The sequence below is a fragment of the Hippoglossus stenolepis genome, chromosome 1, assembly GCF_022539355.2.
Source record: "Hippoglossus stenolepis isolate QCI-W04-F060 chromosome 1, HSTE1.2, whole genome shotgun sequence".
Taxonomy (NCBI): Eukaryota; Metazoa; Chordata; class Actinopteri; order Pleuronectiformes; family Pleuronectidae; genus Hippoglossus; species Hippoglossus stenolepis.
Window position 1 is genome coordinate 32,015,314 of NC_061483.1, and position 72,089 is coordinate 32,087,402.

Sequence of the window (72,089 nt, forward strand, 5' to 3'; positions counted from 1 at the left end):
TGGACAGATTCATTATTGCATCCTTCTGCAGAAGGCTTAAAATGTCCTCAGTCAAGATTAGAGCCTGGACTGGATCCCTGGCCATGGTCATGCGGACCCCAGAGAAAGGAGGGGGCCGCCACCGAAACTGAATTCTGTATCCCTTCGATACTGTAGCCAGGACCCATGGGTCTGACACGGTTTCTGCCCAGCTGTCCAGGTATAGCTGGGAATGAATTTCGGCAGACGTCCCCCCGCCCCTCGGCAACACCACCCAGAGGTTATGGACCTCAGGGGGGGCGCTTCCTCTGGAGTGCATTTCTAGTCGAAGGACAGGGATGAAACCCTTGCCGACGTTGTGATGGCTGTTTGGAGTCACCGGAGGTTGTGAATCCTATACCCTGTCGCCTGCCATATACCCAAGATGATTGGTGGGGATGCTAGCAGCCTGGCAGTCACAGTCCTGCTGAATGTGCGCCGAACACACTCTCTCCTATGCAGAGACTGTACAGCCTTATCTAACACACCCTGGGAGTCAGGATGAAACATGTGTGCTGGCACAATCTGCATATTGGTCAGTTCTTTTCTGATATTTTAGGGTTGTCTGCATTGCCTACAAATGCTCCTTTTACTCATATAGTAAAAATATGTATCATCTTGATTGGGCATACATAAATGGTTGTCCTGGATTTCAGCCTAATTTCAGCAGATAAATAAGTAATTTTGGTTATACTATAGGTATATTTTAAGCCAGTCTTTTAGACTTAAGGTAACCATTATGTCTTAATGTGTTTTGTTTTTTTTCATTACAGATTGACAGCTCAGTAGTTGAAGAAATAGACAATGCCACTATGGCTGCTTACATTCCCGCATATGGTGATAGGATTGCTACACAGCGTTTCTGTTTGGAAAAACAAAGAGGTGGAGTTGTTCCAAAAAGACTGTCCTTGTTTGAAAAACTAAAAAGAAAAATGGACACAAAAGCAACAAGGACAGTCTTCAAGATTTTTAAGGAAGAGCATTCCATGCAACCGACAAAGATGCATCTAAGAAATTATAAAAGGGCCTCGAAGGTTACAAGAAAAATAGAGTGAGGGAGGATACATGATAAGAGATAGGTGAGAAAACGCAATGGTGGAGGAACCAGACTACTTGATATTTCCAAGAAAGCCACAAAAAAAGACATTCTGTCACATGCTAATAGGCTATTTTCACCCAATGAGAAATCGAAAAAGGGAAAGTGGAAGGAGTTTAGTCACAATATTGTTGACTTTAAGGAGGCATACCTTGATGACTGTATTAGTGTGAGTGAACTCTATGAGACACATAAATTGGGGGTGTTAAGATTTTACCTGTTCACAGAGCATCTGACCAATGGAAATGACATGTTCACAGAAATGGCAGAGGGAGCTAATAAACAGCCTGGACACAGAAAAACACAACAGAAAATGTTGAGCAGCTGACACAGAAAACACTAGACAGAGAACAGCAGACACACACTGTGGAAGTTGATGGGCAAAATACCCCCAATATGTCAGTGTTTCTCTCTACTACTGTTGAGATTATTGATCTTACATCTTTGTGCAATACATCAGAAGTTTTAGGTGTTTTTGATGATAATCCAATTTGAGCCTATCCACACAATAGAAGAGGCACAAATAAACACTTACACCTACACCTCAACTCCTATTCATACCTGCTGCCCCACCAAGACCTTCATATGAACTTTTGCATGTGACTGTGAAACTTCACATAGTGAATCTCTTAGATGAGCTGATTACTCAATTCAAGGATGAAGCCATGATTAGCTAGTCTGTGAAATACAGCTTCATTGATGAAATTGTTGCAGATGTGGATGGGGTGTCCAGGGACATATGTTGCCTTCTGGACAGAATTTATAGACTGTGCAGTAGAGACTGCAGCATCTGTGCTATCACTATCCCCAAAATGGCAAGAAGAAGAATGGAGATCATTTGGTAGAATATTGGTCAAGGGATTGAAGGACCATTGATTGATTGAGGACTTCCCGGCTTGCTCAAGCCTTTACAGCAGCAGTCACATTTGGTGAACATTCTGTCTCACCTGATTTACTGTTTGATGTTGTATCTTAGTCAGTCTGAGTGTGATCTCTTGTCCACTGCTTTGCAAGATGCTCTAGTTGGTGATGATGAAGATGAGGTCCTTGATCTTGTGGATCGCATGGGAGTTAGAACATTACCAACACAAGAAAACTTTAAAGATCTTAAAATTGTTTACTGCTTTTGTGTATTTTTTTCATCTAAATATACCTGCTCAGTGCAGTTTTGTAGACCATGTGAAATTCTTTAACTGGGTCAAAAGAAATCATCCTCTAAACATGTTTATATAATGTTGTTGGCAGGAAGTCTTCTGTGCATTTTCTTCTGTTAAAATGTTCAAGGTTTTACACTGAAGTAGAGTCAAATTGTTTTGGAAGTGTTGTTAATGCAAATGTTGATGTTTGAAATGCCTGAAAAGCCTGGGCTTTTCCATTCAAGTACTTTAAAATGTCTTGCATTAATTAAAAAAGCTTTTCATTTATTTTACAGTGGTATTGCTGAAACAAAAGTCATAATACAAAAAAATACAAAATAAGATGTATGTAAATACATTTGCATACATCTTATTTTGTAAATGATTCAGAAACATCACTTCAAACTTCAAATTTACTTTTATTTACGTTGCCTTTTATCAGTTTGAGTAGAATCTTTTTACCAAGAAATTATAATTGAATTGGAGCCAGGACCTCTTGTCAGCTGTTAATACTGGCAGTGAATCTGTTCAAATAAACATTAGAGGGTACCTCAAAATTTTCCTGCTTTCTACCAATAAAAAGCACTGATTGCACTCTTGTTTTGTGCATTTGTGTTCAAACTAATTGTGTCTTTACTGTAGATTAACGACACATTGCTACAAATGGTATTTTACTATTTTCTGTAATCATTTATATGTTCTAAAACTGGTGATCTAAAAACATGGATCCAGCCTCAGCAAAGTTGCTGACTTATGATAACTGCAACTGCACTGGATAAAAACTTATATTATCCATCTAAGTCACTTCCGAGTATCTTTTAAGTAGACATTTCCCTGTTAGTTATGGGTTAATTCAAAAAGGAAAAAAACTATTGCACTTCTCTGTATTAGCACTTTTGTCTGATTCCAAACACCACTGGACTGTGGCCAGAAGTTCAATTCAATTCAATTTTACTTGTTTAGCGCCAAATCATAATATACATTATCTCAAGGCACTTTACATTGAAGGTCAAGACCTTAAAATGTTTTGTCAAGAAACCCAACAATTCCCACAATGAGCAGCACTTTGGCGACTGTGGAGAGAAAAAACTCCCTCATTAACTGGAAGAAACCTCTAGAAGCAGACTCAATGGGCCTCATTTACTAACATGTGCGCAGAAATGTTCTTAGTCTGCGCAGAAAATAAGTGCGTGCGCAAAAAATCGCCGCTGGATTCATGACACGTGCGCACCAGCCGATGTTGTTCGCACCACCGTGCATATGTTTGTGAATCAGAATCATTCTAAATCGACAGGCGTGTCAGCTCTCTGTGATTAGCATACTGCCATGCCTGTATTTCTCCATATAAGGACATGCGTTTGGCACGAAGAGAGCGGTGTGCTGAACAGAGAAGTTATAAGAGACGGCCCCCAAAAGTTAAAAAACACAAGAATTTCACAACAGCAGAAATTGAACCGACATCATCGATTAATAACTAAATATGTGTGATTATCCGTTGGTCTGAAGAGGGACAGAGACGAACACACACGCACACACACACACACACACACACACACACACACACACTCCTGCAGATTATGACACAACATAGAAGACGCAACATTGTTGCAGAAGAAGCGACGCCCCATTTATCCAGAAACATAAATATGAATTCAGCAGGTTTGGAGATGATGAGGATGAAAAGGCGTAATTTTCATAGTTTTTTAATACATTTGGTCAATGCATTAGTAAATTAAATTATTGCGGTCTATCTAATATTTTTTTTAATTATTAGCTCAACAGAGGGTTACACAGCCAGCAACATGGCTGAGAGTGCAACCACAAGTAGTAAAAAAGGAAGGTTTTTATACAATGTGATAAACAGGAAACAAGACAGAAAGCACACAGGAAATGTCTGCTGTCTGGCATCACTGCTACAGAAAGAGAAATCAAACCCAGCACACAGTTGCACAAATAAAGGTCAACAGGAGGTGGAATTACCAAGTAAGGGCATGAACTTTGAGGTTGTATCAGCTAAGTGCACAGAAAACAGTCAAAACAGTAGTAAGACATTACATTGATCAGTGTAATTTTCCATTACAAACGTTTTAAGTTTAACCTTAAATGTAGAGATGGTGTCTGCCTCCTGATACCAGAGTGGGAGCTGGTTCCACAGGAGAGGAGCCTGGTAGCTGAAGGCTCTACCTCCCATTCTACTCTTACAGATTCTTGAAACCACAAGAGAGCCTGTGTTTTGGGAGCGAAGTGATGTATTTGGACAATACGGTGTCATGAGCTCTTTGATATATGAAGGGCCTTGATTGTTAAGGGCTTTGTATGTGAGGAGCAGGATCTTGAATTATATTCTGAATTTCACAGGGAGCCAATGCATAGAAGCTAAGACAGGAGTAATATGATCTCTCCTTCTAGTTCCTGTCAGCACTTGTGCTGCAGCATGTTGGACCAGCTGGAGGCTTTTAACAGACTTACTGGGACATCCTGATAATAAAGAATTACAGTAATCCAGTCTAGAGGTAACAAATGCATGGACTAGTTTCTCAGCATCCTTCTGAGACAGGATGTTCCTAATTTTCACAATATTGCGCAGGTGGAAGAAAGCTGTCTATAGAGACTTGTTTTAAATGTGGGTCAAATGACATGTCCTGGTCAAACATAACTCCAAGGTTCCTCACAGTGGAGCTAGGGGCCAAACTAACACCATCCAAGGAGACTATCTGGTCAGACAGTGTTTCTCTGAGATGTTGAGCTCCAATTACAATGACCTCAGTTTAGTCTGAATTTAGAAGTAAGAAGTTCTTGGTCATCCAGGCCTTGATGTTCTTGAGACAATCCTGAAGTTGAACTAAGTGATTAGACGGGGAAGTGAACACAACCACTCAACTTCAAACAAATCACATACATCAGTCCCTACATAGTCCCGAATCCCCAAAAACGTCCCAAAGCAAAGTTTAAGCAGGTGTGGCGTGGTGAGATTGCCGCAAACAATAATATACAAAATAGTCCACGCTATTCTCCCCACCTCTGACCGCCCAGAAAAAGAGTCCGGTCCTGACGGCAATCCCTGAATTTTTTCATTTATTTTATTGGTTTATTGGAAAAAATCCTTTGTAGGTCCTTAGGTCCGCCGTTTCACCGAACTTCGCTGGTCGCTCACCGGCCCGCACAAACAAACAACCCCCCCCTTGAGACGTCACTTCCCCCCATTTATAACATTCAGATATAAAGAAAAAATATATATACAAATACAGATGGGGATCCAATCCCTTATCATTATAATTTAAGGCTTCTGACAGATAAATATGCACAGACTATAATATATCTAGGTAACAAGAACAGATTACCTGTCCTCCCTAACACATTTACTGTACATATAAAGTGCACTTAGGTGACCTTTACAAATTTAGGAAGATCAATTGAAGAAAAGTGATCCAAATATAAATCTGGTGCTACAGGTGGTTCTATGGTTTCTGTACTAGACAATGTATCTGTGCTTTAATAGGAGGTTCTGGCATTTTTAAGTGCTTTCTTGTAATTTATCAGGCTATCTTTCCAGGCAAGGTGTTTGAGAAACAAATCATGGAGCTAATCTCCTCTGGTTTACTTTCTTATTTTTCAGCAGGGCGACAGCGTCAAGGGTGGTTTTTAATGAGGCTGCTGTACTAATAACAAAGTTATCAACTAGTGTGGGAGTGAAGTTTTGATAACGTTCTTGTATTGTATTGACACATGGCTGTGAAGTAAGTGTAGAAGGAAGCAGTTCTCTAAATTTGTTCACAGTTTTATCAAATAAACACAGCCTATGATAGAATATCTGTCCAGAGTCAGTGTAGTCAATAATTGTAAATTCAAATGTCATTAAAAAATGGTCGGACAGAATAGGGTTTTGGGGAAATATTATTACGTTTTCAATGTCTATGCCATATGTCAGAACAAGATCAAGAGTGTGATTTAAACAGTGAGTGTGTTTATTCACATGTTGAGTAAAACCAATCAAGTCTATTAATGAGTTAAATGCTGAACTAAGGCTGTCGTTGGCAACATCTACATGAATGTTGAAACCACCTACTATAATGATTTTATCTGTCCTAAGAAGTAAGAGGCAGGCGGCCGATATATGAGAACTAGATGAACTGGTTTATGTGATTTCAGGCTTGGATGTATGAGGCTGATTGTAAGATTTTCAAACGAGTTATAACTACCTTTATGTCGAGGGTTGATAGATAAGTCAGATTCAGAGATTGCTGCAACCCCTCCACCTCTGCCTGTGCTTCGAGGAATATGAGTATTAATATGGGTCACTTCATTCCTTTATCACTTAATTTATCACTTAATTTAAACCTATATATTCACCATTTTGCAGCCAGGTTTCAGTTAGACATAGTAAATTGATTTGATGATCAGTAATCAGATCATTGATAATGATCAAAGGTGGACAGAACACTTTAGGGAGCTGCTCAACAGACAGCCACCTGCCCAAAAGGTAGAGATCCCACCAGCCACGCACACGCTTGACATCAACTGTGCCCCCCCAACAAGATCTGAGGTGAGGAAGGCCATCAAGGCATTGCGACGTGGCAAAGCAGCAGGGCCAGATGACATCCCATCAGAGGCTCTACAAGCGGATCTCGACACCTCAACCACCATGCTACACCAGCTAATAAAGACCATATGGATTGAAGAAGGAAACATACCAACAGACTGGAAGGACGGGCTCATTTCTGTCATACCAAAGAAAGGAAACCTCAGGGATTGCAACAGCTACCGAGGGATCATGTTGCTATCAACACCAGGCAAAGTGTTCAGCCGCATCATCTTGGAGAGACTGCGTAAGGGGGTTGATGATGAACTGAGAGAAAACCAAGCTGGTTTCAGGAATGAAAGATCATATTGCTAGCCTCCGGATCATTATTGAGCAGTCCATAGAATGGCAAACACCTGTTTATGTCAATTTCATAGACTTTGAAAAGGCATTTGACAGCGTAGACCATGAAATGCTATGGAAACTCATGGCACACTATGGAATCCCCCCAAAGTATATCAACATCGTTAAGAACATGTACTGGGACATGCAATGCAACGTACTCTTCCAGGGATGCGCACAAGAAAAATTTAAAGTGCTCACCGGCGTGAAACAGGGCTGCCTGCTTTCCCCTTTCCTCTTCCTTCTGTGCATTGACTGGATCATGGTACAATCAACCCACAATAAAAGGACTGGCATCCAGTGGAGTCTGACAGAACATCTGGAGGACCTCGACTTTGCGGATGACATCGCACTACTCTCCCATAGCCACCAACAGATGCAGGACAAATCCAAACTGCTAGGAAAAACTGCAGCTGGACTTGGACTCAAAATAAATGGACCAAAAACCAAAGTAATGTGGATAAACACCAAGAACATGGACCCAATAACCATCGGGGACCAGACGCTGGAAGATGTTGACAAATTCACCTACCTGGGAAGTGTGATAGCTGTTGATGGTGGGACAGAGGAGGACGTGAAGACAAGAATTGGGAAAGCAAGAACAACATTCAACATCTTAAACAAAATTTGGAAAAGTAAAAAAATCTCCCTCAAGACGAAGCTTCAAATCTTCAACTCCAACGTTAAAACCGTGCTGCTCTATGGCTCCGAAACCTGGAGAACCACCACTAACATCACGAACAAACTGCAAACCTCATAAACCACTGCCTAAGACGCATCCTTGGAGTCTTCTGGCCAAACACAATTAGCAACATCAACCTGTGGGAATGCACAAAACAAGAAACAGTAGATATACAGCTGTTAAGGAGAAAATGGAGCTGGATTGGACACACACTACGAAGAAACACAACAGCAATAACAAAACAGGCACTGACATGGAACCCACAAGGCAAACGGGGTAGAGGATGACCCAAAAACACTTGGAGAAGGACCACAGAGCAGGAATTCAAGAAGAAGGGGCTGACGTGGAAACAGCTGGAGAGGATGGCTCAAGACAGATGAGGGTGGAAACAATTCATCAATGGCCTATGTTCCGAAAGGAATATAAAGGCCAAATAGAAAAATAGAATCAGATCATTAATAAATAGGGATTTTGGATTGAGTGACCTGATATTTAATAAACCGCATTTTATACTTCTATTGTTTGGTAATGATATATTGGTTGTGCTAACTTTTATTAGGTTTGAATGTATTACTACTTTTGATTTAATTAACTTAAGTGGTCTGGGGGCAGACATAGTTCTATCTAAAGGATAGTGAGAGGTATATTGTGAGGGTGATTGCTCTATTATGGGGACCAACTGATGGTAGTTTCCAAGCAGGTGAGTGGAACAACCAGTCGCTGGTATTCTGTAGATGTTTGTAATAAGGCTGCAGGTTTATAAATTTTAAATTTTCCTATGAATTAAAGTTATTTTGTTGAAGTGTGTTATGCCCTTATGCCTCTGTTAGGGTTATCCAGTGCAGCACATTATTAATTGGTCTATACATGGGCTGCCAGCACTGTGGTCCTTTCATAGGGTTTTACCATCATGGTCCCAGGTTAGAGTTTGTTTGACAGGGAATAAAGGTGACACATCATATAAGTATATAATACATAGTTCTGACAGTAAGAGAAACAGATTTTATGATTTTGTAGGATTGAGCTGTGTCAAATAATTACAATTGTAATATCAGAGTCAATCAATCTTAAAATTGTGCTGTTTATTCTACTTTTCCTTTTAGGTGATAATTTTAATAACACAAAATTACAACATACACTTAAAAACTAAGAGAAAGAATTCAAGCTTCAAGACAAATTTCAGAGTTTCAGAGCTGTAGCCTTCGGGCCACCAGGGGGCTGCATGGCGCCTGTATTTCGCTGATGATTCAGGAAACAGACTGACTGTACCGTGTCCATGAACGGTCACACACATGTTATCAGCGACGCGTTGCGGACACATTTTCAAACCTTGAGACTGAAATTAAGAAGGTGGAGATGGCTGGCGGCCGCGGACACGAAGAGCTGTTTGACAGTATTTTCCTCGCGGATGAAAGGTAAGCTTTTCTGTATGTGAACAAGGGTCATGTTATGTTAAAGTTGAGGCTCAGCTGGATCACCGGGAGCGGTTTGGCTTCGTTTACTTTCAGACAATTATTTTTCATAGCGAAGAAACACAGCCCCGCTTTCTTGTCAGAATAAGAATTACAAATGAGAAACCCAAATTTATATATCATCGTTGAGTTAAAGGATGGCAAGAAAGACAGACGTGACACGGAAGTAAAAGTAAATATTTCAAAATAAAAGACATCAACATGGAATGATAACCGTAGGAGATACATTTAAAAACCCATGCATTGGTAACATTAAAAAATAATATTTGTTCCATTAGTTTGTTCTTTAACTACATAGTCTTTATATAGCGCATATTGAAGTGTGTTGCTGTTAGGGTACCTGTTGTAATGGCCAGGCTGGTGTTGACCTCAATAAAAAGGCACCTTATGAACATACATGAATGTTGGCTCTGCACTTAAAGGAATAGTTCACCCTAAAATGATAATTCACTCATAATCTACTCACCCCTATGCCGATGAAGGGGTGGGTGAAGTGTTTAAGTCCAGAAAACACTGCTGGAGCTTCATGGGTAAACAGCATAGCAGCCAGGTAGCAGCTAAATCCAATACAACTGAAGATATAAGGGGCTTATCTTCAGATGCAAAAAAAAAAAACATAACATGCCTCCATACTGCTCGTGTGATGTCATCCAAGCATCTGCAAAGCCCGACATTAATATTTGACTCTAAATCAGTTTCAGATTGATTTCCAGAATCAATTCTCATTAGTCACAATTCAAGTTTAAGATATCTTTACTTTGCCTCAATTCAAGATACTATAAATTAAATTTGAACCTGTCACTAGTTTAACAGACAAGTGAATTCATGTCTGTATTGACAAAAAGTATGGCATCATCCTCCAGCAAGTTGTTTTTGTGCTTTAGAGCGTAACCGCTTTGAAACAATCAGTAAATTACATTTGTGACTTTGTTTCACTGTTTTGTGTTCACTATAGGCGCTAAATCTCTCCTTTTAGCCTATGGGTCTCTCAAACGTTGAGCTGGAAAAGCAACAGTCATCATAAGTATGAACATTTTACATTTAAGCCTTTAAAAACTATGCAAAATGTGAAGCTGATATCACATGGCACATCAACGCAACATCACTGCAGTAAATGTATGGTAGATTGTACTGTACAGTACAGTTTACACCTTAAAGGTCTTTACGGTCTGCCAGAGAAGAAGAAGAAGAATGACTCCAAGTTCAACATGTTTTCTCTTTAGGTTTCAGGGCTCCAGACTAACTTTTTTTATTAGGAGCACTGTAGCCCCTTACAGAAAAGTTAAGGAGCGTAAGCAGACAATTTAGAGGCACACCTTAAATCGACCTTCAACGCAATTATTCACATTTTCCCCCATAAATAGACAACTTACAGAAATTACAACTTCAGGGCTCCAGACTAACTTTTTCCACTAGTAGCACTGGTTTTAGGGGCACCAGCACAAACTTTAGAAGTACCACTTACAACAACATGCAACGCAACACATTCATATTTCTGACTTTTGCAGCATGCAGGCTCACAAGCACAGCATTTGTTGTGTGTTATAAAAACATTGCGGAAGAAGGTTAGGTAGGGACTGTAACAGCGGGAAACTGTTAGTCATCTCTGGCAATAGCTAACAAATACTAACATCCACTGTTGCCAAATTGCGTGTGTTTAACAAACGCAGATATTTTGTGCCGACTCTGACATTTGGGGTCAACATCTGCACGTAACAAGTTGACGACCTTCCATACATAATGAAAGTACTATAATCGTTTTTATTAATAATAGATATTATGTCAATACACAACTTACTATAGTTTTTTTATCAGTATTTTTTCAACATTTATACCACGATAATACTGATAACCGTGATAATTTTGGTCACAATAATCATAAGCTTCTGGGGAATTATGTAAAAGCCACAGGTTGAGGATCAGTTGATTTCTTTAATGCAGCCTTAGGCTGAAAATCTGATTGTCGATCTGCTTCAGTATTTTCAATACTATTGAAAGTGTGATAGTGCCATTGTAACATAGTTAACCCTTAGGACACCTTGGGGACATGTTTGGCTATTTTGGTTTTTATTTTCCAATAATTTTGGTGGTGGTATTGCATATGAGATTACATTTTCCAAAGGTGTGTATTTTTTGTGGACTTTTTATATTTCATCCTCCTTTCCCATGATAGGTCTATTTTTCACTGTGTAATGAAAATACTACCTTTCGGCCCTTTGTACAGAAAATGTCCCCATTTTTTTTTTTTATCCCACTCCCATTTGCACAAAAAAATGTTTTTTCATCTAACTCTCCAGAAAGTGCCATCACACTACTAATTCCCTCCAATGTTGTTGAACAACATTTAGTTACTACTGCATGGTCAGGCACACACAAAATACAAGTTCAATTCTTTGTTTATGTGCGCCCAGCCCACTAGTTTGAAGAAATACATGTGGCATCATCATTTTGAAACTAAATATTAATACAGGTTATTTCAACTATTCACATGGTAATGAACCTCTAATAAGCAGTGGCCATTCTTAATTTCTTCTCCCGCTTTGATGCAGCAAGCATGTATGTTTGTCCACATGTAGAGAAAAAAAATCAATACACTTCATTATTTAGAGTGAAAATTCAAAAGGAAGCATTTAGAGGATTTGGAGTCTGAAGTTATTAAAATATTTACTCTAGCATATGGATCAGATTTAGGAGGGAAGTTAAAATTAAAAATTATACAGCTGATTGGAAATTTAAAAAAATGATTATACATTATATAAAGAAAAGTGGGAGAAAGAGGAAAATATTGGGCTGTCAGTGGATGAATGAGAAGAGATTAACGTGGTAATCAACTTGCTCTTTATCCTGGTGAGAATTTGGATGGAAGACCATTACAACTCCAGTGCAGAAAAAGATATATAGATACAAGTTGTTAAAAAAAGCTAAGTCTTGCATGTTTTCTAGGGTTGCTCCTCTATTAACCTGGCAAAGGTTTGAGAAATACATGGATACAAATATTTAGGCTAGAACAGAGGTAACCAAAAGTTCGATTGCGAAAGCCTTCACTGTCGATCCCCTTAACGCTCGGGACACACTGGCTGTGGTTGCTCCGCGGAACGGTTGCACCGCGGAGCTGCTGGTATATCTACTGTATTTCCTTGAATAAAAGTCGGGTTATGTACTAAACTTAATACTAGGACACTACGGTATAAAATCTATAAAAATCTTCTGGTCTTGCGATAACAACCAAAACCTTGATAAAACAAATTAATGGATTCAGTCAACAGAAATGTTGAAGTGCTGGGAAAATGGGAACGAGAAGTGATGCAAATATGTATGTTTAGGTTATATTTTCGACAGACATTGGTGGTGTTTCACAGTAGAATATACAGTGAAAATTATATTTCAACAGACTTTTATTTATTTATTTATTTTTATCAGATATGTCACAAAAATAAATATAAACTTCTGTAGCCTACCCGTTTCAAATAAATGCAGGGAGCGGAAGATGTACAGCTTTATACTGTGTAGTACTGTTGTTTATTTGAGTACATACGACTACTTTTATTCAAGGAAATACAGTAGTCACATTTATGGCCATTTTCAAGGAAAACCCTCTGCTGCAGAACTTATTGCTGAACTCCGAAGCTAAATATTGTGCACTGAACAGATGCTGTACATTTTAATAGTTAGTATTGAACAGCTATTAATGTGAGTATTATGCATTGAATAGATAAAGTTGCATAATTGTCTTTGTGTGTTTGTATATATGCTCGTACATTGATCCTGTTGTAAAAGAAATTGCAAAAATAATAAATATGATCCTCTTAAGTGGGTTTTTTGGAAACCATCGGGGTGGTAGATCTCAGCTTACATTTGGAATTAAAAAGTAATCTTGGCCTTAAAAAGGTTGGTTACCACTGGGTTAGAACAATGATATCCAAGGCAATATACTCTCCATTTTGACACAAGTAGTAGTACAAGGAGCACTGAAAACAAAGAATTTCAGCCTTATTATTCAGTCTATTTTCATACATGTAGCAAATTATGTATGTAAAGTGTATGTATTATGTATGAAAATTCTGAGGTATATACGGAGATATATTTTTAGTAAGTGGTGAAAGGGAGACAGAGAGAATGGGGGACGTCACGCAGCGACGGGCTGGAATCGAAACCTGGCCGCTGCAGAGGTTTAGAGCTTCATTAAGGGGCGGCAGCTCTACCAGATGCATGTTTTTTTGATATAGTTTACTTTATCTTTCTATTGTTCATGTATCAAAGATAATTTAAATATTTTTGACTACATTTTCTTAATAAAGAGATTTAAAAATACAACACATTATTAAAGATTAAACCTTTTTGGCTCTGATAATCTGAAGCAGAGTCTCTAAACTTAAAGCTGGGAAACTATTGTCTGTTAAGAGTGGAGGAGAAAAGAAAAGAACAGGGAAGAGAGGGGAGAAAACAAGATTTTCATGGCCTGATCGCCCTTCGCCAAAATTTGAGGTTATTTATTTTTATTTACAGTTATTATTGAAAACAAATCATTGGTTTTCACATTACTGATTATTAACATTATATTATTGGTGTATCATTTCTTAAGAAGTTAATATTTAAATTTCAGTTTTTACCTTTTATCCACAACACACAGAAAAAGGAGAAGAACAGTAAATATTGACAATAACAGGAAACACATAAATGACTATGAAATAGAGATGAAACAATTTGAAAATTTTGTATCAGGATTATAGTGACCATAATTATCACGGTTATCAGTATCGTTGCGGTATTGATCAAATGTGCTGTAAATGTTTAAATATTACTGATACACAGCTATAGTAAGTTTTATATTATTAATTAATTAATTTTTATATTGACATAATATATATTATCAACAAAAAATTATGATAGTATTTTCCCTTAATTTCACCCTCTGCTTGTCAAAATCCAGAAGGTTCTGCCAGAGTAACAATGTGGCTCACCTAAACAAAGAGAGAACACAAAAGCACACCAGAAGACAAAAACATGTGCCAGAGTGAAAATATATGACACAGCTTGCCTGAGAGTGAAAGGACAGTAAATGTTCCTGTCCTGTTGGCAGGTGAGGGCTGATAGGGCTGGTTATTCAGCTCCATTAGATACTCTATGGTATATTATTAGTTGTATTAAAAAAATTCTGAATTTCTTTTTTTTTTTACTTTTATTAGAACAAGTTCCTTGACAGTGAGTCTCACACAGCATGTCATACAATATTACAAGTGTAGACCAAATAAAAAGAAAACACAAATGGCAGAAGGGTTATCCCAATGGGTTCACATAGTTTCATATTCAATCCAGCTTGTCCAGTCAAATGTCAACAGAATGTTCATTTTAACAGATACATTATAACAGGTGTCCATTTTGCTAAGTAAATGTCCATCCAGAGTCGTAGGCTTGCAGTTAAACTTTCCATGCAATTCACAGCCTGGAGCCTCTGGGTCCACGGTAGGTGGGTGGGGCCTGAGCCAGTTTACTGTGATAATTTTGTGGGCAATTAACATCATAGCTCTGATCATATACAATTCGTTTTTCCCTAGCCCCCTTGAATGTGTAGTTCCCAAAATCAGCTGTTGTGGGTCAATCGAACTATCTAAGTTCAAGATCTCACGTATCTCCCTCTTCACCTCCTCCCAGAACTTCTGCAATTTAGGGCAATCCCAGAAAATGTGAGAAAAGTCCCCTATTAGACCACAACCTCTCCAGCAGAGAGGGGAATACTTCTTGTCATACTTAGCTATTACTATGGGTGTTTTAAAATATCTCATTCTTAGCTTCCAACTAAATTCTCTCCAGGTTGGACTACATAAACATTTGTGCCAGGACACCCAAGAGCTTTCCCATTCATCATCTGCAATAATGGTGTTAGCCTCCAATTCCCATTTACCTTTTATATCCAATGTGTCAATAGATGTATCCATATGAATTCTACTGTATAAACAGGATATTATATGTTTTGTTTGAATTCGATACTCAGCTATCTCCACCCAGTACTGTTCAAAATTGCCTGGTGTTTCCTTAATTTTGTCCCATTCCTTGTGTGTGGTCAAATAGTGCCGAAGTTGGAAATATCGGAATAGATCATTAGCTTCAATACCATACTTTGCTTGAAGTTGTGCGAAAGCCCTGAGAGTCATTCCTTCAAATAATTGACTTATTGTGGTCAAACCCTTCTCCGCCCATCTACTAAAACCACTGTCTAATTTAGCAGGCAGAAAATCACAAAGAGCAGCTATTTTTGTTGCCCTAGATACAGATAACGGTAGGTTTAATACCTGTCTTATTTTCTTCCAAACCTTTAAAGTATACTTAACCCATTCATTTTGTATCCTGAGTTTACGCCATGCAATTGTCGTCAGATAGGGGAGGGCTGAGAGTGATGAGTTTACTGAACTTTGCTCTATATGTACCCATTTTGTATCCATATCCAATCTCATCCAGGAGACCAGTACTCTAAGTTGTGCTGCCCAGTAATAACTTCTGAAATGAGGCAAAGATAAGCCGCCCTTCTCTTTATGTAAGCAAAGAACTTTGAGTCTCACAGCAATAGGAAGAGAACAAAAGAGAAATAACAGCCTTGGCAGAACATTCATCCTAATGGTTTCTACCCTCCCAACCAAAGAAAGGGGAAGCATCTCCCACCTTTCCAAGTCATTTTTGATCTGGGAAATAAGTTTGTCATAGTTTGCGCTGTATAATTTAGAAGAAATAGGAGTCAAAATCACCCCCAAGTACCTAAAGCCCCCCTTCGACCATCTAAATCTCACAAGTCTGTCCAATTGTGTAGGCCAGCTTCCTGTAATCATCATTGCTTCCGATTTCCCCTCGTTAACCTTATGTCCTGAAACATCCAGATAGTTCCTCAGACAATGCATAACCGCTGAAATAGATGACAATGGATTTCTTATAAACAAAAGAATATCATCCGCAAACAACGATATCTTATGCATCATGCCCCCCTCATCTGCTATACCTTCAATTTGATCATTACCCCTTATTAACTCGGTCAGCGGTTCGATACTCAGTGCGAACAAAATAGGAGACACTGGATTTCCTTGCCGAACCCCCTTCTTAAGTTTGAAGAATTGAGAGCAGTGCCGTTAACCCTAACTCTTGATATTGGGTCTTTATTTGTGTGTTAATCCATCTAATAAATGTCAAATTAAATCCCATTCGTTCCATAGTATAATTTAAATACGACCAGTCCACCCTATCAAACGCCTTCTCAGCGTCAAGACTGAGAAGCATTGAAGGACGGGCAGAGTCTCTTGCTACTGATTGTAAATTTAGAACTCTTCTAATATTATTTGCACCTTGACGGCCCGGTATAAACCCAGTCTGATCAGGATTGATTAAATTCCTTAGGTATTTCTGCATTCTATTCGCCAGTATAGAACTAAGAATCTTTACATCACTCCCAAGCAGACTAATTGGCCTATAGGCGCCACACTCCAGTGGATCCTTCCCCTCTTTGTGTATGACTGTTATTACGGCTTCTGACCAGCTCTTGGGTGGGTCATTTTCATGTAATGCATAGTTAAAGACCCCACAAAGCTTAGGCACAAGCTCCTTCATAAAGGTCTTGTAGAATTCACCAGGCAGACCATCTGTGCCCGGAGATTTGTTATTTTTCAGAGACCTGATGATTCCTTCTATTTCGCTTTCTAAAATTGGGGCTGTCAACTCCTCCGCCTCTGCTTCCGATAGCTTTACTAAATTAAGATCTTTAAATATTCCCTCCATTTTCACCGTGCTTGGTGCTTCCTCTGGTGTATCGTAAAGATTCTTGTAAAAAGTTTGAAACGCCTCTGCCACTTCTACTGGATGTGAAACCTCAGCTAAGGATATTGGATGCCTTATTTTAGGAACAATACGGTTTGACTGCTCTTTTCTCAACTGAAAGGCAAGTAGCCGGCTTGCTCGATTCCCCATCTCATAATATCTCTGGTTTGTATATCTGAGCGCTCCCTCAGCTTTGCGTGTAAGTAATTCATCCAGAGCAGTTCTCCACTCCTGTAGTTGTTTCAATATATTTTTGTCCCCAGTTACTCTATGCTCATGTCCTAATCTTTTTATATCACTTTCCAATTGTTTCTCCTTTTCAAGTCTCTGTTTATTTAATTTAACGGCTATTTCAATAAATTTCCCTCTCAGCACAGCCTTAGCCCCATCCCAAAGGGTGGAGGGGGATACTGCTCCATTATCATTTATTGCAAAGTATTCTTCTATAGTTTGTTTTAATTGTTCTTGGGTTATCGGGTCTGTTAGCAAAGAGATATTTAATCTCCAGTATTTAAAATGCCTTTCGAAACCCAAGTTCAATTTCAGTCTTACTGGGCCAGGATCAGATAGAGTAATAGGTTCTATAACACACTCCTTAGTTTTATGAAGGCTCTGCTTTGAAATGCAAATCAGATCAATTCTGGAGTATGACCCATGAACCGTAGACAGAAATGTAAAATCTTTTGTCGTTGGATTCTTGGCTCTCCAGCCATCTACAAGCCCCAACTCTTCCAACAAATGTTTTGCAGCTTTAGATTTCCTGCTAGGGGGTCCATGGTCTGTGGGTAATCTGTCTAATTTCGCATTTAAGACACAATTAAAGTCTCCTCCTAAAATTATGGTACCTTTAGCTTCCCTTGCCAATATGGATGCAATGTCCTTAAAAAACGAAGGATCATCTTCATTCGGAGCATAAACATTCATGATGGTCAGGTCTATTCCACCTATTTTTCTATTATTGCTATATACCTGCCCTGAATATCCTTTCTTTTTCCCTATGTACTGCAAGTCCGCTGGATCGACTAATCAAAATTGCCACTCCTCTCTTTCTGCTATTTGGACAAGATGCATAGAACACCTGCTCCACCCAATCTCTTCTCAATTTCTTGTGTTCAGCCTCATTTAGGTGAGTTTCCTGTAGTAACCCTATTGAAGAATTGAATTTTTTCAACTGAGCTACAATCTTTTTCTTCTTTATGGGATGATTGATACCTTTAACATTGTAACTGATAACCCCTAAATCAGACATAAATAATCTTCTTTCTCGTTTTTTTCCCCTTCCCCTCAAATCCCCTGTGTTTAAAATAAAAAGCTTTACTTCAAAAATTACCTCATGTACTTGTGTGGACTTAACAGACATGTCAAGGATATAAGAACTAAGAACAAACACATTTAAATGAACCAAATAAACACCTTTGACTTCCAAAAACCCAGCTGGCTGAAGAAATGTGTCCACCAGCCCCTGTTGTATTATAGGCAGAGAGTTGTGACCTCTAACTCTCTCTGGGGAATATGCACAAAGTGCCAACCAAACCACAGACCAAAGAAAATAACCAATCCCCTGGTGAGGTTTTCGTCCCATCTTGGGTATTATCATAAAAAAGAAAATGGGAGCCCTTCACTCCCTCTTACCTTTAATATCACTCACATATACTCATCACTTATATTCAGTGTGGCTAGCTGTTTCAAGTGTCATATGAGGGGATAGACATAATGTCTTATTCCGGTCGACCGTTAAACTTAGCACCGACTTTCAAAAGTCTGTTAGCGTTACCTGAGCACAAATGTCATTTTCTCAATCCTGCAGAAAAGACCATAAATCAGTGTCTCTCAGAGATGCGGCTCCTCTTCCTCTCCTCCCGTCCTCCTGCCTTTGCCATGTCACCCTCGAAAGCTCCCGTTCCATCTTCTCCCTCTCACTCACCTGCACCACGATGCCCAACTCACCAAGAGTCGGCAGAGCCTCGACCAGCGTTGGAAAAGTTTTCACTCCCGTCTCCAAGGTGACTCTCAGCTGCGCAGGGAAGCGACATCCGGCCCGAATCCCCTTCTCCTTCAGCTGCTTTATAACTCCACGTACCCGTGCTCTTTTCCTCTGTACCTCCGGAGAGTAATCTTGGTCGGAGTTTTCCCTGAAACTGGACTTGTTTCTGCGTCCAGGCTTGTCGTAGCACCGCTTCTTTCACTGTGTAGTCCAGAAATCTCACAATGATGGAGCGCGGAGGTGCGGTGTTGTCTGGTTTTAGCCCCAAAGATCTGTGCGCCCTCTCAATGTGTACGTTAATTTCAGGCGGCAGCTGCAGCGTGGCTTCAATAAGTTGTTTAACAAATCCAGCCATATCTCCTTTCTCACTTTCTTCCGGGACTTGATAGATTCTCAGATTGTTGCGGCGCATTCGGTTATGCAGGTCATCACATAGGTCCGTGAGGGCCGCCTCACGTCTCACCAGGTGCCGGAGCACCCGCTCATGTCGTTCACTAGTGTCTTCAGCTGCGCCGACTCTGGTCTCCGTCTCTTCAACCCTCTGTTCGAGTTTCTCCATCCGTTGTTTTAAGTCCATTACCGACGTTTCCACTCTAGACAGCGAGGCTTTGGTGTCGGTAAACGACTCCTGATTTTCTTTCCTTAATTCTTTCAGTTCTCGAAGTATCTCCACCATGTTCATTGCTCCTTCTTCTCCGCTAGCTTCGCCTGGGGCAACGTTAAACAGCGGCCCTTTTTTTCCTTTTGCCTCTTCTTGGGATTTTTGCTGCTTCCCTGCGTTTCTTCTATCTCTGGACGTGCTCATGTCTTCCCCTAGGACTAAACTTATCCCATTTATCGTCAGAATATTATTATAATCTCCAAGCCACACCGAATTTTGAGGGAGCTAACACTCCTTGCGACTTTCTCAAAACATGGCGTCACCGGAAGTCCTTTTCTGAATTTTTGTATATGTATGATGTTATAAGCAATTCTGTATATGGTTTTCTATGGTAATGAGCATACTAAAAATAAACCGAATAAGATTTAGTTATTGTATAATTAAAATCAGCACTGAAAATAACTTAACACAGAATCAGACCAGTGAATAGATGCTGTACTCACAGCAGCGGTTGTCAGGCCCACAGTAAAGAGTGGGACTGCAGCAGTCACACCAGGGGCTGAGTCTGAGGCCATTCAGTTGTTAAGTCATGACATGTGATATCTTTTTCCAGGTCCAAGCTCTGGTCCCTGACTGTAATTGTTGAACTCGCATGGTGAAGTAATTTAAATACGAAGCAAAACAAAGATTGTCTTTTGCCAATTTTTTGGGACTCTTGACAAAAACATAATAATGGTTCTGACTTTTTGTTTGGTTTAAAATGAAAAACAAACTGTCACATAGGCACTGTCTCACCCTGATCTTTAACACAGCAGCTGTTTCAGTGTAAACTGAGCTTAATGCTGCAGATGCAAATGCACTAATAGGTCACCTATAAAGAAACCTGTCCCGTGTCTCACGTTAACAACGGTGAAATAGTTCTGAATCTAGTACAAGTTAGACAAGCAGCATCCAAATTAAGATAAGAAATGTACAGATTGTCTTAAGCTACTGCCACCGAGTGAGTCCAGTGTGACTGTTTTTCAGGTTCCGAGGGGAGGGCTACCAGGAGGGATTTGAAAGAGGAAAATGCAGAGGATTGCAGGAGGGCCACAGACATGGGGCCTCTCATGGGGCCAAGTTGTCAACTGAGGTGAGTGATTAGCTGTGGGCCTATATCAGTTGATGTAGTTGTTATACCTTTTTTTTCCTATGATGTGAAGCTTAATGTCAGGTATTCAGAAAGCTTACTATTTTGGCACAAGCATAATTCCCACAGAATATGACAGTAATTATGTTGTCTTCATATGTCTTAACAGACAAGAACTAGTCTTTACAACCTTCCTATGTCAGAAATATTGAGAATATACATGGTCAGTCTTTCTTTTAGGATTAGGAAGAATAGTGTTACTTTCAAGCTGCTTACTGTCTCTGGCCCTCTAACCCCCTACAGATGTCCTTCTATTGTGGGTTTGCCATCACATGGAAATGCCTTCTCCAAAATAAAACAGATGTCAAATCAAGGTACAGTCTCTACAAACAAGGCAACCACCTACCATCACTTTTTACTTCAACACTCTGGAGCAGTATAATGATAGGTCTCATATCCTACATACTTAAATAAGTGAAAACAGTAGGAAGTAGTAGTGACAAGGGCGGCAACTAGGGCTGGGCGATAAAACAATATCCATAATTGTCACGATATAACTTTTCCTCCATATAGATTTAAGACGATAGTCTTAAGTCGATATACGTCGATAGAACTCATCCCGTCCATGTTTTGACAAACAACACAAACAGCCAATGAGAATAGTGCCGCGCCAAAACAATCATGTAGCTGGAATAGAGTTACACCCAAATCAAGTTAGGTTGACGCACACAGAACAGAGCGGCGGAAGAGCAGCAGCACACATATTCATTTTTGGGCTACTGCAGAGAGGAGGACAACTCTTCATCGATGCAGTGAATGAACATTATCATGTTTTCAGCTACGTTCATAGACATGACGTGACACGCACAGTCAGGACATCAGGGTTAAAGTGACTGGAACGATCCAGAGTCATGATCCGCCATCATCGATTAATAACTAAATACATGTGATTATCGGTCTGTGGGTGAAGAGGGGCAGAGACGAGCAAAGACACACACGGACTCCTGCAGACAGAAGTTCCTCCCACAGATTACGACGTAACTCAGTGTATTAATTTCATTGTTGCAGAAGAAGTGACACCCCGTTTATCCAGGAACATAAATATGAATTCAGCAGGTTTTTATAAAGATCAGTTGTACGTGTGAGTGATTAGAAAAGATCAGAGAAGCAGAGTCACTTGTTGACCAGCGGAGTAATACGCCTCACTGCAGTGGTACTGATTTAAGATAAGATAAGATACAACTTTAGTGATCCACACCACTGGGGAAATTCAGTTGTTACAGCAGCAGGCACGTCAGAAAGTGGAGCACAAGAGAATAAAGAAATATAAAAAATTATACGCAATAGAATAAAAAAATAAAACTTAAAAACATGCTGAGAATGTACACTTTTTCCCTGTAGTGGTTTGTATGAAAGGTTATAAGTAAAGTGCAGTGGCACAGGATGATTGTACGAGCAAGTAAAAATCTGTTAGTGCATAAGAAAAAACGTTTGTACATAAGAAGAACATTGTACATAAACACAAATGTGCAAAAAGGTATTTTCTGGTTATTTAAATTGTATCGCAATATATATCGATATCGACTGATATGAAAAAAATGAATGCGATAAGATTTGATCCATATCTTTAGGTTCATACCACAGGGATGTTGTGCTGCTATTCCATGTGGAGTCAGCTTTACACAGTTTGCAGCTAACGATCCTCTTGGAAGGCTTTAATGTAAAATGTTCTCACACTTTTGACGACGTGTCTCCATCATTTATCAATGTTTACAACAGAGGTCAGACTGATGTACTGCCCCCCTACATCAGGGGACGTTGCCACTGTGTGTGCCATTTATTATACAGACCGATAATCGATAACTAAATTAGTTGCCAACTATTTGATTATAATCAATTAGTTGTTGCGGCCCTAGTAGTGACCAGACCCCTCTCGCCTTTTCTACAAAGTGGCTAGTCTAATACAAGCTAACATGCTGTTAGCATGATCCTGTTATTATCATCCAGCCAAGTTATAGTAAATGAGTCAATCTTAGGTGAGTTATTTGAAATAATTGTTGGGTTTATCTGTACATTTTAAGGTCCTGACCTTCTATGTAAAGTGACTTGAGATAATGTATATTATGATTTGGCGCTATACAAATAAAATTGAATTGAATTTTCTTTTGAAGTAAAGGCAATGTTGTGCAATAATGCATTAAATGTGATACCATTAAATGGTGTGCCTTTCGGCATTCAATAAATTTGGTGATCAAAATAAAACATTGAATATTAATATTAAAAATATTAGTATCAAATAATAACTTTAATTGATTAAAGTTACCTCGGGGCACCACCCTTCAAAGGAAGGGAAAAGATAGCCAATTTATTGATTAAGTCTCATAAAAGTACGAACTACAAATTTGGAACTCTGATTAACATTTAAACTAATAACTATAACCAAAATTACCATATAGATAGTTAGCTAAGTTGAAGGATATAGAGTTCTTGACAGTGTAGAGGTTGGCAAAATTCACACTTATGCATACCCTTAGAAAAACATGTGTAAAATATTCATTTTATGTGGTATTGTTATCAAATTTGAACTTGGGCTAGGTAAGGCTTCATGCTGTGGTCCCATTGTGTTTTCCAGCTCATAGGTCCCAGCTAGAGTCATCTGCAGGCATCTGTTTACCAAAAAATATTCAGGCGGAAATAAAAACCTTCTACTTCAGTGTGTTCCAACTTCTATTACTCAATGCCAGTAGCACTTACAGTGATTCTGACTGTTGAGGGACAAAATTCAGTGTTACCTTTCAAAAGAGACCAAAACCATGCATGTACTCTAAATGGTTCAAGAACAGCTTTCAATTTACTTTGGGTATGCCTTTTAGGCGAATTTCACCAGAATGAACCGCTTCATAACTGGTTAATCAACCTAAATTCACTCACACTACTCCGCTCCTCTGCTCCCTTCATTGGTTACCAGTGGCTGCCCGCATCTGTTTCAAAACATTAGTACTTGCGTACTGTGCTGCGAACGGATCGGGTCCAGTCTACATCTAGGACATGGTCAAACCTTACACCCCAGCCCGTTCACTCCGCTCTGCATCTGCCAATCGGCTTGTTGCTCTCTCACTGCGAGCTAAACACTCAACAACATCACAACTGTGTGCATCTCTTCCGACTATACCTTGGACCAAAAAAAAGAAATATAAAAAAAAACAGTAGCGATTTACTAGAACTTATATGGCACTTACCTATATCATTTTGTAGTTTGGCTTTCTTGAAGAAAATTGTACTTTCTTGATTCTTGTTGTTCTGGGTTTGTACCCTCATGGTTGAATGCACTTATTGTAAGTCGCTTTGGATAAAAGCGTCAGCTAAATGAAATGTAATGTAATTTAATATCAATCAACACATTGAACTAAACAGAACACAGGCCTGCTTTGTCTAACCGGTTGCAATACCCCTGCCTTCTTCTGACTTTGCCCTATCGAAGAAGAGAGTAGAGACTGCTGAAGAAGAGAGAGCTGCTGAAAAGGCAGTGCTGACCAATTAGGGAAGAAAATAAAACTAAATCAGAGAATTGGATTTTCTACACATGGAAAAATCTGAGTATCAGGAGTAGTCTAAATGCCTTTTCTTGGGCATAATAATATAGCACAGCTGCACCGGGGTATGAGCACAAACTGTCTGGAGAACTTGATTCAGTCAAAAGTTGCCTTTTGTTGTTCCGAGGGAAATGTATACTCATCAGCTACAGATACAACCCTCCCAAATAAAGACTGCTAAATTGCGTGTGCATTAAAACAGATTGCACGTTTGGATTGTGGTCGTTTTGCAGGTGATCTACTAAAAATAATTGCGCAAATGATAACAGGTGCAAACATGGTATAGGCAGTGTATTTAAAAGAGTGTTTTGCATGCGTTACTGGTTTCCGCCATGGAGCATTACGGAGAGCAGAGTGACTGCAAGCACAAAGTTAAATTTAATGCCATGGAATTGGAGATGTTAGTGGAAGAGGCAAACAAACATGTTGTTGAGCTACAGCAAAGAAATATTAATATAACTCAAAGAAACGCGATATGGGAGAGTATCTGGGAGAAAGTAAATGCTGTGGGTAAAACGAAAAGAACAACCGATGAAATAAGAGAAGATGGCAGGACATAAGAAGAAGAACAAAAGAAAAAATAGCTCATAATAAAGCCTGGGCAAATAAAACAGGTGGGGGGGCCAGTGGAAGAGATGCCTCTGACCAATATTGCGCAGCTGGAACAGCTTACTTTCTGTGAGACTCGGGCCATTGTAGCGCACACGGCGCGCACACAGGCAGCTGGTCAGTGCTGTATCTGGTGTGACGATGGCCATCAGTGCCCTGGCAAAGGGATTATTTTTGCTTCTGTCAATCCAAACATGCTAACACGAGCAGAAAAAACCCGTTCTCTCCGTCTTCTTCCATGCCGTCTCCTCCTCACCACAATAACTGCAGCCATTAGTGCGTAAAGCTGTGTCGATTAGCACCTACCTTTCAAATGTACTAAAGATAGTCACAATCACTGCAATTATTTTCAGGCTTTGTAAATCACATTGCGTGTGCTAAATTTAAGTATTTGCATATACTCCTCCCAATATTGTGCGCACTCAGGTAGAAATTCCCAATAATGCATATTCATTAAGGCAAACGTACTAAATGGAAAGCGCATGTTATTCTGCACGCAATCCTCAGTGCGCACCGTTAGTAGATCAGCTTGCACGTTTCTTTGAGGGGTGAAATCAAGTTTGCACACGTTTTTACACGCGAAAACCATTAGTGGATCAGGCCCACAATGTTGACGAGTAATTTTTCATAATGTTTAAATGCAGCCTCATAAACTCTGGAGTGAATCAAACAAACACCAAGTTCTGTCAGACAACTCACGTTCAAACATTTATTGCAGCAGTAGAACAGGTTTAGTGTTTGGCGTCTAGGCTCCAACTTAATCACTCCCCCATATGATTACAAAGGAATGATGGGAATGATGAGCAAATACTTGTAACCCCCCTGTTGGAGCCTACAGGTGGAGGCTGGGGTGGTGGAGGGGCTGAAGTAACTGGTAGCAATACTGCAGCAGCAGTGAAAGCAAAGGGGATGATGGGAAATTCCCCTCTGCTTAAATAGACCTCCATTAAACTTCATTTACTGATCAGGTCCTGATAACTGATGAGTGTTTATTAGTTAAAGTGAGAGCACGTCAGAGTGGAGGAGGAAAAAGTGTGTGTGTGTGTGCTGTCTGGGAGCACGGTTCTAGTTTCTGTAATGTTAGCTGCTAACAACTGCAACAGCAGCTAATAACTGTTAACCTCTATTTTTGCTTTGCACAAATTGCACTGGACATTTTTGAAATGGAAATGATGGTGATATTTCCAGGAGTGGAGCCTGTTCCAGAGACTGCTGCTGCTTGAAGCTTCCATCTTGAAGTTACACTTTACAAACCATTAACTTTTCTTTTTTCATGCCACAAAGTGGGGCATTTGAAACCCTGAATATCAAACACAGAAATGCAATTTCATTTAATTTAATTTATTGTTGCTGCCGCTGCTTCGATGTCACGGTATACACACATTATATACCCGGTAACCCTGTACTAAGCTGTATTACCGTGCCAGCTGTGCTCACTTTAACTAACGTTTGTTTGATTCTCTCGAGAGTTTATGAGACATGTATTTAAAAACATTGAAAAAAACGTCCAACATTTTGGCCGGAACCGCCCCTTCTGCTAAAACAAATCCTAGAGGAAACACTGATTTAATGCCTGATAAAGTAATTTCAAATTTTTTCAAATGTTAATTTGGCTTATAAACTTGTTACACATGTACAGTTACAGTGGCACAGAGACTGTTCAGAGATTATTTCCTTGATGGACTGTTTCTCGAAGAATCCTAAGATTCAAATTAGAGTTTGTGTTTGTGTCTGTGTGCCTTCAGAAAGCGTATAAAAACTCTGGAGGCTCTCTTGGGTTTGATCCAAAACTCTTCTCACAATGATCCACAGTCTGCAACACTACAGGAGGAAATGGAGAAGCTTCGGGCCAAGTTCAGACAGGTACTCCACTGTTATTGATGAAAGATATCTTTGTATGGAGGTAATCATACTGGAATTAATTAGTTGCAGCAGATGTCCAATGTCACCTGTACATTAGCTGTTGTAGCCACTCCAGGGCTCCAGAATAATTTTTTCCACTAGTCACACTGGTGCTCCCTTCAGAGTATCAGTTACTGTAAATTGACATTGTTTTTCCATCTTAACTATGTTACTGATCAATGCTTTGTTAAATACATGTACATTTTAAAGTAACAATGTGCTGGTTTGTTTTAAAAGTTATAATATTAGATTCCATTAGATGTCACACTAGCACAAGCATCTCGGACCAAAACAAAAGCTTGTCAGCCACATCTCCCACCTCTCTTTAGTTTTCTCATAAAGGTGTTGCCTGTACCAGAGTCCTGCACCAGGTTGGGTAACCGCAAAAAAGTTGAATAATGGATAAAAAACATATTCATATAAATTCACAGGCACAATTAAAATAAATTAAACGTGGGAGGCAGCAGGTGAAAATTAAATAATTGTTCAATATTTTAACATCTGAATAAGTTTATATGAAGCCAGGTCAGCTGCAAGGATTTGTGACGTGCACAAAACTCCAGAACAAGCTTCTCAATTTGACTTGCTAGCCCTGATTGATGGAAAACCAGTAAATAATTACTTAATTTTGTCCTTAAACATTTTAGTTTATTTATTCTAATATTTAGAGCAATTGGAGACTAAAGTAGCCAATCAAATATGTTATTTACTTGTACATTAAGGATGTACTTTAGCTGCCACTGAGGTCAGAACTTATTAACCCCTTAACCTCCTCCATCCTTTATTATTTGCTATGTTAACTGTTTGTGAATATGTTGCAGGGGGTGGCCCTCATTCAGTTTTACTGATTTCACCTTTCTCTCAGTAGTTGTGAACACATCAAAAGTTAAATATGAATGTAGACCACATATCACAACTGTACTGAGTATTACAGTTTTTCTTGATTTTTCTTTTCACTCAGACATTTCATAATCCATTTCAAAAGAGTTAACAGAGACTGAAAAAGAAGCACACTTTCCAAATTGACACATTTTGTTTGTGAAATGCTTGAACACTTACAAAACATGAAACACCAGACCTTGTGGTGAAATGAATATATTAGTTCAATCAATCATTACACAATGAATAACAAAAAAAGCTTTCAAGTCAGGCTTGTTTGTCATATGCCTGTGGGCATTTGTCCCATAATTGTAATGGTTGCCAGAAATGCAAGCAAACCTATCACTTCCTGAATTGTATTTTTATACTCAGTCGATAATGGGTTTTGAAAAAGCCTCCCTGGCTTTATTTGCCACAGTTTTACATTTCACAGTTTTAGTTCCTTTAAACACTTAATTTTCCATCAGAATCAATGTGAAAGCTTCCTCTGAGAAATATGGTGCCCAGGGGCCTCATTTATAACCGTTGCGTACACATATTTCAGACCCCATTTTGTGTGTACGCCACTTCTCACGCAAACGTTGAGATATATAAAAACAAACTTTATGGGAGAATGTGCGCACTTGTATGCAAACTTTAAACCACGATGCAGACTTGAGGTGGTAATTTGTAGCCAGATCATTGATGCACTTCATCATTAAAATTAAAACCAACAGCATTATTTGTGCTTGCGTGACAAGCTGTATGTATGGTGAAAGAAGTTGCAATCCTGCAAGTGCAAAAAATAGTTAAAGGTATCACCAAAATCTAAGAAAGAAATCCCTGTGTCCGGTACCCATTTTCATCACACTACACCTCACCTCAGACATACTTACGAAATACAACACAGAGTCACAGTTTGATCGGAGAAGAGCTGGCGGGCGTGCAGAGGAGAGGGTTAAATTTTAGAATAGAGGAAAATATTGTGAATATCCCTTGTACATTTGGTGGTTTTCTGCACAATTTAGGATACCAACTACCAGTAGATGTTAACAGGTGGTAGCTGCCGCGAGCTGATATTAGGGACATAACTTCAGTTGTGCCCCTTAGCCTCATCAAGTGTTTTGGCCTTGTAATCAACGTTACAGGCAGAACTTGAGGGTACGCTGAGGCTAAATGTAAATCTGCAGTACTATGACCATGTGGCCCGCTCCGTAGATCAGACATCAATACCTCCTATGCCTTTTTTTTTTTATCTGCATTTTCCCAATAAACATACAGAACAGCAGGACAGTCCCACAGCAGTGTACAAACAGACAGATAAAGCGAAACAGAAAGAACTGCTGGGTAGAAGCTTATCTCATTGGGATTGGTTATATAAAAAGCCCACAGGTCATAAAGAGTCATCTGCTAATTACATAGCTTACTCCATTCAGACTTACACTCAGGAAGGTGGTGATAGGGAGGAAGGTCTAGAATTAGTGAAGATAAATGGCTTCAAGACTCTTTCGAATTTATCAGAGGAGCCTTGTATTGTGAGTCTTAAGTTTCTCAAGTTTTAGATGCTGCATCACCTCTCTCAGCCAATGAGTTCAGCTCTGTGGATGAGGTGACTTCCAATAGAGAATGATCAGTAGGATGGATTACTGTTTTGAAAACATCAGATAATGTTTTGAAGATTGAACTCCAAAAAATTTGCAGGCTGGGACACTGCCACAATGTGTGTGCAAGAGAGGCAGGTGAGAGTTGTCATCTATCACAGTTGGAGTCAAGATCTGGAAACATTTTAGAGAATTTGAAGTTAGAGAAGTGAAGGCGATGCAGCACATTGAATTGAATCAGGGCCATTCTGGGCACAGATAGATGCCATGTGCACTCCTCACAGGGCTTTTGATCCCAAAATCCCCCTCCCATGCAGACCTGAGAATCTATAGGCTGTCTGGGGGGTTCGAAGGAGAACAGAGATTCCATGGAGGACTCATATGGCAAATTAGGAAAAGAGGGTTTATTAGCTTTAATGCGAACATGGAGAAATATAAAGAAATGTGATTGTGGCAAGTTAAATTTCCAAGTTTTAAGTTTCCAAATAACGAAAGAGTCGCCCATGATGGATGGGGAGGAGAGGTGGCTCAGACAAACGGGGGCCAGCAGAGATCCTGCCATCCATAGGTTTTCCTGATAGAAGCCAATATTGTACTGTATTGTACAATAATCGGATTGCTATTAACATAGTGTAATGATAGAGGCATTGGAGAGAACAAAAGGGCAGTCAGAGACGTGAAATAACATGAGTTACCTTCCATCCGGACCCATATTATAAAGGAGAGAGCGTGAACAATACACGCCCAGTAGTAGAGGCGGAAATCAGGTGGTCCCATTGACTCATCCGGCTTTGACCGATGCAAATAAGATTTCATAATTCTTGGTTTCTTCCTGTTTCAAATGATATTTGAGATTATTTTGTCAATTGATGTGAAGAATTTTTTTCGTAAGAGTATAGTTTGGAATAGGAATAGAAATTTGGGAAGAATATTTTTGGCATTGATTCTGCCTGCCAAAGAGATAGGGAGATGGGAACACCTCAAGCTTAAATGCGCTCAAATAATGGCTTAAAATTTGCTTTGAACAAACCGGCCATGTCTCCGTCACCACCATACTCAGATATTTAGTTCATTGTTAATTTGAATGGCAAATGTGTGTATGAAAGGCTTTGAGCAGCTGTATTGATTGGGAACCATTCTGATTTCGTCAGATTTAACTCATAATACAAGAAACTGTACCATATTCTTTCAAAATAGTCATAATGTCGGGAATGGATTTAAGTGGCTTAGTTACTTATAAAAGCAGCTCATCTGTGTATGCCAAATGTTTGAGACGAGACAGACGGTCGGATATAGTATAAGAAATAACCTGCCCACGGATATAGGCTTTAAGAGCCTCCCAGAGTGATCCTCTTGATACCTCTCCGATCTCATTATTAGAGATATTGTGCTCTATCTGGGCAGAAATAAATTCAACAAAACACTTGTTTTAGACCTATAGTACAAAAGTATTGATCTGCTGATAAATTAAGCTTAACTTTTACAAGTTTAGCCCCCTTAGCACAGATGAAATAAATGTCCCACCATATTTAGTAACCTCTGCACTTAACATACCCTAGGAGGAGCAGCAGGCATAAAGTGCCAAACGATTAACAATAACATAGCTGCCCACTATCTGTTTAGGAAGAGAGATTTGTATAACATAATAACCTAGACATGTCAATATAAAAGTGCATAGTTATATCAATAGATATATACAGTAACAATAAGCCGTAAATGCTGTATAAGTGGAGTTGATAATTCTCTCCATGTTCTCAACTCTTGTGAGTGGAGCATCGACTACTGTAAGTGGCCACATCAGTCAGGGTAACAGGCAAAACTGTAAACATCAGAGCTTTAGTTTGCCAGGAAGCATGGACTGGATGATGTTCTTAAGGCCACTGCTGATATCCAGCTTCAGTTGCTGGACCTGCTCGCAGTCTTTGAGACTTGCATCATTGCATCTTCCAAAGCTTTTTATAGGTTTGTCAGATACAGTTGGAATGGGTTCTTCATTAATGTAGAACCTATGATCTGATCCCTGACCTTTGCTTATTGAGATGCTTCTTAATTTTGATGGATTGATCAAAGACAACATAAAGGAAATTATGGTAAATTGGTGTAAAATAACTGCTACAGAACCGAGTGATAAATAGTTTTTAATAATATCTTCTATAACACTGCACTGATATAGGAGTAGGGGGAGAGAGGGATGAGGAGGAAATGAGTGTTTAGCAACCATTAAGATTCCCTGGCCAATGATGATGACTGACTCATCAGCTGATTTATATTCTATAGAGCTGTGATCTTGGATCTTTGTTCTGAACTGAATCCAGTATATCACAGACTAACCTGACAGAACCGGACCATCTCTCCACTCACCACTCAGGGTTCATTAGCAGACAGTTACTGTATGTGTGATATGATTAACACTTTATAATATTTACCTTTCTATGTAAGGCCTCATTTCATAATTTTAAAATTACTATTCTGTAAAATTGTATAGATCGGTGATATCGCAGCTGTCTCTGAATTTGTAATGCCTGCAGTTTTGGAGGCAAGTCCCCTCACATTTTGTCATTCACACTCAATGCATTAACAGCAGCAGCAACACATTACCACTCAGTATATTTCCTTTTATTTATGATATTCATATAATAAAAATATAATATAGAATATAATAATATTTTTGTTTTATTTCTGGGTAGTGGAAGGAAGCAAAGACACGTCATAAATCTTTTTATACAGTCTGGTACACAGAGGCAAATGGCCGATGCTGCTGCTCCTGCTTTGTAGCCTGCTATATTTTCATATATCAGTCTCAGTATGACTGTCCTGCATGTCTATCATGTAATGTTCCTGCATTAGCAGAGCAGTTAAAGCAGACAGCTAACTTCTGTCTGCTATCATCCAGGTCTGCTCTATGTTGAATGTCCCAACTGACTTCAAGGATTACATCAAAACCTCCCAAGGGACTTCTTTCTGAATCACTCTTGATCATGATGACGAGGAGGAGGAGCTGAGAGGACATCTGCAATCCGGACAGAGGAGAATCAGGATGAGCTGCTCTCAGTCAGCAGTCCTGCTGTTCGTCTCACAGGAGGCAGCAGCAGGTGACTGGTCTGTGGTGGATTTATTGTGTAAAGCAGTGACAGCAAGGGAGTGGTCTCTGCTCTCAGGTTCTGGTGACATTTGGGGGAGGTCCAGGGTCCTCATTAATCTCGATCAGTCAGAAGAGATGACTGTTGTTATCTCCAGGGGGAATCTTTGTGTGTAACTTTGTTAAAAGACTGGATTAATTGCAATGGTTCAGTGTGTAACAGGAACTGAATTGAGAACCTGTAAATGTAATAAACCGACTGCAAGACATTCAGTTGTTTTCAACACAATTTCCTCTTTGATGTCCATTTTCAGAGATTTGCCTTGATTAAACTTTTAATACTTTTCAATTGTTTAGGATTACTATATGTTTACTTTTGAGGTACTTTTATTTTTTTTAGGTGATATTAAGTATATTATTTGCTTCTACTTTATAATGCACTACAAGCAACATTTAAATGTGTATTATCATCCAAATCAGTTTCAAGAAGAAATTCACTGGTTCCAGCTTCTTTTATGTTAATTTTGGTGAGATTTATTACCAATTACATATCTGGGACTTTGCACTGTTGGGTTGACAGAATGAGCACTTTGAATATGTTTGTTCTTAAATTTTTGGATCAAATGATGACATCAAGAAGAAAATGAGTCCTTACATCAATAAAGAATTCTTCATCTACTACACACAGCAGTGTGGTGGTGCAGGCTATCATTCAAATATCACAAGCAAAATCTTTAAACCAAGAAGTTAATTGGTGAAGCTTACACTAATGGTCTTCAAGTTCTGAAATGTGTGTTGGTTTAAATACAGTAAAGGAGTAGCCATTCTAAATATGCCTGTTTGGAATAATTCATTCTGACAGATAAAACTAAATTTATATTTGTGCAAGACGAATTGCAAGCAAGAAAAAGGAGTCTTTCACTCATACTTCAACATCAGTCAAAATTCATTTGACATGCTATACTGTATATCAAATCATCATCATTATTATGTTATGGACTAACAGTCTAATCTATTGCCCCTTGCTTGAAAGGTTAAGTATATCCTATATCAAACTCTAAAATATTGATTATGATATTCTTTTATAGATCATAAACACAACATTCCCAGATGGAGCATACACAGAGTTAATCTGGTTGGACACTTTCCATTGTTATCCAGTGTCCATTTTGTCATAGGGTAGGGGGTTTCCCTGGCCTTATGGCTCATTTGCAGGGCCACCAGAAGTCTTTTGTAAAACATAGAGGTAAGTGCATCTATATGATTATCCTAACGTTTCATAATTTCAGTTTTGTTCCAGGATCCTGTACAAAGAAGACTGGTCTGGATTTGGAGGTATTGTTTACAATTTCAATATTGTATTGTGTCATAATCAGCTATTATGCTCAAACTACAACTTTTCTTCATACTGGGTCTTCCGAAGCAGACCTATGGGAATGGTTGTGTGGTCTTCATGATGATGGTGAGAAAGGAAAATTCCATGATGAATTAATAAGGCATGTGATTGCTCCTGAACACGATTAATTGCAATTACAACACACTACCACCACCTAGACCTGACAAACAATCCATAATTTGTGGCAGTGATATGTTACAGCAGTGAACATAATTAGCCTTAAGCCCTGTGTGGAGCAGGAACTTGTGTGTTCTGTACTTTTGAGGTTAGGTATTAGAAAGTTATCAAAACATTTTATGCAGGATTTTTGAAATAGGCTTCCATTGGTCTTGCCTAGCCAGTAATCTCCACAGCTGCTGTGTTAATAAGGAGCCCATTACAGTCCGTGAATCAATTATTTGGCACCATAACAAAAGATACATGAAGTGATATTAGGAACTTTTATTTATCTTTGATACTCCGAAAAGAAAAAAGCTGTTTTGAACTTAAAAAAAGAGATGTTGGTCAGCTCCAACCTTATATTACAGTCAAAAGCTTTTCAAAGTGTGAGTTGTTTTTAAGGAAAATGTTGAAATGCCTTATTTGGTATAGTACACATATGAGTCACTGTGCTGTAGAATATCTCCAAGTACTATATGTCAAATCAAATACACATAACATGTGTGTGTATGGTACCATGCTTGTACCTCACTGTACCCCAGGACAGCTGTGTGCTGTGATACCATCTTTGCAGATGTGGTAGCCTGTGTGCCCACTGAGATGGTTTGTGCAGGGTCCATTTGGCATCCCATTTTGTGGAACAAACATCGGTAGCTGCTATGTGATGTACTCTGTTCAGAGAAACAGATTTACGCCAAAAGTACACACATGGACACACGGATTTTACATAAACTCAGTCTTGGTTGTCTAATGCAGGACCTAATAAGCTGTAAGAGATAGCTGATATAAATGTCCTGTTTAAATGTCCACGCAGCCATGTTAGCAAGAGCCCGTTTACACCCACACTCAGGCCCAAGGCCAGCCCAGCCCCACTTACTCACACATTAACAGACAGTGAAGCAGAGAGGAGAGATAACTCGGTAACGTGAACGATGCGGTAAATGTCGTACAGTGGCAACAAAAAATGTGAATACAAGGTTTCCACAACTGACCACCAATGCAAAACAATTAGTGCAATTAGTGCTTCTGCTTTGACACTTACTCTTACACTTTAACAATAAAGACCAACACTAATCTCAAGTCATTAGGATCTAAACAGTACTGAAGTTTACTTTGTGTTTGTTTGATTTACTCCAGAGTTTATGAGACACATTTTTAAACACATTGAAAAAAAGTCCAACATTTTGTGCGGACTAACTTCACCTGCTACACATGACAGGACATCAGTGTTAAAGTGACTGGAATGATCCGGATTTATGATGCGACACCATCGATTAATAACTACTTAAATGTGATTGTATGTTTGTGTGTGGAGAACAATGGGCAGACACATACTGTACATGTGCACATGCGCGCACACACATAATCCTAGAAGAAATGCTGTAATACTAACCTAAAACAACACAAACCTTAAAGCTCATGTAAATCATAACCTTGATTTATATATGTTGCCACATATACAGCTCTGGAAAAAATTAAGAGACCACTCCAAATTTTTCTTAAATCAGCATCTCTACGTGTATGGCAGCCATTCCATTCCAGTGACTGTTGAATTCCAATACAGGCAGACCTGATTCTACTTAATGAGGTACTGATTAGGTGATGACCTGAACCAAATCCTATTCAATGAAGAAAAGTATAAAAACCAGTGCTGTGGTAATCACTATACTCTTGCAATAGGACCACCTGGATGGCAGAAACAGTGCTAGTAGTACCTCAAAATTAATTGGAATTAAAAAAAGTGACTATTGACCATGCCAAAAGAGTTAAAAAGAAAAGTATTGAGTGAGGAAAAGAAGGGTTCAATTCAATACAGGTTGCTACAGGTTGCTTCCATCCTTAAAATTTCAAAGACAGCCAAGGTCAAGCAGCAGACATTAGGGACAACAAAGCTAGAGACCGGCAGAGGACGAAAACGACTCTCCACTCAGCGGGATGACCGCCAACTCATTCGAATGTCACTCAACAACCGTAGGATGACATCAAGTGACCTCCAAAAAGAATGGCAAACGGCAGCTGGGGTGAAGTGCACGGCGAGGACGGTTAGAAACAGGCTCCTAGGGGCAGGGCTGAAGTCGTGCAAAGCTAGAAAAAAGCCCTTCATCGACGAGAAGCAAAGGAGAGCCAGGCTGAGGATTGCAAAAGACCATAAGGATTGGACCATAGAGGACTGGAGTAAGGTCATCTTCTCTGATGAGTCCAGTTTTCAGCTTTGCCCAACACCTGGTCGTCTAATGGTTAGACGGAGACCAGGAGAGGCCTATAAGCCACAGTGTCTCGCACCTACTGTGAAATTTGGTGGAGGATCGGTGATGATCTGGGGATGCTTCAGCAAGGCTGGAATTGGGCAGATTTGTCTTTGTGAAGGACGCATGAATCAAGCCAAGTACAAAGTTGTCCTGGAAGAAAACTTGCTTCCTTCTGCTCTGATAATGTTCCCCAACTCTGAGGAGTGGTTTTTCCAGCAGGACAATGCTCCATGCCACACAGCCAGGTCAGTGAAGGTGTGGATGAAGGACCACCAGATCAGGACCCTGTCATGGCCAGCCCAATCTCCAGACCTGAATCCCATTGAAAACCTCTGGAATGTGATCAAGAGGAAGATGGATTGTCATAAGCCATCAAACAAAGCCGAGCTGCTTGAACTTTTGCGCCAGGAGTGGCATAAAGTCCCCCAACAGCAATGTGAAAGACTGGTGGAGAGCATGCCAAGATGCATGAAAGCTGTGATTGTAAATCAAGGTTATTCCACCCAATATTGATTTCTGAACTCTTCCTAAGTTAAAACATTGGTATTGTGTTGTTTAAAAATGAATATGAACTTGTTTTCTTTGCATTATTCGAGATCTAAAAACACCATCTTTTTTGTTATTTTGACCAGTTCTCATTTTCTGCAAATAAATTTGGGAGAAATGTGGTCAGTAGTTTATAGAATAAAACAAAAAAAATCCTTTTACTCAAACACATACCAATGAATAGCAAAACCAGAGAAACTGATCATTTTGAAGTGGTCTCTTAATTTTTTTTTAAAAAAACGATTTTTTAAACATCATATCTTCTTTTAACTTGATACAACATGTATGTGGACAAACACACCACCATGGTCATACCTTGGACCTCGTATTCACCCTGGTTTTGAAAATAACCTCAGTCAAATTGCTAGATTTTATTATTTCTGAGCACAAATGTATATTATTCGACTGTGAATCACTGGTGGTAAATATTGTCCCACCCCACTTGTCGTACACTCACATCTTTAATGAGCACAGCATATGGTGTGCCCCAGGGGTCGGCTTGGGGTCCAATTTAAATTTTCCTCATATATGCCCACCCTATGTCACATCATAAACAAGCATGGTGCTTCATTTCATTTTTATGCTGATGACATGCAGTTGTACCTGCCTGTTAGACCCAAAGACCCTGGTATGCTTGGTTCTTTAAACAACTGTCTTTCTGAGATTAAGAGCTAGATGTCCAGAAACTTTCTGCAGCTGAACCCAGTCTAAACTGAGATAATTTTAATTGGACCTGAACACAATACAAAACAAATACTGCCATCTGCTGGTCTGTTATTGGACCACATCAACCCTGCGGCAAAGAACCTTGGCGTCTGGTTTGACAACAATTTAACTTTTGAGCAGCACACAACAAAGCTGGTACAATCATGTTTTTATCTTCTCCCCTGTTTATAGTTTTTTTGGGGTCGTTTTTTCCTTACTCTTGTTGAGGGTTAAGAACAGATGATTTCGCACCTTGTTAAGCCCTATGAGTCCAATTGTAATTTTTGAATATGGGCTATACAAATAAAATTTTATTGATTGATTGATCTCCGAAATAAAAAAAAAAATTGTACTTTTAAAAACACAGACGATTTGACATGCTTTTTATCACATCATGCCATGACTATTGTAACAGCCTTTTTACTTCCCTAACCCAGAAATCCAATGATCCACTCCATACTGTACGGAACTCAGCTGCCAGGCTTTTAACCAGAAGCAAAAAACATGACCACATCACTCCTGAGACTTTACACTGGCTCCCTGTATGTTTTAAAATTTATTTTAAGGTTTTACGGATTACTTTTAAAGCTCTCCATGGCCTTTCACCCAGCAACATATCAGACCTTTTAGTATCTTAAGATCCTCAACCCAACAATAGAAACAACACGTGACGTTATGTCACGTTGTTGTTACTCACCATGGTTTTTCTTAACCACATCAGCACTAACAGCCTGATTGGCTTATTTCACTTTGAGGGACACGCGACCTATCACTGGTCTCATTCTGGCGCATTTGACGATCTCTGGCTGTAAACACAGCTGAAGGTCACATTATGTTTAGATACCGCTATAGAAGACCAGCCACATATTTACAGTGGGTTACAACAGGATGTTTCTGAACGGTAAGTTACACCGACCTCATTTTTGTTCAAGTTTTCCCAGGACAGTCGGCCAATGTAGGAGTAACGTCCCGCGTTACAGTACGGAGTTTCACAACGGAGTTTCAATACGGAGTAACGTAGACTTTACTCCGTACTGAGTAAACCAACACGGCACGTCAGAAGAAATAAAGCGTAACCGCTGGTGTCGAACAGTAACATTCTTCGGAGGAATGTGCATGGACAGATTCTCTTCCTGGCATCCCTCCACACTGAAGTGTTTCTTCAATGATGTTTGTTGTGGTTAGCCTGTGGTAGCTAACAAGCTGCTAGCTCAACAACATGCCTGATTGGTGTCGCATTCGGTGTGGAGGGGTGGTGGTGGGGAGCGGGGTTGGTGGGTTCAGAGGCTGGACTGGTACCGGCTGGGTGGGGCTGAGAGACAAGTGCGATCCCGAACGACTCATACGGGGGAGGAACCACGACTAAGACGTTTCGATAACATATTTCTTAGAATGGACTGAGTGAAAAAGTCCGTGGAGTGACTGATTTCATACTTTGAGGGTCCCTACTGACCCCTTCAAGTAATTACGGATAGTAAAAGCCCAGAAAATGTATTTTACACAATATGGGCCCTTTAAGAGATACATTTATCAAGTCATTAATTGTCCTTAACTTAATAACAATAATCCCCCCCTACAATACACACCACAATGTGTAATTGTTGCAAGTTGCTCTGTTACTGTATATTTTCTGTAATAAAGTATTTTTTTACTGAACACAAGTGCCTCAAATGAAGTTAGCATTGCTAATAACCAGTTGATATATTATTGTAAATATGCATTTCAATTTACATCATGTTAGTGGTATTTTTTATCAGAGAAGCCAGTTAATTTAATGTATTATACCGAAAACTTAGTACATCGCTTTGCTTCAACCTTTTCCTAGATCTTGCACTCCTGCATGCTTTTAATCTTTTTTATCAAGGTGGGGGATGAGGTGGGGGTGGGCCAAGGCCATGTAGGGAGACTTCCAGTGCCTTGTTACGACACAAAACCCAGGAAGCTCAATCGAGTCGCTCAAGCATGACGTTTCTGACTTAGAGGAACCATAACAAAACGCGCAAGTGTTTTTTTCCCAGAGTTTTTGGGTTGGTAGACATGCCAGATACCCACATTAACGTGTAGAAGCACTAACAAAGTGGAATTTGCATGCTATGTCCCCTTTAAGTTTTATTTGAATTTAACTGAAGGAAGTTAAGTGACATCCAGTCCTTAATGGCAGTTAGGCACTCTGTTAGGACACTCAGGTGGCTGATGTTGTCTAGCTTTGTCTATCTGAGAGATATGACTTGAACCAACTAAGGGCAGTTTATTATAGTCTGCTCCTGGACTTTCATTCCATGCTGACCAAATCACACCTCAAGTTTATTTATCCCGATCACTATATTCAAACCCGCCTCTATTTCCATTGCAGCCTGCACCACCTCCCCAATCTGATCCATTACATCAGTACCAGTTACCCCATATCACGAGCTGCAAGCAAGAGTTCTGGATCGCAGAAGCACAAGTGAAGTTGGGATGCCTCGAAGGAGGAACCTTCGTCCAGATGACCCCAGAGGACACCTGCACCATCCACATCAGAATTGGTGCAGACACAAGTCAGGAGACATCTAGGTTAATTCATTTTAGCTAGTTTCTTGCCTTTCTAGTGGCATATAAACCCTGTAAGTCAAAAACAAAGACTACTTCCTGTTTCCAGGATGTGGCGCTGTTGAGCCATTTTGCCTCACCTCCCAAATATTGTCCTTGGGGTGTCTTCAGGGAGGGGACTCTTATCACACATATGAAGTTTGATAGTTCCTGACTTTCATGTGCTTTAGAAGACGCAGGTGCACGTACCAAGGTGGTCCAGGTCAGATTCAAGATTCAACTGTGAGGTGAAATAAACAATATGAAGTCTGGTTAAATGTAAATGTTTTTTTTTCTATTTAGTGGTAGCATTCATCGGCATAGTGGTGAGAAGATAATGAGTGGATTTTTCATTTGTCTGTGAATACTGAGATTACATCACTGTGTGTGTGTGTGTGCGTGTGCGTGTGTGGGTGAGAGACCACTGTGAGGCAAGGAGAGGTGGGGAACGTAATCTGTTAGAGCTTAAAGGGCTAGTTCATGCATTTATTTATATTAATAATAATAGTTAATATTTGTTTATGTTATTATATTTGACTAAACTGGAATTCAATTTAATGCTTTATATCGATTCATCGATGATTGCCTCTAACCTATGCATATCTAATTAACCTTACGGCTTTATTATTTGGTTCTTGTTACGCGCTCCCACCTTCCTTTACTTCCCTCCCTTTACTCTTTGCTCTGCTCTCCTCTCCTCCTCGATCTCTCCTCTCAGGTGTTGTTGATCTGATCATTGTAGCCCTGCCCCTGTATTTATATATATATTTTATTGAGCATCAATGATACAATGTTTCAACAGAACAGGAAACAAGAGAAAGTCCAAGAACGTAAGTTATGACTATAACTATGGATCTATGAGACCGAACGATGACCGTCACCACGGTCTTTACCTTGAATGATGCCCTCATCTCCCTATCCTCAAAACCATATATCAACAATGTCACGTCAGTGACCTTAGGGGGCTGGGCTCGCCGGCCATAAAGGTCCCTGGTGAGCGCGCCGCCTCCTCTTTGCTTCACTCACCTCATCCGAGACCGGCAGGTAAGTGATATATATTTTGGGACTCCACTTTTATCAGTCCGCCACTTTTGTGCAGGCGCCTTGTGTCCCTGAGGATTGTATGTGGTTTCCCCCTTTTCTAATAGTGAGGCAGAGAGTTACATGGCATGTGTTAAACTCTACTCTTTGTTTCAGGCAACCTAATTTGCTGCACCTGGTACAAACTACTCTTGCTTGCAGCTTCACAGGGTGGCCGACTTTTTTATCACCAAAACAGACAAATAACTGAGAGTGTGAGCCCCTCAGAGACTGTGTGCATGCAATATAAGCCCTCAGTGCCCTTACTGGGCACAAAGGCAGGCGGGCTTCCTCCTGCAGTAGAGCTGGATCAGGTTGAAAAGTGCAGATCTCAACCACCTGATTTACCGTCTGAGGGTTTATGACTTTCGGCAAAAACGAGGGGTTTGGCCAGAGAGACACGCCTGACTCACCTGCTCTCCATCTTAAACAATCGTCACTTACAGACAGAGCATGCAATTCACTCACCCTCTTGGCAAAACATATAGCCAGGAGGAAAGCTACTTTGTAAGATAGAAACTTAAGGCTGGATTGCCCTATGGGTTCATAGGGAGACTGCATCAGGGACCGTAATACCAAGGGGAGTTCCCACGATGGAGCACTGGGAGCCCTGCTTGGTCGCAGGTGGTATGCTTCTTTAATGAACTGAGACACTAAAGGATGTCTCCCAACTGTAACATCTCCCACTGTCTCGTGGAAGAAAGAAATTGCAGCAGTGTATACCTTAATGGTTCTGGGCGCCCTGTTCGAGTCCAAAAGTGACTGAAGGAAGCGGAGAACCAGCTCAATAGGACAAGTGGCTGGATTTTCCTGTCTGTTGTGACACCATGTAGAAAACACCCTCCACTTTTGGCCATAGTTAGCCCAAGTTAGCCCGGGCATTGTCTATAGTCCTCAGGACAGCCTCATCTAACCCCTGAGAGAGGTACTGAGGAGGGGCCAAGCCCAAAGCTGCAGGATGTCTGATCTGGGGTGCCATATCTGACCTTCAGCCTGTGAGAGGAGGTCTGCCCTGACTGGCAGGGCCCATGGTTGACCGTGAACCAGGTGAAGGAGTGTTGGAAACCAATGCCTCCCTGGCCACCTGGGGGCTATTAACAGCACCTCGTAGTGGCCCGAGGCGATCCGGTTGAGTACCTGGGGAATCAGAGGGAATGGAGGAAAAACGTACAACAACCCTTCCGGCCATTCTTGAGATAGTGTATGCAGGCCTAGAGGACCTCCCTGGCCTTTCAGAGAGAACCACATCCTGCAGTGGGTTGTCTCTGCTGATGCAAATAGGTCGGTCTGACCCGTGCCAAACCGACTCCATAAGAGGGATACAACTTCTGGATGAAGCCTCCCTTCTCCTGGGGGAGGACCAGTCCTGGACAGGAGATCTGCTGCTCGATTTACAATCCCTGGGATAAAGATTGCTTTGAGTGAAGCCAGATGCTGAAAGGCCCCAAACAGGAGCTTCTGTGCCACCTGGAGGCAACACAGGGACTTTGTGCCTCCCTGGTGATTTATATGAAGAGCCTTCAGAGCAAGGTGAACTGCTCTCAACTCCAGAACATTGATGTGTTCGCCACCCCAAGGGGGTATCCACGAGCCGCGCACCATCCTGCCTTCCCAGACTGCTCCCCAACCTGTGAGGGAAGCATCTGTCATCACCACTGTCCTCCTCAATGGAATGTTCCCGAGGGGGACTCCTTGGAGCAGGAGCACCTGGTCCGCCCATGGGCGTAAGGCTTGGAGACATGCACGTGTCACACGAAGTTTCACGTGTCTGTCCAGCTTCAGGTCGAGCTCGAAGGCATTCAGCCACCTCTGCATTGGCCGGGCCCTGAGGAAGCCCAAAGGAACAACGGCTGCTGTGGCTGGAATCATCCCCAGCATCCTCTGGAAATTTATAAATTCTAGCTGCCTGCCGAGACGGAATCGTTCCAGGAAGGCTAGAATCCTCCTCACCCTCTGGGGGGTGAGGGAAGCAGACATTGTGAGGGAATGTCTGCATTATAAGTCCGACACACCAGTCGGTCCGACTTATCACACTCTTTCAGTGGACAGCTTGGATTGGCGGTTACCCGCTCTGGACCCAGAGATGTTAAGACGGCCATCTCCCGCTCAACTGGAGGCATATCCCCCATTCCTGTTTCGGGAGCATACTGTATCTTCGCCAGTCTCCGGCAACCTGCATTGAACTGAGGTGCACCACTAGGGATGTTCCATGCCTTCCTGAGCATGTGCAAATAGTCACCAGCCACAGGTACAGTAACTGACACTAGACGAAAAGACGCATTTTCGTCACTGCAAACCTCTGCAAACTCGCCTAATTCCTGGCAGTCAGTGCCCGTTTACAGAAGGCGAGTTCCGCGTTCGCCCGTGACACAAACGAGCAGGAACGTGCCACCGTGGAGAAGGTGTTATCTAATTAGCATATGAATCGCAGCAAAATCACTTGTTAGAACTTATCTCACTTCACCATTGGATGAAACCACAGACCTTTGAAACGTAAAGTCACTTGTGATTGGCTGGTAGATCTGTTGCTATTGGTCACCCTGGGTCATTATAATACACACGTGAGTAAACCCCTCCCACACAATATTAATAATAATAATAATTAATATATAGTTATTATTACTAATAATTTATATATAAATATATATATATATTATTAATTAATATATATTATTAATTATTAGTAAGCCTTTACCAAAAGCACTGCAGTTACTGAAGACTATACATTCATTCATGTGATGCTTGATGTTATATGTTGAACACATTGTAGAGGGAAAAAAACATTAACAAGGTATATGTTGAGTCAAAGCTTTATTTACATACAGCACAAATATTGTACAAACACAACTGGCCTAACCAGTGAAAAACTAATCAGGTGAAGCTTGAAATGTCTCTTTGCCGCCTCTGGGTCATAAGTTCTTTGTGGGACTCTGTCCGAATCTGCTCCAGTGTGTAGAAGTCTGTGGTGTGTAGCTGTGAGATTCAGTGTAGCTTCCAGTCTTATTTGAAGTGTGGCACACAGGTCAGTGAGCTCCTGGCTGTGGAAGGATGGATCCATGTCATCTGACCCGCTTCAATCAGCTGTAAACACAATCAGTACAATTAGCACAGTTCAATGACAACATACACCTACACATGTAAACGGAAATAGCCTCGCTACATCACCGTTGGAAGATCCACAGTAAACAAACACAATTACTTACATACAATGGCATCATTTTCCACACTGCAAATCCGGACTTGCAGCTAGAGTCTCGGTCAAATGTGCAGTGACTGCCTCGTTGTGTGTGTGGGGGGGCTCAGGCTGTGAAAACACAATGATGAAATAGATCAGATAAAGTAAACCTGGAGAATGTATTTTATACAGCACAGCGCGTCTCTTCTTTCATCTCTCCCTCGCTCCGGTTCGTGGCGCCGGCCATTTACCTCAGAGGTGTGAAGAGACGGGCAGTTTCCTATTAAATACAACAGGACAAAAATTCACGTTTATGAAAAAACTCGCGGCTTTGCTTTCCAACGCACTCCTCCTCTCCTCCAGGGAAACAGTGTCGTGTCGACTTCAGCAGGTTTTTTACACCGAAAACAGAGTCACTAGTCGGACCACGCAAAACACGAGCCGGTAGTTTCTTGTCTGCAGGAGACAGACGCTTCCTTCACGAGGCTGTGATTGGACGAGCCCTCTACCGCGTTGATGTTAACAAGTGACGTGGCATGAAGCTGAGTGTGACGTTTTCAGAGTAAAACTTCACAAATGACCTTTTCACTTTTGAAGCAGCGGTTATAACAGTTTTTAAATTGTACTTTACATTTATATGGGATGAGTAGGTGACTGAGGACTGTCGTGTTCTTTTGTCCCGAGATATGAGAAGAGCCGGTCTCGGTTTGGTTCAACAAGTATTTATTCAGAAGCAATGAAAAGGAACAGCATCGCTATGGGCACTCAATACACAGCCTCGGCTAAGTCAGTAGCACGGGGTAGTCAAGAGTCGCCCCGAACGGATGACAGGTGCAATATTTATAATAGTAGGTAGAACTTCATTGGTCAATAACGAGGGGGAGTCAGCCCTGGCTCGCCCTTGCTGGTGCACAGGCGTGGTCCCAGCATCTTGGAACTGGAATCCACCAATGATGAGGAGCTGCTCCCAGGTTCGTCCCTCCTTTGATAGTAGCTGGGCAAATCTTCACATTCTGACAGTGTTTGGTTTTTGTGTTTTAAAAACAATCTTTGACCCGGCTGAAGCCTTGTGGGTCTTCAGTAGTTTTGCAGATACGGTGTTGTTGTTCATTGGAGTGTGAAATCTTGTGTTCCTGCTTTATCGGCTGTATGTTCTGTGTGCGTAAGCATGCGTATTCATCAGACAAGACAACGCCTTTCCTATCTGCCCTTCAGAAGCTGGGGCAGCTGCTTGATTTCTTTCTAAGGCGTAGGTCACAGTGTCTTCATGAGCACAGTGCATTCATGTATGTGTGATGTTGAATAAAGCTAAAGAAATACTGTAATATATATAAAGGTTTATGTATGAGAACAAGTTTAAGTACAGTGTTATTGTATGCCACGGATTACAGTCCTAACACATAACAAAACATTAATTCTTTCTGTTAAGGTACAAACATGGTGCGCGTAAAATCGATCCTTTTCGGGGCTATAGTGTCTAATTATATTATTAAAATCCTAACAGGACCAGTGTATTCTTTCTGGTGTTAAGTTAATGTACTTACATGATTCTTGCTGTTCTGTGTTTATACCCTCATAGTTGAATGCACTTATTGTAAATCGCTTTGGATAAAAGTGTTGAGTGTTTTAATGGAATACTGGGAAAATAGGATAATTGAAGTTCAAATTATGAGGCATTTTCAGCAGAGTCAACAGCTTAGTATGCCATGGACATGTGAATATGGTGCTGAGTTTGGCAGTATTTTGGGAGGACAAATGGTTGGAACTTTGACACGCGATGACACAATTGATTTATGTGAAGCACAGTGTTTTGGTGTCAGCAGAAAGACTTCTCTTAGAAAACTGTACAGTGGTGCCACTCTCTCCATTCCAACATATTATCTTGGATGAGCTTGACAGGCAAATGTTGAAATAAATTGCACTGTTTCTAATTTTTTTTATAGCATTGACCTTTGCTCATGGTATACAATGTAATTCATAAGGGAAATCTATATAAGCTACAATTTCCGATTTTATATTTATTTTAAGCCTAGTGTACTTACGTCATTTACATGTGAAAGCCTCCCCTAGGCTTAGGAGCAGGGGGGTCACCTCCCAACATTCTCAGGCTTGTAAAACTGCCAGAAACTAGAACCCTGCATTAATTCCCGGCAGTTACTGGCAGTTTTCTCTGCTGCCTGCAGATTCCTGTGAACAGCCGTTAACCTGAAATTCCACTGAAATTTGCAGCGACAGTATCTGACACAAATACTTCTTTTCATGCAGTGTGATTGCTGTGACTGAGTGATGCCGGCCTGAATCCCATCCACTGGAGCAGGAGCCTCAGTTGGAACATTGAGCCCCACAATTTTTGCCGCACCTGAAACCTTTGAGATGACATCCATGGGTGAAGGCTCACTGTCACCCATGTTGCTGAGGTTGGACTCCCCCTCAAATTGTGTGGATTTAGGCTGCTCTAGCCCAGCAGCGCCATCAGACTGCTCATCACATTTTTTAAAAAAGGGAATTTTGAGCATAGAGAGAGAGAATGTCAGGGTGAACCACATTCTCCTCCTGATAGGAGGATAACCATTCCGGGGAGGATTCCTTTGAGTGCCCATGCCCCGATGCCTTAGCTGTTGTGGCCGGGTACTGGGCCTCAACTCTACCCAACCCCTCTGACAGACCACGTATGGCAGCTAGGATTTGCAGGTGAGTGTCATCCTGCTGACCAGCTGGGTTCTGTGAAGATTGGGGAGCCTGTTTCTTGCCTGAGCCCCACCTGCAAACAGGGGTGTGCTCATGCCTACGTTTTCGGGGGCCTTTCTTTGAGGTGTGTCCCCTTTCATTTAGTTGGGCTGGTAGAGGCTGCACTGCCCCAGCACGAACAGACTGCTCCACCCATCTGGCTCCTTTAACACGCTCCTCCACAGGCAGTTCCACTGCTGCCACACAGGGGTTCTCAATATCATCCATCAAATGTGCCATGCCCAAACAAGTAGGGCATTCACGTGGCCATCACGGATTTAAGAATAAATAAATAAATAGATAAATAATAGCGCCCAGCAGCTACGGATAGCTGATAAAGGGGATCTAATAAACAGGCTGATCACAGCTGGCCACAATCACATAAAACAAAGGAAGGGGTGAAATAAATGTAATTCACCTGAAAATGCCCACAGAAAAAGCGGGGAGAACAAAAGTCCAGCCACTGCGAACAGGGCTTAAGGGAAATAAAATGAGCACCTAACAAAAGGTGATAACTAAGAACCAACTGTATTTTATACAGGGAAAACAAGTAAACAATCCCTACCTGGCCTCAAATACTGTTTATTTATTCATTTTTAAAAGGCAAATAAACGTGAAAGGTTGACTTAAAACTCACCTCCACTCCTCACTGTGCGCGAACGCACGAGGGGGGGCAACCCCGATCTAAATCAACTTGCCTTTAGGAAGAGATAATTTAGCGATCACGCTTCTAAACTCTCTTTCTACCCATTCCTGTAACAGAAAAACTGTATGGAAACAAACAGCGTGAGATTAACAACACTTACCCGAAGCTGCAAGCAAGAGTAGTTCGTACCAGGTGCAGCAAATTAGGCTGCCTGAAACAAAGAGTAGAGTTTAACACATGCCATGTAACTCTCTGCCTCGCTATTAGAAAAGGGGGAAACCACATACAATCCTCAGGGACACAAGACGCCTGCACAAAAGTGGCGGATTGATAAAAGTGGAGTCCCAAAATATATATCACTTACCTGCCGGTCTCGGATGAGGCGAGTGAAGCAAAGAGGAGGCGGCGTGCTCACCGGGAAGCTTTATGGCCGGCGAGCCCAGCCCCCTATGGTCACTCACGTGACATTGTTGATATATGGTCTCTTCTGTTTGTGGCTGTAACAGTTCTTTATACAGTAAATGCTTATTGGGTCATGGAGGAGATAGACTACGCAACCTCACTTGTTATTCAATAGGTTGCACAATTAAATAATACAAATTTCCCTAAATGAAGAGTCTTCAGTGTGACCCAACCCCTGGGATAAAAACAGCAGTCAGACAAAGACTCATTGCATTTTTCACTTCACTTTTATGTAAGGTGGACATTAGGGATGAGCGAGTACACCATTATCTGTATATGTATCTGTATTGGTTTAACAAACTAAAATATCTGTATCCGTACTCTGAAGTGGGTTGGGCTTAAACAGCAAGTTTATATTTTAAGCCTGATATGGGTTGATCAGAAGTTGCTATATTTATCGCTTATTAGAAAACTATTTACAGAACATTCTTAGAATTGAGCTTCAGATCAATGTTTTTGTTCACACGCGAAAGAGTCCATTTTGGTCTGCACTGTTTTAAACCTCATTTAAAACTACATGTGACGCAGAAAATAAACAAACTTACGTTTCACAGTGTCTCTGTCATCACGCTGGACATCAACAGTAGCGTAATTTCTCATACTGTTTAACGTGTACATTTAAATGTCCAGTGGGTAATTAGCTGCTGTAATGAAGAATATTGCAAAAATAACTGGGTTGAGAGTAGCAAAAACTAATCAATTGTTAACCCCACTCACCCTGTCAAATGGTGCTGTTTGAAACCATGTAAGTTAGCAGTTAGTTACATCTGAGCAGCTAATGGAAAAAAGCGAGTTGAGGATAACATTCGTTGTTATTTTCATATTAACCTGCAGCTACACTAATGCAACTATCTAGCTGATGTAACCTTAACTAACGTTACAACAACATTGTTACACACAGAGTTGTTTATTCATGCTATAGCTAACTTAGCTATACAGTTAGCCAGCCCGGCCAAAAGTGGGCCTCTTCGACGGTATTAGCAAGCGTTATGAAGTCAAAACCTTCTGAAATCATGTAAATAAGCATTAAACTGTTGTCAAAAACAACGACACTTCCAACACTGATTGACCACAACAAGATTGTTCACCTTACCATACCTCTCTAAGCTGTATGAATGACCGCGGTCTTCCTGGTTGGATCTGACCCGGTCTGAAGAAAAAAGAAATTCACGCGCTTGTTCCCACGGTTCCGGCCCGTAACTGCTTTGATTCTGCTGGCTGACCATGAGTTCCAATGACACCGCCCACTCATGAGTACACAGCCTGGAAGCAGTCCATATCTGGTACGGAGCCGTAAAACAGGTGTGACTGTAAGAGTTCTGTATGTGGCTGGCCTATCAAGGAATGATGTGGACACAGCTATCCAATGAGAATTTTCATTCATCACGAGTACGGATATTGACACAATCAAAAAAAAAAATCACTGGTTATTGGTCCAACTTTGATACCATTATAAATCTTAAAGTTATTGGAGGCCTTTGACTTAACCTCATACACCGTTAGGCTTGGGCGATTCTTAATTACATTTCCACATGATAAATATAGGTTTTTAAAAGCAACCTTTCGACACATGTTTACATAAGGGCTTTCCATGATTACATTTCTTTATGCTTGATATATAGTGCTGTCATGTGAGAGTGTACAGCTGCAGCCATAGCAGCATCCTGATATTGGCTCCCTTATCTCGTCAGTATATCACATTTTGTCATTTATAGCCTCATTAGCCTGCCCAGCTGCAACTGTTGTTAACTTGAATCTTGTACCATGCCGCATACGGATCCTGATGCCCTCTATCTGTACACAGACACATAGTATAAGTACATAAGTATGCAAAGGATAAATGTATACAGTTTTTTACAGGTTTGTGGCGAGTTATCGGGTGGAGAGCAACACTGCAAGTGACCAAGGAGTTGACGAGAATGTGCAGGTGCAAACACAATGGTTTATTATGGCCAGATAATACTTTTGCACACAGCAAGCAATAAGCCCACGATAAAATCAATTAAACAAATAATTAAAATGTCTTAAAAAAGGTCTGTCAAGAATGTGGGCTGAAAAGGAGTAAAAGAATAATCAAAGAAATGCGAGTATGTCCAAATATAGGAGACCCTAAAAGTGACTCAGGTTTTCCGAGGGGATAAAACGAGCGGTTTTCTGGGGCTTATTAGGAAATAATAAAAACATGGCAAATAATACAAATTTACTCACAGATTAATAATCATGCATATAAATAAAACCCAAAATATAAAAGCATGCAAATTCACTGTAATGAATTAATAACCATCAAATCAAAACTTGGCCCTTGTGATATTTAGAAGGTTAGATTTGAGAATGGTCATTCTCTCACCAGAAGGTTGGCCATTCGATTCCCAGTCTTCCCCATTCCACATGTCAAAGTGTCCTTGGGCAAGATACTGAACCCCAAATTGCCCCTTCTCATAGAGAAAGTGCTGCACATAGATGCACTGTATAAATGTGTGTGTGAATGGGTGAATGTAAAACTGTACTGTAAAGCGCTTCAAGTGGTCATCAGGACTAGAAAAGCGCATATAAATACGGACCATTTACCATTTTTCATAACAAGTGACACCACACTGGTTGGTGGATGACCAGTTCTACCTCCTGAGGCATTCAAAGCATGGAGAACAGTGTTTCACAGCCAATGGTTTGGGGGTCCATTCTAAATGGGTCTCGATTGAATTGTCATATTTTCCTTCAGCACAGCATCGTTCGACAATCGTTTGAAATGTACACCTAAGAGGTCAGATGGAGTGATGGAGTGAGTACATGAGTTGTTGTTACACAGTTGTATATAAAAATCACAAATCAAATATAAATGTACAATGTGCAAGCTCTGAAAATCAGGTTAGCATTATAGCATGAGTCCTTAGTCTCTAAACAGCTCAGTTGGAAAAAAAACATTAAATGGAATGAATAGTACAAGTAGAAGTTCAATGCACACATAAAGTGTACCTCCACGAAGGAACCAATATTTCCCTCAAATTCAATCAAGCTCCACCAAATTGAACACACTCAAATATATCAGTCTCCTAAATATGATTGATTTCTTTTTCCCTAAGATCCATGCATTTGTTCCTGGAAAATTGGTGAAAATGGCAACAAACACCTATTGCAATGTTAAAGGAAGAGTCAGAAATATCCCGACTCTGCCCCTTTGTCCACATACACATAATAATTGAATGGATTCTTTCATGGCACCTGTCCCATCTGTTTCATGGATATCTGTTGAGTATTTTTGCATTATCCTGCTGCATAATTCTGCTGAGAAACAAACCAACCAACCAAACATAAAAGGATAGTGTCGAGAACATATCCTCCTTGGTGGAGGTAAATATGGCGTAGAATATAGTGACATCTATAGGTGAAGTTGCATGTTGCAACTGAGTACCCCTCACCTCACCCTCCCCTTACAAACATGAAAGAGAATCTGTGGTAGCCGTAAATTGTCATAAACACTCAAAAGGTGTTTAGTTTGAACAGCTGGGACTACTGTAAAAACACTGGGGCCTCCAAAGAGAGGATGTAAATATAAAGTATTTCAAGATAAAGGGCCAGTTCTAGGACACAAGCACACAAGCACACCAACAAGCACACCAACAAGCACACCAACAAGCACACCAAATCGCGTGTAATTTAAAAGATTACATGCGAGTTAAAACATACCTAGAATTATTTTATATTCAATTTCTGCCAATAGATCCCTTTCACCTAAATCGTACCCACTGAACCGTTAAGTGGAATAATTCTTTAAGAGTCCAAACCTTTGCAGGAGGAAAAAAGAAGAGAAAGAGAGAGTACAACAACACTGCGTTTGCTGTGATAACAATAAGGATGTGGTCAATGTTTCTCTACTAGACTACTACACATATTGCACTGCTCCTAAATTAAGTCTTTCTGCAGATATGAAGCCACTGGTTATTGTCAAACTCAGGCCACCAACTGAAAACTGTATGTACAGAGCGTGTACATGCTTCCTTTCTGGTCCACACAAACACACACACACACACACACACACACACACACACACACAGGAGCAACAACAGCAGGGGAGGCACAGCTGGTTTATACAGTTTCAGGCAGCAGGTGAATGCTATCTTTTGCTTCTGAAGGCAGACAGAGAAAAGAGGGAGGCAGGGGGAGGCAGGGGTGGAAGTGTGATAGTAGCTAAATGAAAGAAGTTGCATTCAGATGAGTGATTTAGTAAACTTGCACCCCCTGAAAGTAAATAACAAATTATAGGCAGAGACAGGGTGAACAATTATCAAATGAAGAATGCAAAGAAAAGTTATAAAGAAATGGCAATAGCATCAGTTAAGTGTAGAGGATAAAGAGGACCAGACAGGGTACAGAGTAAAAGTAGGGGGAATAATAATCAGGAGGAAGGGAAGGAGGACAGAAGAAGGAGGAGTGGAGAAAGATGAGGAAGAAGAGCAGGAGGGAGAGGAGGGGGACTGGGTCTTCGAGAGAATGTAGAGGAATGTGGGGAGCAGGTGGTATGCAGTGACATGAAAAGCAGTCGTGACAAATGTAGTCGTCTGGTCAGACGGCAGCAGAAAAGCCCTCTGAATGAAAAGGTGGCATCAGATTTTACCACAAGCACACCAACAGCTACACAGGGGTGGGCTTTCATTTAATTGAATAACACATTTACACATTAAACCTTAAAAAAATCACTTAGTGAGCTCTTTTTCTTGTTCAAACTACTTCTTTGTTGAGATCTGGCAGCAGATTAAATGAAGTTAAGTAGTTAACTTAGGTTCAGGAGCAGACCCACTCCTAGACCACATCTATTATCACCTGTCAACCCAACCCGCCCTGTTTGTCTCAGATTCATCAACTACAGAATGTGCTTCATGCACGATCGCTCTTTAATGTAACTCGCTACAAACCTCGAACCTCGAACCTGAACTACAGATAAACCTGCCCAATTCAGAACGAGACTTGTATGATGAACTGTTTTACACCGGCTATCTATCCACCCTTTTACAACAATCAGACCACCACCGAGCTCCGCTTCTCCTCTCCTTGCGATATCTCTCGACTCCGAATAGGTCTCAGTCTCCTCTCCTCGGTCACCAAAGACCGAAAACAACAAACACGTCAGATGTGATCCCATCAACCCTCTCCTCATCAGTGTCTCCCACGTGCATCCACTGGCTATCCACCTCGATGTAACTCACCTTCCTTTTCAATTCTGCAGCCACTTCCACGTCCACAAAATGGGTTCAACATCAGAGACTTGGCCGTTGCCCGCCTGCAAAAGCATCAAAATGGGAAAGGCATTCCGAAATATTCTAAAAAAGAAACGTGTAAAACATAGTAAATTAGCAATTTTATCAGATGCCAACACGATACAGCGCAATTTTATTCTCATTATATATGTGGCTGCATCCTGATGAATATGTCAGTCTAAATGAATCTACTCCCCCAAGTCATGTAAATACACACGTTCCCAGAGAATTTGGTCGAGGAGGTGGAGTTGCTGCTATTTTTAACTCCAGTCTATTAATTAATCCTAAACCTAAACTAAGCTACAACTCATTTGAATGTCTTGTTCTTAGTCTTCCACGCCAATCCAAGAAACACCAACAGCCAATCATATTTGCTGTAGTTTACCGTGCCCCTGGGGCTTATACTGAATTTTTAACAGAATTCCCTGAGTTTTTATCAAACCTAGTCCTAAAGACCGATAAAATTATTATTGTTGGTGACTTTAATATTCATGTTGACAATAATAAAGATAGCCTTAGCGTAGCATTTATTTCGCAATTAGACTCAATTGGTTTCAGTCAGTGTGTACACCAACCTACTCATTGTTGTAACCACACACTTGACCTTATATTATCATACGGTGTCAAAATTGAAAATCTAACAGTACTTCCGCGCAATCCAATTCTATCAGACCATAATTTAATAACCTTCGATTTTTCACTATCAGAATATATGCCACTAATAATGAACTCATTTTCAAGATGTTTACCTGATAGTGCTGTAGCTAAATTTAAGGAAATAATTCCGATTACATTTAAACCCGTACTATCCGTCGATATAAACAACAAATTCATTAAAAACCCTAGCTCCACTGAGATTGACCATCTCGTCGATAGCTCTGTAAGGTCATTACGATTAACATTAGACTCAATAGCGCCTCTAAAAAAGAAACATATAAAACATAGTAAATTAGCTTCGTGGTAGAATTCCAAGACACATGAGTTAAAACAAGTATCAAGAAAACTAGAAAGGAAGTGGCGCTCCAGCAACCGTGTTGAAAATCTCCTAGACTGGAAGAATAGTGTTAAAGCATATAAGAAGGCCCTCCACAAAGCAAGAGCTGCCTACTATTCAAAACTAATAGAAGAGAATAAAACAACCCCAGGTTTCTCTTCAGCACTGTAGCCAGGCTGACTGAGAGTCACACCTCCACCGAACCCAGTATTCCTCGATCCCTAAATAGCAATATCTTTATGAATTTCTTTAATGATAAAATTCTAACCATTAGAAATCAAATCAACCATCTCCTGCCCTCAATTGGCACTAATACCCCATCAAGAATAGAAAACTCAGAAACGGCCAAGAATCTTACCAATTATTTAGACAGCTTCTCTCTGATCAGCCTCGATCAGCTGACCAAAATAATCTCATCTTCTAAACCAACAACTTGTATCTCAGACCCCATTCCTACAAAATTACTTAAAGAAATTCTGCCCCTAATTGACAGTTCATTACTGAACACAATACATCTGTCATTATCATCAGGATATGTACCACAGTCTTTTAAAATAGCTGTAATCAAACCCCTCCTCAAAAAACCCACCTTAGACCCAGAGGTTTTAGCCAATTATCGTCCGATATCTAATCTCCCCTTCCTGTCTAAAATCCTAGAAAAGTTGTAGCCAATCAGCTGTGTGAGTTTCTCCAGGAAAATAATATATATGAAGACTTTCAGTCAGGGTTTAGAGCCAATCACAGCACAGAGACAGCCTTGGCAAAAGTCACTAATGACCTTCTAATAGCTTCAGATCAAGGGTTTGTGTCTGTCCTCGTTCTGTTAGATCTTAGTGCAGCATTTGACACAATTGACCATAATATTTTATTACAGAGACTAGAACAGTTAATTAGCATTAAAGGAACCGCCCTAAAATGGTTTAAATCCTATTTTTCAGACCGCTCCCAATTCGTGCAAATTAATGATGAGTCATCTGTGCGCACCAAAGTTAACCACGGTGTTCCACAGGGCTCTGTGCTCGGCCCAATTTTATTCTCATTATATATGCTTCCACTTGGAAACATTATCAGGACACACTGTAAATTTCCACTGCTATGCGGATGACACCCAGTTATACTTGTCAATAAAACCTGAACAAAGTAATCAAATAACTAAACTCCAAGCATGTCTCAAGGACATAAAACCTGGATGACCCGAATTTTCTCTTATTAAACTCAGATAAAACAGAGGTTCTAATACTTGGCCCTAAACACCTTAGAGATACATTATCTAATGATATAGCTGCGCTAGACGACATTGCCCTTGCTTCCAATGAAACAGTCAGGAACTTGGGAGTGATCTTCGATCCTGATTTGTCCTTTAATTCTCACTTAAAACAAATTTCTAGGACAGCCTTTTTCACTTGCTAATATCTCCAAAATCAGACATGTCCTTTCTCAAAAGGATGCAGAAAAACTAATCCACGCCTTTGTTACATCCAGACTGGATTATTGTAATTCCTTATTATCAGGCTCCAGCAGTAAGTCGTTAAAGACTCTGCAGCTTGTCCAAAATGCCGCAGCACGTGTCCTGACAAGAACCAAGAAAAGAGAGCACATTTCTCCAGTATTAGCTTCGCTACACTGGCTTCCGGTTAAATCTAGAATAGAATTTAAAATTCTCCTCCTCACCTTCAAGGCCCTTAACAATATGGCACCATTATATCTTAAAGAGCTGTTAGTACCTTATCAACCCACTAGAGCACTGCGCTCCCAGAATTCAGGCTTACTTGTCGTCCCTAAAGTCTCTAAAAGTAGAGTAGGAGCCAGAGCTTTCAGCTATCAAGCTCCTCTCCTGTGGAATCATCTCCCACTTTCAGTTCGGGAGGCAGACACCATCTGTACGTTTAAGAGTAGGCTTAAAACCTTCCTTTTTGATAAAGCTTATAGTTAGAGCTGGTCCAGGCTTGTCCTAGACCTGCTCTTAGTTAGGCTGCTATAGGTTTAGAAGGTCGGGGGACACATGACACACGGAGCTTCTCTTTCCAGCTTCTCCTTCCTCTTCTCAATCATTATCACATCAAAGTAATTCATATCCCATCAATACATGTTACTGACTTGACTTCTTCCCCGGAGTCCCTTTGCCTTATTGTCCGCAGACCCAGGGCCGCGGCTGTGGCCACATCATGGATTAGGATCTGTGGATCACGTATCAGAGGTCGTAATGGTGGATCCAGTATGGCGGATTCTGCATCGTGCTGGCTGATCGTGATAACAAAGGCAGATCCTTTATCGTGTTGGCATCAGATACTGGTAGTGGACCACGACCGAGGTGGCAGCTGATGATGGATCCTAATGGCGGCAGTGGACAATAACTGTGGACTATAGTGGCATCCGATCTTGATGGTGGATCATGATCTTGCTGGCTGCTGACCATGGACTATGATTGCAGCAGGACTGCTCGATACATAGTATTTCTCCTCAGACACTTGACCATTAATGACATTAATCCACCAAATCAGTGACCTTCAGTTATACTTCAAAATGTTTACCCTAATCAATGCTGCTAAAACCTTTATCTTGATGTTCTCCTTTACACTTGACATCCATTGCACTTCTGTCCGTCCTGGGAGAGGGATCCCTCACATGTGGCTCTCTCTGAGGTTTCTACCTTCTTTTTTCCCTGTTAAAAGGGTTTTTAGGTAGTTTTTCCTTACTCTTGTTGAGGGTTAAGGGCAGAGGATGTCACACCATGTTAAAGCCCTATGAGACAAATTGTGATTTGTGAATATGGGCTATACAAATAAAATTTGATTGATTGATTGACACTGCCTGCATAAATGCAGCCCACATGATCAGCTCCCCCTGGTAGGGTACAGGCTGTATTTTTCCTCACTGTGTCTGACCTATCTTAGGCAATCTCAGCCTTCTTTTCATTCAAGAATCACAAGATTCCGGAGCACACACATCCTTCCCTCATCATCTCTTCCTCCACTCCTCCCTCTCTTACAAGCTATGCAGAGCTCCTTCTCTCCTTCTCTACCCGCCACAGCATGCATTGTCAGGGCTCCACTCCCTTGATCACGTCCTTGTTCCTCACACCCCAAGCTACAACCACTTACCAGTGTGCTGCACCCCCACCTTCCATCATCGTAGTTGACATACGTCTTTCAGATATTACCCCTATGCCATGGGAATTGATAGACAAGGAAGACCTATCCTCTATCAGGGAGGCAGAATGTTGTGCAACAATTAAAGGGCAACATTTTTAGTTTGGGAGTGCGATAAATTACAAGGCCAAGGACCGGAGCAGTGCTACAAATTTTGAACATAGCAGCCTCAAAACTAGAAAATGTGTGTGTGGTAATGGGGCAGCAAGTAAAGCAAATTCTTTTTAAAACAACAGCTAGGCCACCCCCCCGGCCATTATCCCTGGGAGTGCTAAGATATTCAGGGTTGGTTGGGAAAATCTATAGCAGCTGGGTGTGATTACCAGGAGACAACCAGGTCTCAGTTAGGAATAACAAGTCTAAATTGGATGAAGAAATAAGGTAATTCAGTATAAAACTCTTATTAGAAAGGGTCCTCACATTTAGGATGGCCAGTCTCACAGGCTGGCTCTGGCCAGCAGAGGGGGATATGTGGACAGAGATTAGGTGATTGGACCTGCAAACTGTATTTATATGTTTTTTGTTTGGCCTATTGTAAATAACAACAGGGATATAATAAGTACCTGGTGTATGGGAGTGGGACAGAATTTTAAAACCTGAGGCGATTTGTGGCTGACTGGGAATATGGATGGGATTTGTGATGGTTGATAATACATTTTTTGGTCTTTCATTGTTTGAAACATATAAGGTAAGGATGCTTAACACCGGTTCACGAACGCTGCCAATTTTGATGAGTTAAAATTAAATGTCATGTTTTTCAGTTGCTGTTTGGTGGCTGGAGCGGCCGTTTAGGGGAGCTTGTGGGAGTTGTACTCCGAGGTGCTGCACTCGAGCAAGACGTTTCTAGGGGGTGTGTCTTGAGACTGAACAGTCTCAAGACACAGTCTCATGCAGCAGAATGTACAACATGCTGTATGTTAGCCGCTAGAATTCGGCTGCCCAACGCATTGGGATGGAGACAATCCTTTGTGAAGAAGGAACAGCGCCCCCAGAACAGATTGAAGTTGTCAACAAAGCCAGGGTGATGAGAGAACTCCCAGAGAACTGTGTCAGGGATGTTTGCCTGAGTATTTTAGTCTGCTCACTGATGAAGCTACTCAAGAAGGAGTCTCTGTTCCGCAGCTCATCCGAAAGACGCCGGATGTCCTCTTTAAGGTCAGCAATCTTTTTATTTGCTTTCTGACGCGAGACACAGTCACAAGGCATGGATGGCATGATGTTTTGTTAGCTTAGTAGTGAAGTATAGGAATATAACATAGACTGGATATAAATGTTGCGTTAAAGAGAGCGATGCTGGGCAGAAGTTATGTTAAGTGGAGGCTATGCTAACGGGAGCGGCAGGAGCAGGTAATGTAGGATGTAACTCAAGATCCTGAGATCTGATAGGTGAAGTCTGACTTCTTTCTGCAAAGATTGTGTTTATATTCTGAGATCTTACCTGGTCGAGTACAAGAAAGAAGCAAATACTTGGTGATTGGCAGATTGAGACGGAGTATAGCTAGCCGGAAGTGATGCTAGCGGCAGCAGCCGGGGCAGGTAGCAGCGCAAACAATTCATGTTAAGGTGAATGTACTTGCCACTGCTCTTCAAAATCATCGAGATAGACAGTTTGTTAACTTCCTCATCAACGGCTTCACACCACAGTTTCCATCCAGGTGTAACAGTTCTTCCAGGCACTTCTCACACCTAAAACAACTTTTAGTCCGCCCTCACAAATCCGCACACCATCAACTCTCTTTTAGCCAAATATAATAATAAAATATTTAATATGTGTAGCTCAGTTGCTGGCGGAAGTTTTCAAGCAGGACATCGCGTCGCTGCTAGGACGTTGGTAGAGCTTGGAGGGCGAGGAGGTTTCCTTGGTGAGATGAGCTGGAAGCTGCACCTTTGTGCTCCTCTCGAAGAGTTGGATGGGACGAGAAGATGTGAGCTGGAGAAGAGGCTCGACAGCCTTCCCTCCTGTAGAAGGATTGTAGGAAGAGGCAGAAGAGGCTCGACAGCCTTCTCTCCGTTGAGGGAGTGTAGAAAGAGAACCGAAGAGGGGGAAACCTGACTTTATATTGGCCCGGTGACCTCACAGGTCATGGGGTCCAGAGTGACCAATGGGAGTTGAAACCTGTGTCCCTGGGGGGGTTTTCACACCTCTGATGCTCCCTGGGAGACTGAGTTCCTTGCTCTGGTTTTTGATGGCCCCTGGGAGACTGAGTCCTGGGGGAACATGCGGCTTCAGGCTTTGATGGCACATGTAGGCCGAAGTGTGGTTTCACAAAAAACCATGGCCCAACATCCCCCCTTCGTTCTCAGGATCGCACCTAACGTGGGTTCCTGAGGGCGAACTTGAACATGTTTAGTCCAAAGCTGGAAAAGTCAATTGTCAATTCATTTGGATTGTAACATCTGGGCATTTGTGTATACTATCTAGTTTGGCTAAGCAAGATTCAAATTAGACAAATAATTCAGATTACAATGACAGTACAATATGAATAACCTGTGCTCTTCACTAGGTTAGGGAGAAAAAGGAAAAAATAAGACATTGTAAATTGTAAGATAAGATGCAGAGAGAGTGGCACGTACAATGATAAGGTCATTTTTGGAATGTCCAAGAGTTTTGTTCACTCATGGAATCCTACTCAATGTAGTACTCAGTCTGATCCGTTAGACTTAACAATTTTAATCTTCAGCAGGTTTTTCTGCGGAAGGTTGTCATAATTTTTCAAAGTCTCAAAATCCAAATGACTGTATCATTGTTCCTGTAAGAATATGCTAATGTCCTAACATGTGTGGTATGGACTTCATTATTATGAAATGGAAAGTAGTCGGTCCAAACATATTTACAAAGTTGGCAGTGGTATATAAGTTCAATCAGAATTTAGGTTTTGAAGTTTGCTGCTGTTGTTAACAAAACAGTTTTCCTATTAACTGCAAGAAACTTAATACTGACTGTCAGTACAGGGGTTAACTGTGTTGGTTATGGCCTTGAGGAGCGAGCTCTGGATCGCCTGTGTCGTGGCTCAGGGCCGTAACTCTCTGGGGAGCCAGAGTCTTCAGAGGCGCTGTCACTGTGTGCTCGGTCATAACCATATTTTAAACTGTACTCAGAGACGCTGTCGTCATCTTCTGAGTAGTGGTAAGTTGTCTGGGCCAGAATTTCAGAGTATGGCTTCCTACAGCTTCTACTGTGGGAATGCCTATCTCTGGGAAGTTGGTGGACATGGCGGATACGCTCAGTGTCCCTACGCTGCCTGTTGTCACCCCCCTTCGTTTTGTTTTGAGGGTGAAGTTTTGAGGCAGCGGATGAATTTGGCACCGTGCTGTTTGTTTTGACGGACTCGGTTGCACCTACTGTAGCCTTGAAAGTGATAACAGTTTCCCAAGCCACCTGTGTCATCTTCCTGATCTGCTGCATTGAAGGTTTTCCTTGCTGTGTCATCAGTACAACATGTGTGCGTATACATGGATGTAAATTACGTAAGAACATGGACTTGAAGGTGGGATTTTCTTCTAGGCCTGGTGCGTTCTTTCCCTGAAAATAAACATGCCTCAAACGTCGAAAATAATCCTTGGGATTTTCGCGACGTGAATGTTTAATTTGGGATGCTGTAGCAATGGATGTTATCTCGTCAGCAGTAGAAGAGAATTCCTCGACTAGTGCTTGACGGAGCTCTGTGTAGTTACTTGTGACACTGGAAGGAAGTGACTGAATTAACTTGTGAACAGCTGTAGAGCTGGTTTTTAACACAAGTCTAACCTTCTCTCTTTCTGTTGCATTTGGCACATCACTTAAGCTGAGATCTAGTTCTCTAAAGTAATTATCAATGTTGTTATCACAGTTGTCTGGATCAAATTGTTCAATATCTTTAGCTAGAAACTCAAGCAAATCAAAGCGAGGACACTGTGAGGTCCGGGCACGTGCATCACCTGCTACAGGTCTCTCTGGTTGAGGGGGAGGTGCTAAAACATCTTGAAAGGTTGAAGTCCCCCCTTTGGAGAGTTGTGCACGAAAAAATGTGTCATGCATCAGTGGACGAGAAGTATACGAGGCAAAATGTGTTCTTGAGGGTAAACTACATATGTCATCAATGTCAGTGTCAGAGTCAGAGAGATGGGAAGTTAGGAAGCTGTTACCTCTTCCTGTCAGTGGAGGATCAGGAGGTGACTTACTTCCCAAAGACTTCGGGTCGGATGGGATTCTGTCCCATCTTGGGAGTGAAGAGGGAGTTAACCGTACACTATCGGAGGAGTGTGAATCGGAATAACCAGAATCACATTGGTTCAAAAACTGATGTGAGGCCGGGCCTTCTAATCTAAGTTTTAACAATTCCTCCTTGTGTGAATAGAGATCTGACTCTGCTGAGTGCAGGTCTCCTAAATAGTGCAGGGCTTTCTTACTAGCAGTTTGAACCTCCTGGAGGAGAAGAGCATTTTGCGCTCTTAGGGCATTTACCTCCTGTTCCATGGCTGCTTTGCTCTGACAGGCAAGGTTGATTTGCCTGTGGAAATTTAAAATCATACATCTCAACAATGGACCATTTGATGCTGTTTGTGCATCACACTTGTCGTTAAGTAGAGAATCTATTTCTTTATTACACTCACTGAAGTTCAACTTGCTGATGAATTCAGGATAGCCAGGGGTCAGGCTCTGTGCTAGGGAAGAAACAAACTGTTCTACACAGGGGTTCTCCATTGTTGGGTCTGAAATTGAAGGATTAGATTTACAAGTTTATAAATCAAAAAGCAGTGTGGTTGGCTTTGGTGTTGCACTGGCAGACACCTTGTAGTGTGGATTTGATCGTACACTAGCCTAACCAAAACTATGGTGGGTTAAACAGTTCACCAAACTTTTAATCACTAACTGATATGCAGGGCAGTAACAGTTAGGGGTTCTATAAATTCACAGGGCTGGAAGCACGCTGTGGCTCTTTCTCAGGTTCTCTTATCCAACTTGGGCTGAAATGCTTGGCAGTAACAGCCAGGTACAAGCTCTGTTACATAGGGCCGGTGGCGCGCTATGTCTTCATTCAAAAGCACTTAACAGTTACAGGAAATTTCACAGCTTGACCAGTTAACATTGAATATGTGATATTCAAATGTTAAAAGAAATTCTTAAAATTTCAACAACGAATATTCAACTGGAGTTATTCGCAACGATAGCAATCTTTTAGCGTAACACTATGAGGACTTAAAGTGGTAGTTATGAATAATTAATCATTAATAAACATTTAATTTATGAATAAATTAAATTTCACCACAATGCACTTGTTTGTAAATACGGTTGAATGTCTACTCCGGTGGCAGACTAGTGGAATTGAATTCAAACCTTTGGCTTGACTGAAAATTCAAAATTCCACTTATTTCTGGCGTTGGCCAAAAATGAAAACAAATTAATATTGCATAATTATGATTTTTTTTCAACTGTCCTCTGCCTCACGCGGGGGGCACCATTTATGTTAGCCAAAAATGGAAGAGAAAAAAAATTAATGTTGCATAATTATGAATTTTTGCCAACTGTACTCCCCCTCACACGGGGCACCATTTATGTAAGAAATTTTTTTTTATTAAAAATAAAAATTACTAACGGTCTAATTGCTAAACAAAGATAGGTATGTGTGTGTGTCTGTGTGAGTCAGCATGCTTTCAAGATGGTGGCTGGCCAAAGAGATAACACCCTTCCCCCACCTATTGGAATGTTTACGACCTGTAGAGATAATGAGGTGAAGAGTTATGCGTGTGTCTGTGTGTGTGCCAAATTAGAGAAAGTTACTAGATTGGATGCAACGAAAGACTGTGAAGAGCATAACAGACTAACATTACTTTCTCAATAACTTGTACCCAAAATATCACAACACCACAAATCAAACTTATAAACATCACACAGAATCGAATAAACAGTCTTGCTTAGCCTAGTATAATTATTAAGCCCAGTTGTGTTACCAGTCCGTAGAAAGGGGAAAAAGGAAGTTGCTGTGCAGTTCGCAGTTTTGTGTCATCTTGCTGGTTTCTGTTTAGCTGTGTAGCTCAGTTGCTGGCGGAAGTTTTCAAGCAGGACATTGCGTCGCTGCAAGGACGTTGGTAGAGCTTGGAGGGCGAGGAGGTTTCCTTGGTGAGATGAGCTGGAAGCTGCACCTTTGTGCTCCTCTCAAAGAGTTGGATGGGAAGAGAAGATGTGAGCTGGAGAAGAGGCTCGACAGCCTTCCCTCCTGTAGAAGGATTGTAGGAAGAGGCAGAAGAGGCAGAAGAGGCTCGACAGCCTTCCCTCCTGTGGAAGGATTGTGGGAAGAGGCAGGAAGAGGCTCGACAGCCTTCTCTCCCTGGAGGGAGTGTAGAAAGAGAACAGAAGAGGGGGAAACCTGACTTTATATTGGCCCGGTGACCTCACAGGTCATGGGGTCCAGAGTGACCAATGGGAGTTGAAACCTGTGTCCCTGGGGGGGTTTTCACACCTCTGATGCTCCCTGGGAGACTGAGTTCCTTGCTCTGGTTTTTGATGGCCCCTGGGAGACTGAGTCCTGGGGGAACATGCGGCTTCAGGCTTTGATGGCACATGTAGGCCGAAGTGTGGTTTCACACAAAACCATGGCCCAACACCTCCTTTTCCTGTGTTCCGCATCAGCCCAATAAGCATACTCAGGGAAAAAGAGACTGATAATAGACTTATCCTCCCCACATGGCTAACTCATTCCGAGCATCAACAGCATCATCCCTAGCCCTCGAGATGGCATTCAAGGTCAAACCCATTCAGACATTTCGCCTTTTTTAATAGTTTACTGAAAAGGAGCCTATTATTTTGCTGTGCACCTCACCTTTGGCTGCTAAATTAGACCTACGATTTTTTTACTCACTTTCAAAGGCGTGTGTTGGATCCTAACCAACAAATACAAACTTCCTTACATACTTCATCTCTATGATTTTTTCATCGTCACTCCACCACCTTCACCCCCAATAACAGGTTGATGCACGCTGGCCCTGGATGTCCTGGCGAATGATCCTCTCACTCTAAAAACCTTACAGCAGAACATGGGACTTGCCAACGGACCCAGCCAGCACTTTCACTTGCTCTTGGAGAGAAAAGGTTTGAGTCTGTTGTAATGAACAATCCATTTAGTCCCTCCTTCAACTAACTCTGAAAGATATGACTTCCATGAGCCTCTCTATGACCCTATAGGGCCCCCTAAATTTATTTTGCAACTTAGGACAAACACCCCTTTTCCTAGCAGACCCAGAGCAGACGCATTGGCCCCTCACAGATTTCACCAGTGTGGACAAAGTGTAACCTAATGTAGACACATTCTCTGTGGCTGCAGAGAACCACCCTCAACAAGAATATTCAATATATATAATATCCAGAACTCAACACAATGAGCTCAATAAGAAGTTTGAGTTTATCTTTTTACATTACATTTCATTTAGCTGACGCTTTTATCCAAAGCAGCTTACAATAAGTGCATTCAAACATTGAGGGTACAGACCCAGAACAACAACAATCAAGTCAGTACAATTTGTTTAAGAAAAGCCAAACTACAAAGTGCTACATGTATGTGCCATATAAGTGCAACAATTATTATTATTATTATTTTTTAATCCAAGGTGTAGTCGGAAGAGATGTGTCTTTAGTCTGCAGTGGAAGATATGTAGACTTTCTGCTGTCCCAATGTTTAATGGGGAGCTCCTTCCACCATTTAGGAGCCAGGACAGCAAACAGTCGTGATTTTGTTGAGTGGTCAGCTCACAGTGAGGGAGCAGCAAGCCGATTGGCAGAGCGGAGTAGATGGGCTGGGGTGTAAGGTTTAACCATGTCCTAGAGGTAGACTGGACCCGATCCGTTCACAGCACGATACTGTAATAAACCTTGTCTCGGATGTGAGAACGTAGAGAGCGGGCACACAGAATGATTCTACTGTGTACACAATGAAAGGAGGAGGAAACCTGGAGTAATAGAAAATGATGACCTTTATTATTTAGTTCATACAGCCACAGCTTTGCACACAGGGTTAATCGATCACTGTCCGAGTCCTATACTCCCCCCCCTAGTGCAATGGGCAGAAAAGTAATGTAAGGGCACTGCCAATCTAACACACCACAAGAGAGTTAAACACTCTTAGGACACTGCAACTTAATACAGCACTGCAACTCAAACAGGAACTACACCCCCTCAGGGCACAACACACTATATTGCACCACAGTAAACTCACATCCCACCATGAACTCACACGTGCTATCAGGGCACATACAAAGGCACCTGAGGATCTGATCAAGGTCCTTCAGCTGTTTACTCCCACCCCAGTACTCTGCAATAAGCTGGTCCTTTTAAAATCAATAACATTAAACATAAATCACAAATGACATGACACACATTACTTCACAAAGAATAAGTCTATTAAAACCACTTAACTCTCCCGGGGTTCGAGACCCTCCCCCGGGGTCTGAGCTTTAGCGCTGGTCTGGCTTCAGTCAAGGTCTGCTGTGGGGAACACCGCTGGTCCAGTGCAGTGAAGCGTCTCCACGAGAGCCTCTTCAACAAGCTGGAGAGCGGACACAGACACTCCTGTTTCCCCCATACCGCTACCTCACTGACGCAGGAACCTCGCCCTACAACCCGCTGCCTATCTTCGCCGCCGGCTACACTCCCCCTCCCTTTAATGTGACTCGTCCCAGAGTAGAAACATCTCATAGTTCCGGGCCCACACAGGTGGCCTCCTCTGCCGTCCTTGGGGCGTCTCCTGCAATGTCTGCTGTCCTCCCTGCCTCTCTCCTTTCCCGGCAACCTGGCTTTGGGTCGATGCCCTCTCCTGCGATGTCGATCCTCTGCTGTGGCTCTCTCCTTCCTGGGCGCCCTGGCTGAAGATCTCTGCGCTTTTCACCCCTGGATCTGCCAGCTGATGGATACGTTTCGGTTCTCCAGTCCGCCTCACTTCTTCCACCATACCTGTGCTGGATGTACAATCCAGTCCTGGATGGGTTGGACAATAGGCCTCTTCCTCTCTGGGTCTCCCAGCAGGACATGGGGCTCGCCAACAAACCCATCCAGCACTGTCACTCATTCCTGAAAGCGGAGGTGCCGTCTACCGCCTCCGAGTGCCCTCCTGGCTGCTTGCCCGTGGTACATTGGAGAGAAAAGGTTTGAGTCTGTTGTAATGTAAAATCATCTCAGTCCCTCCCTCAGAATAGTACTGCAACTTAACCCTAACATCAAAGGCTTCCGTCTACCTACCAAATGCTCTTGCCTGATGGCCCCTTACAGCATCCACAACTGTGGACAATGTGTCACCCAACCTAGTCACATACTCCGTATTAGCAGAGAACCTCTCCGCCCCACCAAGCTCCAGCATAACATACACTGGGAGAACTATCTCCTGCCCAAACACCACCTTATAGGGTGTAAACCCTGTGCTGGAATGCACACTGCGTCTGTATGCCAACATCACATAGGGCAACAGAGCTTCCCACTTAGCCTGGTTGTCCTCCACAAACAAGGACAACATAGACAACAATGTCCTGTTAAACCTTTCCACCATACCATCTTACTGGGGGTGGTAAGGCGACGTACGGGTGTTGTGAATATTTAGCAGCAGGCATGCTTCTTTAAACAACTCAAAATTCCACCCTTGCTCGGTGTGAATGGTACGAGGGGCAACATGTTGTTCCTATAAGTCAAGAGCCTGTCCACCTAAAGGGTTGCTGGGGTCTGTTGTCAGGCATGGATATTTTAATGTCATAAGTCACTGCGTTGATTAAATGGTCTTATTTGTTGCCCATGTGAAGTTCCTTCCATCTTCTTTCTTCTGTCTCTTCCTTGGTCTGTAGCAGCTGTAGGTTTTGAAACCTCAGTGAGAACAGCCTTCTTTCGTCTGGTTCTCTTCTTTGTCTGTGCGTGGAGCGGGACTCTCTCCCTGGGCCTCTGTCTCAAGTGGCGGCACCTTTCTGCAATGGCTGGCGTGTGTCCAGTTGGTTCTCCCTTTCACCTTAACCACCGTAGGTGTGATGAGGAGCATTTGATGGTGTCCTGTCCATCTGGGTTTTCTCCAGTGCTTCCTCTTTAGGTCTTTTATCAGCACCCAGTCTCCTGGTTTCAGGTTATGCAACTGGCCCTCTGCTGGCTACGGGAGTGCTGCTTTCACCTGTGTGTATAAGGCTCAACATTTTGGTTAAGTGCACACAGTAACTAAGCATTACATCTTCTAGGAGGTCTGAGTTGAGGACTTGATTTTCTCGGGGGAGGGCCATGCCAGTATTCATAGGTCTGCCTGTAAGAATTTCAAATGGTGACAGACCTGTTCTGGCCCTTCCCCTCCCTCTCATGGCTATTAACACTAGTGGTAGTTTTTTTTTTTTTTTAACTGCTCCACCACTCTGTGGATGATAGGTGTAATGTTGTTTCAGATTGATACCAAAAAAATGTTGAAAGTTGATTAATTGCATTATTTACAAAATGAGTTATCACTGCTAATTTTATGTAGGATTCCCCATGGTGGAATGATTTCTCGTACTAACACCTTTGCCACTGCAGAGGCATCTGCTTTACCTGTAGGGAAAACTTCAACCCATTTAGAAAACATGTCAACAGCCACAAGACAATATTTCTTTCCTTCACATGGTGTTAGTTCAATGAAACCCATTTGCAAGTGATCAAACGGTTGGCCAGGGGGAGGGTGGCTTGAGGCTTGTATGTCCTGGCCTCTTGTAGTGTTGCTCGTCAGACAAATTAAACATTTTGAAAAAAAACATTGTGAGTAATTTGTGAAGCCCGACAATTTTTTCATAAAAAAACAAACAAAACATTTCAGCAGACAGGGATGTCCGTCCTCAGTTTGCCATACATTATTAACATATGTACATCCAGCCCCTTTCCAGGCTGCTTTCTCTATGTTGTTAGCATGGCTCTGTGCTTCTGCTAAATCTATGAGAGGCAAGAGGAGTATCAATCAATTGTGACATTTACAGTATGTTGGTTTGTTGTCCCATTTCCTTTGCTGCTGTATTTGCTTGAGCATTACCTGAATTGGGACACTGAAAAATGCATTAGCCAAATCAACAATTGAAAACCACTTGCTTTCTGGTGGAACTAGAGAACTTGGGCCATATTTTTCTCTTTCTTTTTTATTTAATAGACATTATTACTGGTGAGTGTGCACATGGAATTATGACTTCGTTTTTTTACCAGGCTTTTAAATACAGGTGTTATCCCTGCTACGGCCTCTGGTTTGAGTGGGTATTGTGCTTGACATGGACGGTATGTGCGCTTTGGTGTTACATGGAGAGGTTCATGATGAGGTTAACACCTCATCCAACTGTGATAAATGCTCATGAAAAGTCCGGCCAAAGACAATGATGTCATCCATCATACCGTTTTGGGTTTGTCTTTGGGGTCCACCTCGACCTTCCAGGAACCACTAGCTAAGTCAAGAGTGGAGAACCAACAAGCATTGCTCAAACTGTTGAGGAAGTCGTCAATGCGTGGCAAGGCGTAGGCATCCTTTCGAGTTAAATTGTTAAATTTTACGATAATCAACACAAAAGCGGAGACTCCCATCCCTCTTACGGACCAGAACCACAGGCGCCGCCCAGGGACTGTGAGAGGGCTGAATAATATCATTCTCAAGCATCTGCTCTAGATGCTCTGATAACTCTCTGGGTCTCTGAGGTGGAGAGGGACACGACGAGGAGGCAACCTCACCAGTTTTGCTCCCTCTGTATCGATCTGATGCAAAGTAAGGTGGGTTCTCCCCAAATCATTATTACCTGAATTAAATACTGATAGATTCCGGTACAGCAAATCATGGATGGCTGCCAATTCAGGGGCCTCAAAACCTTTCTGATGTTACCCAAGATGTATTAACAACGTATCAGTTGTCCAGGGTAAACGTGAACCACCCCGTTTCTGCCACCCCCATATATTCTGCCTTACTTCCTACTTCAATATCAGTATGTAACATTCCCACTTTTGTTCCTTCAAGGTGAGGGCGTCATTGCTTACATTGATGACCCAAACTGGCAAAATGCCCTGTTCCACCCTACAGATGACCCGTGTCACCATAACATTACAATGGTCAGACACTGATTCAGCAGGCTCCAGCATTCCCTCTCGACCAGGCCCGATCGAGTTTTCTACTCTACCAGTAATGATGGCTTCGTTGCGGGGGGAGAATTATGGTGTCAAAGGGGACTGTTACAGATTGTGGCTTCTCCACATCTGCTGGCACAATAAGGGGCAATAATTTACCCATTACTCTACCACTGCCCCATACTTGCGGAGGTCAATCCTAGTAAAATATCTGGAGATGGAACATCAGCCACCAAAAACTCTGCAACTAATGCGAGAGAATCGAACTGACACACAGTGTGCCACTTTCCTAGGATTCCCATCCCCCCACAATTTGCAGCTGAAACATCCCCCTGGTGCCCAACCACTTCTGACCCCCCCTTGGTGAGAGCCAACCACAATGGTTTTGGAATAACAGACAAAGTTGCCGCTGTCCACTAACAGGAGGGAGTCTAACCCCCCTACTTTTGCTGCAATATAGAGGTTCATTTCAGAGGAAAGATCAATGGCCTCTTCTAGGCTTTGCGCCCCGCAAGCTGACCCAAAAATCACCCGTTGCAAAATGTAAAATGAACTGATGTCTTGCCAACATATCCTGTGTACGATCATCAGCTGCAGGGTATGCTCTAGGGGCCAACCTCCTCAAAGCATTCCCAAACTGCTCCAATCCCAAATGATTGGAGCAATCATCACTATCACATGGCTCAAAACATCGTGTCATGGCTGCTTTTAACAGTGTATAGTTGTTCTTAGCCTCCCGGGGCAAACCACTATACATGTCTCTAGCATGACCGGCCAGCAAAAGAGACATGAATTTAACTTTAAGTGCCTCATCCCAATGATTCACCTTCGCTGCCAAATCAAACTGTTCTGCCCAATCAGACCACTCGCTGCCTACTCCCGTGAATGTCTCCGGCATGAAGACCGGGCGAGGAGTCGGACCACCGACTGAATTCATATTGTAGGTTACACGGTGCCCAACACTAGTAGAATAGGTGTCTTCATTCTGCACCTGCGGCAACTGATTACCTTCTGCCTCTGACAATTTTTTTTAAAGGGCAACACTCTACCAAGTTAAAAATTTTGAGAGATACAAGATCCCACCTTTGCCACCAGTGTAATAAACCTTGTCTCGGATGTGAGAACGTAGAGAGCCCACACAGAATGATTCTACTGCGTACACAATGAAAGGAGGAGGAAACCTGGAGTAATAGAAAATGATTTATGATGTATTATTTAGTTCATACAGCCACAGCTTTGCGCACAGGGTTAACCGATCACAGTCTGAGTCCTATACTCCCCCCCAAGTGCCCTCCGCATGGGCAGAAAACTAGTGTAAGGGCACTTCCAATCTGACACACCACAAGAGAGTTACACACTCTTAGGACACTGCAACTTAATACAGCACTGCAACTCAAACAGGAAATAAACCCCCTTATGGCACAACACACAATATTGCACTAGAGTAAACTCACATCCCACCATGAACTCACACGTGCTATCAGGGCACATACAAAAGGCACCTGAGGATCTGATCAAGGTCCTTCAGCTGTTTACTCCCACCCCAGTACTCTTCTATAAGCTGGTCCTTTTAAAATCAAGAACATTTAACATAAATCACAAATGATATGACACACATTACTTCACAACGAATAAGTCTATTAAAACCACTTTACTCTCCGGGGGTTCGAGACCCTCCCCCGGGGTCTGAGCTTTAGCGCTGGTCCGGCTTCAGTCAAGGTCTACTGTGTGGAACACCGAGCGGACACAGACACTCCTGTTTCCCCCGCTACCGCTGCCTCACTCTACCTGACGCAGGAACCTCACCCTATAACCTGCTGCCTATCTTCGCCGCCCTCCCATGAGTGCAAATGACAGCTTGCTCAGCTAGGCTTCCGCTTCGTAATGTTCACCGAGCTCCGCTCTCCAGAGAGCCTGCGTTCACTCACTCTGCTCTTTTTAACCTGCTCTACGACCCTCCCCCAACCACAGGTGCAGTCACTTACTCGTGTCTCAGGTACAATCACTCACTCTCCTCTCTTCCCCCCTCCCAACACACAGCAACACTCACCACAGTCACACAGCGACACTCACTACAATCAAACAGCAACACTCACTACACTCAAACAGCAACACTCACGACAGTACGCAAGTACTAGTGTTTTGAAAACGGATGCGGGCAGCCACTGGTCACCACTGAAGGGAACGGAGGGGCGGAGTAGTGAGAGTGAACTTAGGTTGGCTAAAGACCAGTCGAGCTGCTGCATTCTGGATGAACTGAGGTCGGATAGCACTAGCAGGTAGGCCAGCCAGGAGGGAGTTGCAGTAGTCTAGGCATGAGATGACAAGAGCCTGGACCAGAACCTGCGCCGCCTTCTGAGTGAGAAGGGGGTCACACCCAGGTTCCTAGCAGTCTGGGTGTGACACTCGAATAGAACACCCTGGGCCGCCCAAGGGCTGAATAAT

General features: G+C 41.6%; 1 protein-coding gene across 1 annotated transcript; it reads left to right on the forward strand.

Annotated features, from left to right (window-relative positions):
• The first annotated feature begins 9,080 nt into the window (after positions 1 to 9,080).
• lto1 (LTO1 maturation factor of ABCE1) lies at positions 9,081 to 32,767 on the forward strand. Its single transcript, XM_035162328.2, has 5 exons — positions 9,081 to 9,268; positions 20,734 to 20,839; positions 21,140 to 21,210; positions 26,784 to 26,901; positions 32,293 to 32,767. The coding sequence occupies exons 1-5, from the start codon at positions 9,210 to 9,212 to the stop codon at positions 32,362 to 32,364; spliced, it is 426 nt and encodes a 141-aa protein (XP_035018219.1). The 5' UTR covers positions 9,081 to 9,209; the 3' UTR covers positions 32,365 to 32,767.
• The last annotated feature ends 39,322 nt before the right edge of the window (positions 32,768 to 72,089 follow it).

Coding starts and splice junctions, on each gene's coding strand:
- lto1 (XM_035162328.2), top strand. CDS start 9,210: ATGGCTGGCGGCCGCGGACACGAAGAGCTGTTTGACAGTATTTTCCTC. Junction 9,269..20,733: donor ATTTTCCTCGCGGATGAAAG/GTAAGCTTTTCT, acceptor ACTGTTTTTCAG/GTTCCGAGGGGAGGGCTACC. Junction 20,840..21,139: donor GGGCCAAGTTGTCAACTGAG/GTGAGTGATTAG, acceptor AACCCCCTACAG/ATGTCCTTCTATTGTGGGTT.